Source organism: Lotus japonicus, chromosome 2 (assembly GCF_012489685.1).
Source record: "Lotus japonicus ecotype B-129 chromosome 2, LjGifu_v1.2".
NCBI classification, from domain to species: Eukaryota; Viridiplantae; Streptophyta; class Magnoliopsida; order Fabales; family Fabaceae; genus Lotus; species Lotus japonicus.
In genome coordinates, this window is record NC_080042.1 from 61,536,403 (window position 1) to 61,607,998 (window position 71,596).

The 71,596-nt window shown below is 38.5% G+C and overlaps 5 protein-coding genes, 1 long non-coding RNA gene and 1 pseudogene across 6 annotated transcripts; 2 read left to right on the forward strand and 5 right to left on the reverse strand.

The window, feature by feature from the left end:
- Positions 1–14,933: 14,933 nt before the first annotated feature.
- Positions 14,934–18,669, forward strand: LOC130738690 (uncharacterized). Its single transcript, XR_009019526.1, has 3 exons — positions 14,934–15,414; positions 15,755–17,292; positions 17,414–18,669. It is a non-coding gene; the product is annotated as an uncharacterized LOC130738690 (long non-coding RNA).
- Positions 18,670–18,804: 135 nt separating this feature from the next.
- LOC130738683 (methylecgonone reductase-like) lies at positions 18,805–31,823 on the reverse strand (annotated as a pseudogene).
- Positions 26,060–27,399, forward strand: LOC130738687 (uncharacterized). Its single transcript, XM_057590790.1, has 2 exons — positions 26,060–26,980; positions 27,086–27,399. The coding sequence occupies exons 1-2, from the start codon at positions 26,234–26,236 to the stop codon at positions 27,269–27,271; spliced, it is 933 nt and encodes a 310-aa protein (XP_057446773.1). The 5' UTR covers positions 26,060–26,233; the 3' UTR covers positions 27,272–27,399.
- LOC130738685 (protein MAINTENANCE OF MERISTEMS-like) lies at positions 28,110–30,082 on the reverse strand. The gene is made up of 3 exons (XM_057590788.1): positions 29,446–30,082; positions 28,601–29,361; positions 28,110–28,508 (listed from the first exon to the last, which is right to left on the reverse strand). Exons 1-3 carry the CDS (start codon positions 29,465–29,467, stop codon positions 28,188–28,190), a joined length of 1,104 nt encoding a protein of 367 aa, XP_057446771.1. The 5' UTR covers positions 29,468–30,082; the 3' UTR covers positions 28,110–28,187.
- Positions 31,824–39,528: 7,705 nt separating the features above from the next.
- On the reverse strand, positions 39,529–41,706 carry LOC130738686 (protein REDOX 2-like). Its single transcript, XM_057590789.1, has 4 exons — positions 41,285–41,706; positions 40,815–41,061; positions 40,364–40,543; positions 39,529–40,086 (listed from the first exon to the last, which is right to left on the reverse strand). Exons 1-4 carry the CDS (start codon positions 41,599–41,601, stop codon positions 39,862–39,864), a joined length of 969 nt encoding a protein of 322 aa, XP_057446772.1. The 5' UTR covers positions 41,602–41,706; the 3' UTR covers positions 39,529–39,861.
- A 3,863-nt stretch (positions 41,707–45,569) lies between these two features.
- On the reverse strand, positions 45,570–47,180 carry LOC130738689 (methylecgonone reductase-like). The gene is made up of 3 exons (XM_057590794.1): positions 46,864–47,180; positions 46,364–46,607; positions 45,570–46,076 (listed from the first exon to the last, which is right to left on the reverse strand). The coding sequence occupies exons 1-3, from the start codon at positions 47,178–47,180 to the stop codon at positions 45,681–45,683; spliced, it is 957 nt and encodes a 318-aa protein (XP_057446777.1). The 3' UTR covers positions 45,570–45,680.
- A 16,269-nt stretch (positions 47,181–63,449) lies between these two features.
- LOC130735523 (CASP-like protein 4D1) lies at positions 63,450–65,844 on the reverse strand. Its single transcript, XM_057587476.1, has 3 exons — positions 65,668–65,844; positions 64,686–64,821; positions 63,450–63,881 (listed from the first exon to the last, which is right to left on the reverse strand). The coding sequence occupies exons 1-3, from the start codon at positions 65,814–65,816 to the stop codon at positions 63,630–63,632; spliced, it is 537 nt and encodes a 178-aa protein (XP_057443459.1). The 5' UTR covers positions 65,817–65,844; the 3' UTR covers positions 63,450–63,629.
- Positions 65,845–71,596: the final 5,752 nt, after the last annotated feature.

Consider the following 71,596-nt stretch of genomic DNA (forward strand, 5'->3'; position numbering starts at 1 on the left):
AATTAGTCCTAGGCTCTAGTTATCAAGCCATGATGGCAATTGTTTTGAGTCATTAGACTCCGGCTTTAGGTAGCATATTCATGATTGTCGCCTTGTGTTTTTCCTTAAAAGACACACTCAGTGTAACGCCCCAATTTCTCAACTGAGGAATCACATTAAGTAACCTAACAAAGTCTAAGGACTATTCTGCAATCCCTAAAATCCAAGGGTATTTTTTTTTGAAAACGACTAAATACCATAGGGTTGGAAACACATCATAACTTTATTTAAATAACCTGTTTCCCGATATACAGTAATAATAGTTTATAATACCATAAGTAAGGTTCAGAATAAACATGCGCACTTTAACAGTGGCGGAAGCAAGGCTTTAATAACAAAGTTCTCATATAGAAAAGGAGACTCAAACATAGTCCACAATAAGATAAGCAAAGCTGCTTCTTACACCTCTACTCCACCGCCTACAACCCGATCTCCAACTCGAGCAGCTAAGCTTCGGCGGAAGGATCTCCATCGCCTAATAGCGTTAAGCGCCCAAACAACAAGTAGCAAATAGAAAGGGTTAACTCCATGCAATTACCACGTATAAAAGGGAAAAGCATGTTATTCAGATTTAAGTGCATTTCATGGCACATAAACTAGCAACTTATTTCAAGATAGATGACGACATATATTCAACAACATGAAATCAAATCAGATATCAAGAACCTCAACCATATTACATCAAATCAAATACCAACAACTTAAACTTAATCAGATATCAACAACGTAATAACATAGATTTAAAACATATAACAATAACCTCAACAAGTCATATCAGATATCGACAAGATCAAATGTTAGTGCTCTAGAATGCAACTATATGTTGCTATCAAAATGGATCGATCAATATCGTCTCTCAAGACGGGACAATGATAGGTCCACACCTCATCATCGCCTCTTATAACGTCTCACAAGACGGGACAATCATAGGACCACACCTCCTGATCGCCACTTATAGCGTCTCACAAGACGGGACAATCATAGGACCACACCTCCTGATAGCCATTTAGCGTCATAATGGACGGGACAATCATAGGACCACACCTCCTGATCGTCACTTAGCGTCACAATGGACGGGACAATGATAGGACCACACCTCCTGACCGCCACTTATAGCGTCTCACAAGACGGGACAATTATAGAACCACACCTCCTCATCGCCACTTTCACCTTAAGCCTTATATGCCAAGTCAGACAACAACTCCCAATCCAATAGTCAATTCAGATTAACCACATGTTATTCATAATCACAACATTCACACAAACACATCAAGCTCTACTGAGCGATGAAATAATAATTCAGTGCTGTAAAACATAACCATGTCCAATCCACTAGAAAGCAGTAATGACAGAAACCAGTAAACGACCGAAGCATCTCAGAAAACGGAGACACACGTCTCAATAAGTTCACTCGGCCGAAGCCTCCAGAAAACATTTTCCCAGTTCAACATAATAATCATAATCATCTGCCAATCAATATAAACATCTTCTTCTCAAACGCAGGCAGTGCGATAAATACATGCAAGACTCAAGGACACTCTAAAACTGAGTTACCCTTACCTTCGTGAGTAGAAGTTGTGCATGGAAATTGCGAACCTAGAACAAGGAAACACAATCATCAACACAAGACCTACTAGAAGTAATCATTCTAATAACACTAATCGAAACCAGAAAGAAAGCTTTTAAAGCTTCAGAGTTCCTATTTAGGCACAAATTGACAACAGAACTTTGTTTGCTAAAACGCGCATAACTTGAGCTACAGAACTCGGAATGACACGAAACCAAAGCCAAAATTTCGACAATCGAAAGAGCTACGCTATAGCTCAGGTCATAGAGACCCAAAAATTATTTCTAGACACGGTACCCTAACAAACAGGTTTCGGCCACTTTAGAAAATAGGGTTTCCGAACTTTTTCTTCGATCTAAATCAATTCCTAGGTATTCTTAGGCGATATCTAGGCCAGGGAAACTCTCCGAAAAATTATCGGAACGAAAACTAGAACAGGGGTATTTTGGTTAAGATTTTTAGCTCGGAAACTCAAAATCGGAATTTCGAAAAATAAATTGGATGAGGTCGATACCCACGACGTTTATGACAACTAATCCTACTGACGCTAAGCTCAGTCGAGAGTTTTTGATTCAAAAAGGGAAACCTCAGCATAAAAATGAGTTTTTGAGCAGAATCAAAGTTCTGCGGCGATTCGACGAGATTCGGCGAAATGTAATCCGCTAAACATGCTCTTGGGCATGATAAGTTTAGACAGAGAAATCAAGTTATTTGGATAGTTTTACAAAAAACTCAAAACTTTGAGCACAGAAAGACATAGAGAAAAGCGACAGAATTTACGATCAGAGGTAAGGAAAAGCATCAGTACCTCGAGGCCTACGCGTAGCAACGAACAGAGCGACGATCAGACAAGAATCGGCAAAAATCACTTCTCCCCCCTCTTCCTCCTTGCTCTCGGCCGTGTGCGTGTGTTGGTGGTGATGATATTTTTTTTATTTTTCAAGCTATTTATAGAAAATGGAAAACGCGGGAAAATGAATATTTCGCGATTCTGATTTTTCCTGCACATTCCTCTGTGAATTATAAGATAGAATCCGGCGACAGAATTTCAGAACTCGAAACAGGTTTCTCAGAATTTAAGCAAACGATTCACTAATGGTGTTAATCGATTTAACCTGAAAAGTTACTTTTTGCAGTTGATGTCGGATGAGAAAACTTCCTTCTGAAGAAAGATTGGAAACATCGAAAGAAATGGGTGTATGCGCGTGGAATCTTCATTTGAGGCTCCGAATAGAAAAAGTCTTCATCAACAATTTACTTTAAGGTTCTTGAGCTATCAAGGATTCAGTTTCGGCAAACTTCCGAGAATCGAAATCGATCATTCGTACATTCCAAGGTTTCGTGTCGAAACACTTGTCGTGGAAAGGAATAAGAGAAATTCTTATACTCCTCTGAATATTTTTGAATATCGTTTCTACAGTGCTTTAAGAGTATATTAGCCCTTTACTAACGTTTTTGCCCTAAGGCATAAGTGAATAAGCTCGTGCTATAACCTATAGCGACTATAGAACTATTCTTAACCATTTCCTGAACTTTCTTCTTCATAACGCTAATCCAAACATTAAACACAAGTCAAGTTCCCCTCACGCTTACACATAATCCTATGCGTGAGTTGAAAATTAATTATTTATTTAATTCTAAAATCTTGGGTCTTACACTCAGCTCTCATGCTTCGAGCTCGATGTCTTATGGGCTGGCGAGACCCTGGGGTCCCTCGCCCAGGCGCACCAGCCTGGGGCGACATGCGAGCCAGGGAGTTGGGCCTTCTCCCGGGAGGCCTAACTGGCCCATTAGGAGAAGTTAAGGGCGCCAAGCCCAACTCTCGAATCTATAAATAGGGAGCGGTTACAGTAAGGGACTCTTAGCTCATTTGAGAAATAAAAGACTTGAAATTCAGTTATTTTCTCTCTCTAAGCGGTTACGCGCTCATTCCCTCTAGATTCTCACATCACGATCCTCTCACTATGGGTACCGTACCTCATCTCTATGTTCTTGGATAGAACATACCTAATGCCTTAAGGTATTGTACTGAATGTATGTGGACGATGTCCAAATAATGCCCAATGTGCATAATGAACTCACAACTCCTTCATGAGCCATTAGAATATGAAGAGTCTTGTGTTCCGCTGTGCCACTCTAATAATGGTATTAGAGCTGATGGTCCGTAGTAAAATATTGATTGTGCGACCTTGGCGAGTAAAGTCGATGATGTGACCATGTGCTATGACGGCTGCTTGTATCGAGGACACAGTTATCTAAGAGAATTTGTGTAATGTGCCAAGTTAAAAGTCTTGAAAGTCTTAGGTAGCCTATTGATGTTGAATTGCAATGGTCAATACAGGAATGTGTGAAGTGAGGCGCTTTAGGGGAGTAAAAAGAAAAAGAAAAAAAAAAGAAAGAAAGTGAATAAACCCCTAAAAGGAATGAAAAAAAAAAAGAAGAAATATATAAGAAGAAAGAAAAAGGAAAAAAGAAAAGAGAAGGAAAAAATGATGAAGTCAGTTAGAAAATAGAAAAGATGAAAAGTCAATTTATACTTTAAGGGGGAGTGTTGAAGTAACAAGTGTAAATAAGGAAGTCACATCAGATGAATAAGCAAGTGTTGAAGACTTTATAAGTGGAAAGACCCACTTGCTCATTGCGTTAAAGTTTTGTGGTGAATGTATGTGGGTGATGTCCAAATCGTTTATGCTCTATGCCCAATGTGGATGGTGAACTTCCAACTCCCTCATGAGTCTTTAGACTGTGAAGAGTCACATGTTCCGTCGTGTCCCTCTAACAATTTAATCCCGGACGCATACCTTGAAGCTTTTAAGCTCATCTCGGACCACAAGTGTACCGCAAGGGGTAGACCAAGCATAAACTATTTCGAATCATGACATTTCAAGCATCATGATGCCTCAAATACTCGAACTAAGGGCAATTTTTGCGAAATAAAATAATATGTGTATCCTACCTGTAACACCCCCTTTTTCCCATTGTTTTATTTAAAAACGTTTATCAGAGTTTAAAAACATATCAAGGGAGTATTACACTTCTTCACGAAAACTCATTAAAATTAACACTGATTGTGTTTGAAAATTTATAAGTTCATATGCTTTCCAAAGAATGAATTATTTCTGCCAATAAAATTTCTAAACCAGCCAGATAATCCTAAGATGCATAAAATCACTTATTTAAATAGGTTTATCTTCCATGATATTCCAATAAAAATTCATCATACTCAGAACAGAATTTCATAAGCACTTCGACCATCAACAGTACAACATCGCCATAATTTAGAAAATTATTCAACAACTTCCATAAGGAGAGGTTATAAAATCCTCTCAACCGAAATGTAAAAGTAACGTAAAGTATCTACCCAGTGTTACATTACAGAGCAAGACACTTATTTTATTATAATAATAATAATAATAATAATATTAATAATAATAATAATAATAACATAAACTAAGATTCTCCGAAGCTACTCCTCATGAGCCACATCTCTACCTCCAGTACCTGAGCGATGTCGCATAGAACATCATTCCAGCAGAAGGGTAAGAACTTACATTGTATAAAATATAGCATAACAAAGAGCAAGTAAACAATTTAGATTCTGCTTTATAAACTCTTGAACTTTTCTTTAAAATCTTAGTGATTATAATATTTTCTCTCAAGACAGTTTCACAATTCTTATTAATATTTCGGAAAATTATAAGCTTTAAGAAGAATAATAATTCGACTTTACCACAACAACAAAAAAATTCACCAACAAATCACCAAACACATAAAATCACTGAAAACGTGAAACTTAGTGTGTGAGACTCTAATGTATGCATGTGGTACCAATTGTTAACCTTAGCGGTATCACCGCGTCCACTCCAGACAGTTAACCACCAATGAAGTCCACTCCAGACTTCCTTAACCACTCCAATTCTGGGACAAACCTCCGATGAAAACCGACACGTTGCCTCTTGACTAAATGAAGTGTATTTCGTGCAAAAACTCATAAATTAAAACATGCAATTTGAGACCACTCCAGCCCCAAATATATAACATATTTTCTCACCAAATTCCATAACGGAAATCACACCAAAATAACACTTCAATATAATTATCAAATCATTCAATATTCCACCAACATACTAGCAACACAAAATCATCAAATGTTTCACATCAATTACCAGAATCAGTTTCAGAATCAATCCCAGAAATAAGCAGAAACATAGCAAACTTGCATATAATCCTGGTACTAAATGAGCAGTCCAAAAATTATGCAAATTTTACCAAACATAGCCTTATACGTTAGCTTTCATATAAAATTGGTTTCACCCAATTTGGAATTCTGTAGAGAGAGTTATGCTCTCTACAGCACAGGCTGTTAGGGTGTCTGTGAGCAGAAACAGAGTGAACTTGCAGATAATTCTGGTATTGAACCAGCAATCCAAAAATTATGAAAATATTACCCAATATAAACCTATGAGTTAGCTTTCATACAAAATTAGTTTCACTCAATTCGGAATTCTTTAGAGACCGTTATGCTCTCTACAACACAGGCTGCTAGGGTGTCTGCGGGAAGAAACAGAATGAACTTGCAGATGATTCTGGTATTGAACCAGAAATCGAAAAATTATGAAAATATTACCCAACATAACCCTATGAGTTAGATTTCATACAAAATTGGTTTCACTTAATTTGAAATTATGTAGAGAGAGTTATGCTCTCTACAACACAGGCTGCTAGGGTGTCTGCGGGTAGAACAGAACCCAATTTTCCCTAGAACCTCAATTTCGCTCAAAATCAATTTTGCTCACCACATGTTAACACTCAACACAGTATCTCAGTTCTGAATTTTCAAAGAAGTTGGGGGTTCCTTCATGTTAAACTCAACCTCTGTTATACTACAATTATACAAGGTAAATTCAAACACTTACCTTCTATGACACCGGTACAAAGCCTCCTTGACCCTTTTCTTCTTAAAGATCAAATTCTAGGTTTTCTCCACCTTTTCTCCTCTCCTTCACCTTTCACGTGTTTCTCTGTTCTGCTGCTTCTCTAATCCTAATTTTCTGATTTCTCTCTTTTTAATTCTCTCATAACCCTTAAATAATCTTACAATGGGTCCCACTCCCAACTACTCACTTAAAACCTAAAACCCTTATTTATCTATATCACATAATAACTTAATTATCTAATAAAATCACTTAATGACCTTATCATCTAATTAAATCACATAATCATCTAATTAAATCGCATAAATTATCAAAATACCATATACCATAATAATAATTAAGATAAAATAATAAATAACCTAATAACGAAAAGTGGGGTGTTACACTACCTACGTGGATAAAAACAAAGTTTCATAATTAATGTAATATCTACTATTACAGATCGTCAACTTGGCGAGCCTTGAAGTCAGCGATAAGTCTCGCCTTGGAGGAGTAGATGCTCATTGAGAATGCCACATGGATCAGGGGCGAGAGGCACGCAAGAAGCGGACTAATTAGGACATACATTTATGGACTTAGGAAATACTCGCCTATGGGCAGACATAAATCTTGTACGAACTTTTGGGCCAGACATTATGAGGCCCAATAGTCTAATAGGGTTAACTTAGGATTTCAATTACCCTATAGAAAGGAAAGTTTGTACATTGAGAAATGACATTTTTGACTAATATACACTAGGCGGCTAGGACCTTACTTCCGCTATGAAATTGAGATTAGTTCGTCCGCATTGTTATATACACAGAGATCATTATCATATCTTCACATGATTCCCTTCGGTTTGTTACAACTTAATGTATAAATACACCTTAAGGTGATACTTGCCGGGTATAACCTAATTTGGTTATCCCTTGCTGGATTGGATCTATATAGTGATGCTTCAAGTCTTCAACTTGTAGAACAGATGAGAAAAAAAAAACACATTCTAGAGCCGCACAGCCAGTGGCGGAGCCATTATTTATGTAGAGCCTGGGCAAGGTTAAACCTAAGCCTAATTGTCCACAACTGACGTCTAACCTAAGGTTTTGAGTTGCGGTCACGGTTGCAGGCGCTGCTGTTGCGGGCATTGCGGTGTTGTGGCGTACATAACTTGTTGTAATGACAAATATGTCTCATTCTCAATTAAACACTCAACCCAAACACATAAAAAGTCTTATCACATTAAAAATTACATACTTGGAAAAAGTTTGAACCAATATTATCACCTTTTTATTAATATTAAATCTGATCAAAAAGTTAAAAATGTGATAAGAATGGGGCAGGTTAGTAGTGTAAGGCCCGAGTTTTTAAGTTCATGCTAAGTGAATAAACTTCTTATTCACGATTAGGATTGATGTAATGTGAAGGGAAACCTGAACGAAAGTTTATTAAATGAAATATATTTATGAAGGAGAAAGTTCAGGAAAAGTTCAAGGATTGCATTATGATCGATAAAAGTTATAGCACGATCGTTACACGCTTAAACCTAGGTCAGAAACCCTAGTATATAGCTAATTTTCACTTTTAGGCACGATGGCAGTTAATTCCAAAAATCTTCAGAGAAATGTTAGAACTTCTCTTTTTCCATACATCACAATCGTTTCGAGGCGAAACTCTAGGATCTACGAACGTCCGATTCCAATCATCGGAAGTTTGCCGAAACCGAATCCCCGGTATTTCAAAACCCTAGAATCACCCGACTATGGGGACTTTATCTATTCAGAGCTTCCAATGAATATTTTACACGCGTACACCCATTTCTCTTGATGATTTCAATCTTTCTTCCGAAGGAAGTTTTCTATTCCGACATTCGATGCAAAAAGCAACTTATCGGGCAAAATAGTTTTATACCGACTATGCATTAGTTGCCAAAAATACAAGGAGACCTCTTTATAGTTTTGGAATTCTTTTGCCAAAACATATCCATTAATTCACGGAGAATGACGCCGTAAAAATCAGATTCGCGAAACATTCATTTTCCCGCGAATTTCCACCTTCTATATATAGCAAAGAAAGGAAGAAAAACTCAAATCCTCCTCCATTTTCTCTCTTCAAACCCGCGGCCAAGAACAAGGAAGAAGGAAGAAGAGTTTTTGTTCAAACCTTGCTTGATCGTCGATCAATCAGTTGCTGCTTCAAGGCTTCGAGGTATAGTCGCTAATCCTTACCTCCGATCGCTTTTTCCATAGCTTTTCTGTAGAGTTTTCTGAGTGGATAGTTTATGGGTTTTTGCAAAACTATCCTGAATCTTTCATTTCTGATTCTAAACCTCTTCTATATGTGCCCAAGATCTCTTCTGCCGGGATAGATTTTCCGTTATGTCGCCGGAATTCCGCCGGAATCAATTCTAGCCTAAAATACCCATTTATGTAGTTTTTGAGTAAAGTTTCAACCTTTAGGCTGAAAACTATCGCCTTAGCTTAGTGTTAGTAGGATTAGTTGTCATAAACGTCGTTGGTGACGTCCCTGCAAAATTTTATTTTTGGGATTTCAGTTTTGAAAATCCTAAGTTAAAAATCATGACCAAAATACCCTTGCGACAGTTTTTGATCCGATAATTTTTCCGAGTTCAGAATACCCTTAGTTACGGCTTATGAAAGCATAGGAACCAAGTTTGATCGAAGAAAAATCGAGCCCCTTAATTGTGAAAAGTGGCCGAGCCTATTAGAGGGGGAGGAAGAAATTTCCTTTTCCGAAAACTTGTCCTTTCGCGCTAGATTATCGTACCTTAGAGTATAGATTACTTCGAGTAACCTTAGTAAGTATCGATAACTTAGTTTCCGATAGATTCTTATAGTATTCTGTGATTTCATTGTAAAGGTACTTTTGAGGATTTCTCTGAGGACCAACACTTTGAGTGCGAGGAAGCACTAGTTGATCATTCTGGAGAACTTTCAGGTGAGGGCTTCTCACTGAATCTCTAGTTAATGCTTAGGGTCGATGTTTCGACATTGTCTACTGTTTATGCACTGAGATTGTGTGTGATTGAAAATGTTTTCTGAGGCTTCGGCTGACAATGTAGATGATTCATCTACTGAATGTTTTTTGAAGATTGACTTACATGCTATGTGTTATGTGGGTAATCTAGGATGTGTGGTGCATGCTTTATATGCTAAGTGCTAAGTGTTTATGATGCGATTTATCGATATATGACATGTTGTTGATTGTGATGATTTAAATATGCTTTACACTGGAAATCTGAGATTCTGAATGGTGAGAATAGCGGGCAGGTCATGCCGATTTTATTTTGAGAGTTTTGAGAAAGTTTGATAGGACGAACGAGGTTCGGGCCTTGATTTTGTTTAGTGGATCGAGACATCCTCTGGAAGCGACTTGGGATTGGTAGATCCTGCAAATGTATAAGACTTGCGATAAGACAAAATGGAATCTATTTTATAAAGAAAATTCATAAGACCTTAAATAACCTCTAAATCTTTAAGTAATGATAACAACCTCGAAGGAAGGCATTGGAAGTGAAATCTTAATTCTGGAAAACGAGGAGTGTCGTCGGATCCAAGTGTTGAGTATGTCGTTGTTGTGCTGTTGGAGCAGCGTTTGATGTCGTGCTGTTGGAGCAGCGTTGGTTGTTGTGCTGTTGGAGCAGCTATGTTGTTGGACTATCCTGGGGATAAGTCCGGGGAATTGATAGTTCCCGAGTATGTGATACTCTTGTGCTGTTGGAGCAGCTATGTGTTGTCGTGAAGTGTGTCTTTTGGTCGCAGAATCGACTTTACCTTAGGGTAAGCTTTTAGAGACTTTAACTTCCCTAGAACACGTGGCGACGTGTCGAGTGAGGACGGAGACGTTGTTTGACTAATCATTTTGCATACATGCAACATTAATGAGGTATTAACACAGGACGTACTCTGGACCTCGTCGGTTTCCAAAATGGTCATAAGACCCGGAATGCCGTGAAAGAGCGTTTGTAGACGTCTCTTGTAGCAGACCGAAATGGCAGACCTACGGGTTTACTGCTGATCTGACTACCCCTGTTGGAGTAAGAGACATCACGGGCCGAAATGGCACCACCGTGGCTGGTGAAGGGCTGATCCGATGATGTCCATCCGTTCCGGATTGCATATTGGTTGACTGGGTTAACCTGCATACATATCACGCAACATGCATACTGACTTAGTTGATGAGTGTGGTTGCTATTTGATAAACTTACTTGGAACATGCTAATTGTTATTATTGTCGTTATGATTTTGTGGAACATGCAACCCTAGGAATGATATCTCTAGTTATAAGCCTAAGTGGCTATCTATTAATTGTACCTATTGGGTTTATTATCTACATAGTTCTTTAGAGTTGACCCTCGCGTCTTCTGTGTGTGTTTTGGCGGACAACGCCTTTTGTCAGATGAATATTGCGGACTGGTACACCATGGTCCACCCTTCGGGGGGGATTAGGTATGAGATGATCGATCAGGACGACCCCGGGTCGTGGGTGGTTGACCCCGCGAGCCACCGAGCGACGTATTCGGGGCGTATCATGGAGGATCACGTGGACAGTGGAGGACTCTTGAGGTCAGGAGTGTTGAGGCGATGCTCTATCAGCTTCAACTTGCCACCGGGCGTTCACTGCGGACCAGGATTCGGAGGAGCACCGCCGCCACCGTCATCTTCAGAGGAGGAGGATCCCTCAGAGGAGATTCCAGTGGGAGTGCCTTCGGCAGGGTCTAGTGCACCCTCTGTTGCGATCATTGATGATCAGGGTTCGGGCCCTAAGCCCGTGAGTCCAGCATCGGAGCGCACTGCGGTTGCGAGGGGAGGACGGATAGGGTTAGTAGACTTGGTCGTTCTGGATTCTGATTCAGACGACGATCATGCTAGCACATAGTTTTGAGTGTTGGTATGAGCTCCTCGAGTTAGGATTAGTGTAGGAGTAGAGCTTTAGCTCTGACAGTCTTGCTTCATTTGTTACTTAGGGGACAGGGTAGATCCGCCTATAGCTTTTTGTGTGGTTTCCTTACGGGAATCACAGAGAGTTGGTTGGACTTAGGAGGTCTTATTTTCAGGCCATTGGGTCAGCTGATTTTCAGTTTTGAGGGATGGTGTTGCGGGCACTTCACCCTTTTCATTTGGTTTGTATATATTGCCTACGGGCGTCGCACTTTTCTTTCCGTCACTGGAGGTTACTCGTGACGAGGTTGTTACTTACAGCGGGGGCTGTTTATATATTGTATATTAATTCTATTGCTTTTCGCTTTTGGGTTTTATTTAATTCAGTCTTGTCTTAGTTATTATCAAAAAAAAAATATATTCACGTTTTTCCGCATTAAGTTTATTTTGGTTACTAAAGTGACGCCACCGAAATCGGGGTGTTACATTGTGGTATCAGAGCACGGTCGAGTCTTTCGGGAGTTGTTGGGGAATAGGTCTTCTGTGCTAGGTTGTGTGACTCTGCAAAGAGTGAAAATTGATTGTCTGCAAGCGATTTTTCGCTTAAAAAATTGATTGAAGTTATTGCTTAATCATATTGCATAGTATGCTAGATGCTATCTTGTCATGAGTACTAACTGTTTCTTTGACTAAGCATAGGATGTTATCCTAGTACCATGCTAACCTAGTATGCCTAACTCTTAAGAACCTAGATATTATCCTAGGAATGGATTGGTTGTCCCGCTATCATTGTCTTTTGGACTGCAACCGAAAGAGAGTGGTATTTCCTGATTCGGATCTTTCTGAGTATCTATCTGCCAATCACATTGGCGTCTCTTTGAACGAGGGATCTCAAGAGTATTCCGTTCTGCTGAGCTTGGAGAGTAAAGGGAATCCGGGAGTTGATAGTATTCCAGTGGTGAAAGAGTTCGCAGATGTTTTTCCTGGCGATGTACCTGGATTGCCGCCTGTACGCGACATTGAGTTTGCTATAGACATCGTACCGGGAACAGGGCCGATTTCGATTGCACCATATCGTATGGCACCTGCGGAGCTAGTGGAATTGAAGTCCCAACTCGAAGATCTTCTGTCGGAGGGATTCATACGACCAAGCGTTTCACCTTGAGGAGCGCCAGTATTATTGGTGAAGAAAAAGGACGGGAAGTCGAGATTATGTGTCGACTACCGACAACTGAACAAAGTAACCGTCAAGAATAGGTATCCGTTACCTAGGATTGATGATTTGATGGATCAACTGCGAGGAGCTACAATATTCTCGAAGATCGACCTGAAGTCGGGTTATCATCAAATCAGAGTCAAGACCGAGGATATTCAGAAGACGGCATTCAGAACCCGTTATGGACACTATGAGTACTTGGTGATGCCATTTGGGGTGACAAATGCGCCGGCAATATTCATGGCTTACATGAATATGACTTTCCATACATTCCTGGATCGATTCGTCGTGGTGTTTATCGACGACATTCTGATCTACTCAAAGAATGCTGAAGACCATGAGGAGCACTTGCGACAAGTTTTACAAGTGCTGAGGGAGAAGGAGTTGTATGCCAATCCTTCTAAGTGCGAATTTTGGCTCAAAGAGGTAAAATTCTTAGGCCATGTGATCTCTAAGGAGGGGATAGCTGTGGATCCAGCAAAGGTAGAGACCGTATTGTCGTGGGAACGGCCGAAGACAGTGACGGAGATCAGAAGTCTTGTCGGTTTGGCGGGATACTATCGTCGTTTCATCGAGAACTTCGCGAAGATAGTTGGACCTTTGACTCAACTGACGAGGAAGGACCAACCTTTTGCATGGACTGAAGCGTGCGAAACTAGTTTTCAGACGATGAAGGAACGGTTGACGACGTCACCTGTACTCGTCTTACCGCAACCGGAGGAACCTTATGAGGTATACTGTGATGCTTCGCATCAAGGTTTGGGATGTGTGCTGATGCAACATCGGAAGGTGGTTGCTTATGCTTCAAGACAACTGAAGGTGCATGAGAAGAATTATCCGACTCATGACTTGGAACTAGCTGCAATCGTATTTGCGCTGAAGATTTGGAGACATCACTTATATGGATGCAATTTCACCATATTCAGTGATCATAAGAGCTTGAAGTACTTGTTTGAGCAGAAGGAGCTGAACATGAGGCAGCGCCGGTGGATGGAATTTCTCAAAGATTACGAGTTCACTCTGCAATATCATCCTGGAAAGGCGAACGTAGTTGCTGATGCCTTGAGCAGGAAGATGCACATCTCGTCGATGATGGTGAAGGAGCTGCAACTGCTGGAACAATTTAGAGATTTGAGCTTGGATGTGAGATTGTCCGAAGGGGAACTGAAGTTCGGAATGATCAGAATCACAAATGGATTGATGGAAGAAATCCGAGACCAACAGTTACAAGATGAGTTTCTGCTCGGGAAAAGAAATTTGGTAAGTCAAGGTAAGGACCCAGAATTCAAGGTAGGAAGTGACAATATCCTACGGTGCAAGGATAGGGTTTGTGTGCCTAACAACCCTGACCTGAGAAGATTGATTATGGATGAAGGTCACAAGAGCAAGTTAAGTATCCACCCTGGAATGAAGAAGATGTATCAGGACTTGAAGGTGAATTTTTGGTGGCCAGGAATGAAAAGACAAGTGGCTGAGTATGTAGCTGCATGTCTGACATGTCAGAAGGCGAAGGTGGAGCATCAGAAGTCTTCAGGTATGCTACAAAGCTTGGATGTGCCAGAATGGAAATGGGATAGCATATCGATGGATTTCGTCGTGGCTTTGCCAAGAACTCAGAAGGGATACGATTCTATTTGGGTAATCGTGGATCGACTGACTAAGTCGGCTCATTTCGTACCGGTGAGGACTACGTACAACGTGGAGAAACTATCAGAGTTATATATAGCGGAGATTGTACGACTTCACGGAGTACCGACAAGTATTGTATCCGATCGAGACCCGAAGTTTACATCACATTTTTGGGGAGCTCTTCAAGAAGCTTTGGGAACAAGGCTGAGACTAAGTTCTGCTTATCATCCTCAGACTGATGGACAGACTGAGAGAACTATTCAGTCGTTGGAGGATTAGCTACGCGCGTGCGTTCTGGACAACAAGGGCAGTTGGGATACCTTATTGCCATTGATTGAGTTCACATACAACAACAGTTTTCATACGAGCATTGGTATGACACCGTATGAGGCTTTGTATGGCCGCAAGTGTAGAACACCTTTGTGTTGGTACCAAAACGGAGAAAATCTGTTGGTAGGACCAGAACTTCTGCAACAGACCACTGAGAAGATCAGAGAGAAGATGAGGACTTCTCAGAGTAGACAGAAGAGTTATGCAGATCAGAGGCGCAGAACTCTGGAGTTCGAAGAAGGAGATCATGTATTTCTGAGAGTTACTCAGACGACGGGAGTTGGTCGAGCAATCAAGTCAAAGAAGCTTACTCCCAAGTCCATTTTCTCTTCATTTTTTCCCCGGTCCCCCCAAAATCTGACCTGGTCCATAGAAAAAAACAAATTTTTTTCCCAGAGCTAGGGCAATTGCCCAAGCTAGCCGGGCGGTAAATCCGCCCCTGCGCACAGCAAGTACACGGCTCAATCTGGGGCAGTGATGATGATCGACTCAGGTTGTCTCAATCCGAATCTTTGTTCTACTCTATCATGTAACAAGAAAAAAACTTGTTCGATTCGGAGTATGTGGTGCCATCTCATCGCAAAGTGGCATCACAATATCACTTTCCATTCTGGTGTGAATTTCGACTATACACACTACTTTCTAATTCTCACCCTTTCTTCTCATGGATCTGCCACCACCATCTTCCCCAGTTTCCTTCACCTTCTCTGAGTTCCTCAGCTTCAGAGGCACCGATACCCGCAGTAGTTCAGTAGTTACCCACTTGGACACATGCCGCCAAAATACGACCAGATTCGTGGTTGGTATACGATTTGGAGCTAGGTAAAGTTTATTCATTGTTGCATCCAATTGACTGTGGCTGTTAATATTTTGGGTGAGCATCGAAAAATATGATTGATTAGGAGAGGGTAGTCAAAATCGGATCCAACTATATGATAATAGTTTTCTGTTGAATATTTGGTAATTTAGCCACCAATGTATTAATTTTTGGTGTAGAAGATAGTTTATATTGACAAGAGCCACCAGGTCCATGATTTTGCTTTTTTAGCTTTTATATTTTGTTTGTGCAATTTTACATTTATCTTAGTATTTAAGGTTAAAACATTGATATATTGTTTATTTTGATGTGATGATGTTCACACAAACTCATTTGATTTGGCAGGATTGAATATGGCCTAAGGTTCTTTTGATTCTTGATGAGGTTGACAACTGGTGTGCTGCAAGCTATGGTTGGAGGATCCGATTGGTTTGGTTCAGGTAGAGTTATGGTTGGAGGATCCGATTGGTTTGGTTCAGGTAGCAGAATTAGTGGTTCGACCGAATGTGAGTCAATGCACCTTAAATAAGGAAGAAACGATTTTGAATGCGGCAACTTGTGCTTGTGCTCTTCCATTGGTTTTGGAAGTAATAGATTTCAACTTGTCTAGAAAAAGTGGGAAAAAATATGAGTAAGCTTTGATGCTTTGGAGGAAGAGGAGCTAAATGTTTTCTTGACGTAGCTTGTTTCTTCTAAGGATATGAATTGGCAGAGGTTGAGGATATACTTCATGCTCATTATAGTGACAACATGTAGAGGCTTGTCGGATGAATAATTTGTCAAAGATTAGTTGTGATGGTAACATGACATTACATGATAGGAACAATGGTAAAGATATTGTCTGGAATCACCGAAAGAGTTTGGGAAACACATGAATTCAGGGATTTCGAGTTCTAGAAGACAATATGTTAGTAAGACTGATATGAATGGTCCGGTTTTCATCTTCAACCTTGCTCAAGTTACACTTGTTTTTTACCCTTTAATAATATGTAATTTCTCTAAATATGCGCATTTAAGTCTTACATGTTTTTTTGTTTTTGTTTTTATGTTATCAGCGAACTGGTGAAATATCCTTCAAAATATATCATCTCATTTTAATACAAAGAAAATTGCCATATGAAAGTTACCTGATAATTGCTGAGTCATTTCAAGTAGCTGGCTTATTGAAGAAGGCAAGTGTAATATTTCCATTTCTATTTTCCCCAATCTTATATATTTATAAATTCTCTTCAAGATGATTCATATGGTTTATTTGTTTCATTTCATTATTTCTATGTTTTTTGGTTGAAGTTTCTGAATTTAGAAAGTTTGAATCTTGTCTAGTGTTAGTGGTTAACGGAGATACCTGATGTATCTGGTTTGTCAAATTTAGAAGAATTCTCATTTCAGTATTATTGGAGCTTAACTAGAATTCATAATTCAGTTGGTTTCCTAGATAAATTTAAAATTGAGTGCTTCTAATGTGGCATGCTTTTCCACCCATCAAGCTGACCTCTCTTGAATGAATCGAACTTCCATGTTGTGATAGTCTTTGTTTTTCAGAAATATTAGGAAAGTTGGAAAATATGACAGAGCATGGGTTGTAGGGAAACTTTACTTGGCTTCGAAAATTATGACTGGAGCTATGTGGAATGCTTATTTTTCCAAGTAGCATTTTTCACAATGGCATAACTGGTTAAGATTACCGCTTTGCAGTGCGGTGGTTGTCTTTCCAAAACAGAGCATGGGTGAAGAAAATGAGTTTGGTTGTGTAGAAGCTCTTTATCTCTCTGACTGCAACGTGTCAGATGAATTTTTTTGAATAGGTCTCGCGTTGTTTGGTAATAAGAAACATTTAAACTTGTCACAGCTGTTCCTGGGAGGATCCGAGAATTTTAAAACTTGTGAGTGTCTAGTTCAAGAAATTTACAAATCCTTTACTTCCTTGAGTGTAAGGATGTCACCGAGTCAGGTTTTGTGGAGCTTTTAATGTTGCTAAGCGTCGGACTTATTTATCATTTACAGGAACTCCATGATGCTGGAAACACCAAATTTTATTTCCATAAGATTCCAGAGTGGTTCCCTGCTGTAGCTCCCTGCTTTGTTAGTAATCCAATGGATAAGAACTCTTTACCAGGGGATTCCTCTTTCGAAGATTACTATTTCAAAGATTCCATTACAGTCACTTTGATTATGAATGGCTATTAATGTTTTACTTAACATTCTTGGATGCCAGCGTATCATACAATGCTTTTTGATGCAAACTGTAAGAACTGAAGATGATCTAGATGAAGGACTTCTAGAAATTAAACGGAACCATGCAAAGGTTGTTTGAGGTTTTGAACAATCTCCCAATCCTTGTAAGAAGGGAAGTCCCCAACTCCCCATGTATTCAAAGTAAAATGCATCTTGAAGGACATGATTCACCGATCCTTATAGCAAGAGAAAAGTAGATGATGATCTCAATGGTTCGAAATCACAATCATCCACCACTGAAAAAGTAGATGATGATCTCATTGGTTCAAAATCACAACCATCCACCACTGAAAAAAATAGATTCGTGGATATAGAAGTTTCGAAGACAATTTATGCAGCAGCAACAACGTATGGCATTGTTGTCACTGCAACAACATGGCTTATTGCCACAGCAAGTCAGCAACAGCGTATGAATTTATTGTCAGTCATATGGAACTTGGCATGTAATTTAACAAGAGAAAAGGAATACCACACGGTCAAAGGTGCATGATTATTTTCTTCTTTTAAAAATTACACGGTACTACTCTTCTAATTCAATTTGTTGTTTAAGTAGTCGCAAAGAATTTGCTTATGTTAGAAGAACTGAATGACAATAGTTTGTGAATTAGAATAAAATACTATTGTAAGTTCTGATTTATGTTAAATCAGCATATTCAATAATAGTCTGTGAAGTTGTTTCTAGAAAGGCAAACTTTGGTATTAATAGTGTCACTCAATTACCAAAGACTGAAAGAAACTGGAGTATTTTTTAGTTACTGATCTGAAGTTCAAGCCACTCCTGATTTTACTTCTTGCTGTGTCAAGATATGTAGGATTTAGAATCGTGATGACTACGCAATTATCTCCTACACCTGGCATCAGGCTTGCTATCCTGGATTCCAATTACGTTTTTGGGACTTTTTTGTGTTGGAAATTTAAACTCAAGTTTTTAATCATGTGTTGGCATGTATGTATATTGGCTAAATTTTAGTATGGGGACTGAGTTCATTATGAGTGTTGTAAGGATTATCATGTGTATCTACAATCTATAAATAGTATTGTGCTAGTCATGTGAACTGGAGAAAAAAGTGTACCATCTCTGATCTCATGTACTTTATTTATTTTGGTGGAATAGATGATCCTAATTATGTCTAGGAAAAGTTGCTTATGGTTCAATAACATAGGCATAATAACCTAATCTTCTCCCATTAAACTCAAGCAACCTGGAGATGCAAAGATACAAATAGATGCATATACTTGGGTACTTTATGTACTTTATTTATTTTGGTGGAATAGATGATCCTAATTATGTCTAGGAAAAGTTGCTTATGGTTCAAGAACAATTTGCTGCTACTAGGAAAGATTTCAGGGGTCATTATCCCAGAGTTCTTCAAATGACTTGTAAGGTCCATTTTTGGATATGAACATATCTCCAGAATACATCCTATGCTGTGGAATCTGGCTGAATTTCTGTGATTCCTCCGGGGTCAGCTCCCAATCAAATAGTTCAAGGTTTAGTTTCATCCTCTCCTTGTTGAAGCTTTTTACGATAGTGGTTGCCCCTTGTTCATATATCCATCTCAGTGCTATCTGCATGACAAGGGCATTGCTCAAGATGAATGTACATTTGTTAATCAATCCTCTGGTTGTCAAAATAATGAGATTATGTCCACATAAAAAATGTGGGACATATAAAACTGTTATCTTCATTTTTTAGATGGACATAATCTCCTTACTATTTTCTAAAATGAACTTCTCATATCTAGAAAAGTTAGAGCACCTGAGCCACATTCTTGTGTTTTGCACAAGCAATTTCCTTAAGGATTGGGTTCTCCATCACTGCATTTGAACCGTACACAGAATTGTAGGCTCCCAGGGGTGACCATGCACTTACATGGATTCCTTTCTGCTTGCAGAACTCTCTTAGTTTCCACTGCTGCCATGTTGGGCTCATTTCCACCTACAACCAAAGGAATCACCAAAAAAGGTGATAACCCGTGTCAAATTCAATCTGATATTTTAAAATTTTCATACCTGATTGACAGCAGGAGGGATGGTGGCATTTTCTAAGAGCTGGTTTAGCTTTTTGATGCCAAAGTTGCTGACACCAATGGATTTGGCTAACCCCAATCTGGAGCACTCTTCCATAGCTTCCCATGTTCCTTTCATGTCAAAGGGAATCACATCATCCTCTGTTACATTAATCCCTTGAGTTTCAGGCCTCAACCTCACTGGCCAATGAATCAAATAGAGATCTACATACTCCAGCCCCAGCTTCCTAAACAATTTCAAGGATACTTAGTGCATGTCAATCAATTCTGGGGTAGAAGCTTTTGAAAGTAACTTCTTAGTTTCAAAATTGATTATGAGAAAAGAGAAGCTGATCCCAACATGCTATTAGAATATAACCAATCAGAGGGATACAAAGGAGAAACAGATGAATTTGGATTCTCTTCCGTCAGAGATTTCCTAAATTCTCGTAGTCATGCAATCCGAGCCGTTTCATTAAAGATTAATCGGCACATTTTTTAAATTTATATCTACCATCCAATCATAAAGTATAAAATGTACGAACCTACCGATCTTAATCAAACCGTTCGGATCCCTCCAATGTGTGAATGTAGGATATCTTTGACTGCATGGAAATCGAATTCGAAACAAAGTGGGGTTGAGGATTGTACTTACTTCAGTGTGGTCTTGAGAGCTGGAAGAACAAGATCATGATGTGCATCTGTGCCCCATAGTTTAGAAGTGATGAATACTTCATCGCGGCTCTTGATGAGGCCGAGCTCTAAAGCTTTTGCGACAGCTTTGCCTAGAGGCTCCTCACTTCCATACAGAGCTGCAGTGTCAAAGTGTCTGTATCCTACTTCAAAGGCATCAATCAAGACAGAGGTGAGAGCTTCATGTGGTGGGAGAGGCATTGCTGCAGTTCCCATGCCAACCAGTGGCATCTTTTGCCCTGAGTTTAGCAACACCTTTGGGATTTTCTTCGCTTCCATAGTCTCTAATGGAAGAGAAGAGTTTGTGTAGATTGTGTTGTGATTACAATATATAGAAGAGAAGAGTTTCTAATGCAGTTACCACGATAAGAAGCGTTTCTAATGCAGTTACCAAGATAAGAAGAGCTTCATCGCGGTTTGGTTTGGTTTGTGTAGAATGTGTTGTGATTACAATATATAGAAGAGAAGAGTTTCAATGAAGTTACCAAGATAAGAGATGGATGGTGGCTATGCCTCGGAAAGAAGTTGAGAAGCATCAAGTTTGAATGAATAGACCATTCTACAAGGATTATTTGTCATTTTTCAATGTTCATTGTTGGGGATTACGCCCTTTTTTTTCAGGTCAACACTTGATTGGTACTTCAAACTTTTTATGTTTTCTATATAACTGATACACTGAAAGATTAGTTGTCAAGTGACTTGAAGCGAAATACTTTTTCAATGTTCATTGTTGGGGAGTACTACCTGCTGAATGTATCTGTTACTTCTCCTGCTATTAAATTTCTAACTGTCAAACATGAAGGAATTGATACTGACATATGCAAAGTGGGTTAAGAGATAGAGTTAATTACCAATTTAGCCTTTACCATTTGTTAAAGATAGATAGAAATATGTATCTTCATATTTATGTGTGATAATTGTTGTTCACTTGTAGTTTATGCAGTTTTAAATCTAATTATGTGTATCAGGTCATTTTTAATATGCCAAATTCATTATCAAATGATAGTATGTCCGGATTCCCTCTTAAAATCAATTTCAACACCAAGAAGCTACTTCTAAAAACTTCTGCTTAGAATTGATATGACTTCAGAATCAATGGTAGAGGTTTCTAGACATGCACTAGTTACTTCTTTAACAATTACTAGTATGATGTAAAGAAAAAGCACATAAAAGTTTTTTTAATTCAAGAACTTGTATACACTATTAAATACTACATGATATGAATTCAAAATAATAATTTCAGCAACTAAGTTGAGAGTTTATTAGTCTTTATCCTCCTTTGCATGATAAGCTCAGGCTTACAGGGGAATTGGATACTTCACACATTTGATTAGGATGTTGAAAATGTTTTTGTGTAGTGTAAAAATGAAACAAGATTCAGCCTTGTGTTGCATTTGATTATTTAAACGAGATTTCTGCTCAGGGGTCGCCATCCCAAAGCTCTTCCAAGGACTTGTAAGGTCCATTTTCAGATACATACATTTCAGCTCTGTACACCCTGCGTTGTGGAATCTGGCTGATTTTATCGGATTCCTCCTGGCTCAGTTCCCAATCAAATATTTCAATGTTTTGTTTCATCCTCTCCTTGTTGAAGCTTTTCACAATGGCACTTGCCCCTTGCTCGTATATCCATCTTAGTGCTATCTGCATAATCTCTATCTTAATATACTTCTGATGTTAGAACAACTAATATTCAGTGTCAATCTTTTGATGCAACAATTTCTGGGCAAATAATCTAATGTAATACATGGTACAAATAATTTCATGTGCATTAAGATTCTATTGAAAGGACCTGCTTTGTTCTTTGTTCCTTGGAGTTGGATATTTCTTGTGATACTTACCTATACCACCCAATTATGTTACTGGAAATTAATTTCAGGAAATGATCCATAAATGCAATTCTGATAATTTTTGTTAATGTGAGAATTCTCACAACACCCCCGTATGCCTAGGGTAGAACATTTAGAGTGTAGAATTTGCAGGAATGAATATGTGCGACCAATATATGGAAAATCTTCAATAAAATATACTCTCATACTATCTCAAAATTATTGGGGTGAAGATTGCTCAACTACTTATTTAGTTATATCTCAATGTGAGACTTCTTAGCAACAATTATTTCCAAAAATTAATTTCGAGTATAGATGGGTTTTGTGCGGTAAAATATTGGGTGATGCTAAAAGAAACCACGTGGAATTCTCACATGACATTTCTCAAGCTGAAATTTTGTGTAAAATTAATGTTTCACTTGATATTATCATGTGATACGAGAGAATTTTAATCCTCTTTGGAACTGTGAGTTGCAAGCATAGTGTTTTTATTTTGGTACACAAAATACAAGGGCAGATTGGTCGGTAGTTGAACAATGTGAACTATATTCTACGGCTGTTTTACCCTCAACCTAGATCAATGGGATAATCAATACTATTGGCAATTGCAAAGAACTCAAGTTTATTGACATCTTTTTTGCCAAAAGTTCATAGTTGTCATTGAAAATAGTTTCAGCTGTAATCATAAACAGCACCTGGGCTACACTCTTCTTTCTAGCCTCAGCAATTTCCTGAAGAATTGGATTCTCCATCACTGCAGATGAACCCCAAAATACTTTGTATGCTCCTAGTGGTGACCATGCACTCACATGGATTCCTTTCTGCTTGCAAAATTCTCTTAGTTTCCCCTGTTGCCATGATGGGTTCATTTCCACCTAAAGCCAAAAGCATAACCTATGAGTGTATTTCATCACACCACTATGACAGAATGAATAAACTTTTGCTAAATTTTTCTACCTGATTAACTGCAGGAGATATAGTGGCATTTTCTAAGAGTTGTGTGAGCTTTTTTATGCCAAAGTTGCTAACACCAATAGACTTTGCTAAACCCAATCTATAACATTGCTCCATTGCTTCCCATGTTCCTTTTATATCAAAGGGAACCACATCCTCCCCTGTAAAGTTGAAGCCTTCAACATCTTGTTTCAACCTCACTGGCCAATGAATCAAATAGAGATCCACATACTCCAACCCCAGCTTTCTAAACAATTCCAGCCCAAAAAATTAAATAAGAAAATAGAGAAGAGGCATAAACTTATAATAGCATGTCCGAATCAGCTTCTCTTTCATCAGAATCAATTCTGGATCCAGAATTGCTTCCGGCTTCATAATTAATTATAGAAGAGTTTCCAAATATACACTTAGAAGGTAAAAAGGGAGAGAATTATGCTCACTGGAGTGGGGATTTGGGTTTGGCACCCCACCCTTTAGGCTACGCGCCCCAGCATTTTTTTTTTATTCCAAAACTACCCATCGGTAAATGATTTGCCGATGTCAAAATAACAATCGGTAAATGATTTACCGTTATTGTTCCTCAGTATGAACACCTTTATCCCATTACTCAGAACACGAAGAACAATATCGGTCAATCATTAACCGATTCTTATATTGATATCGGTATATCATTTACCGATTGGTAATCTGGCAGTTTGATCACCTTTTCACCATTACTCCTCCCTCCACCAACCCCTCCACCATTACTCCTCCCTCCAACAACCCCCCACCAGCCCCCCATGACTCGCCCAAACTACCTTATTCTACCATTACTCCACTCCTCCCTCACATTTCACCTTCCCACCACCACCACCATCTCCACATTTCCACCACCACCACCACCACCAAGGGAAAGCTTTTAACTTCTGGTAAGTGGTGTTAGCTTTGGTACTTTATTTATAGTTAGTTTAAGTAGTTAGTTGTTAGTTTAAGTAGTTAGTTTAGTTAGTTAAGTTGGTAATTTAGGCTGCTGAATCGTGAATCGAATCGGTAAATGAATTGCCGTTAATGTATCGGATTATGATTTACCGTTATTATACCGGAATTTGATTTACCGTTTTTGTTCCAGGGATGACAGAGTCCTTTTTCTTTGGTGAATCACAATTGATACATGCTGCTGGATTGGAAAATGATAATCCAAAGGAGCAACCATCACTAGCTGAACCTCCGATTATATCTATAGATGTCTCTCATTTGTATCATACTGATCAGGTACTCATTGCACAAATTTTTGCATGCTTTGTTTATGCCTTGTTTTATGCCTTATGCCTTGTTTATCCTGAAACAGCGTTTCCCTTTGAAAGATGATCTTATGAAATGGGTTCGCGACATTTCTATGGCAAATAATTTTGTTTTGGTGACAACAAAGTCTGATAGTGGTGCGAAGGGAAGAAAAGAATATGTCATTCTGGGGTGTGAGAAGCATGGTGCGTATATTCCCTACAGAGAACCGGATCTTGTTGAAGGAACATCAACACAAAAGACAGGTTGTCCTTTTAGGCTAAAAGGACGACGTACGAAAGATGATAAAGGTTGGTGGTTGAAGGTGATGGACGGTAGACACATCCATCTCGCAGCTGAGTCACTAGTTGGCCACAATTACGCTGGTAGACTGAATAGTGAGGCGAAGGAGGACGTGATAAATCAGGCTAAGACTTGGGTTCCACCTAGAAAGATGTTGGCGTCCTTGAAGGAAAAAGATCCTTCAAACTTGACTACCATCCAACAAATTTATGGTGTTTGCAAGCGGTTCAGACAATCCGTTCGTGGGTCACTGACAGAGATACAATACTTGCTGAAGAAGTTGGACGGTGAGAAGTATGTTCACTTCGAACGAAATGAACCCGGATCGGAAGTGATTAGAGATATATTTTGGGCTCATCCGAATGCCGTCAAACTTTTCAACACATTCCCATATGTAGTGATCATGGATTGCACATACAAGACCAGCAAATACAAACTACCCTTGCTCGAGATTGTTGGCCTGACCTCCACGGATAAAACATACTCAATAGCATTCTGTTACATTGGCAGTGAGACCACAGAGGACTACATTTGGGCATTGGAGTGTATGAAGTCTCTGATTTCCGACCAATCCAGGTTGCCTAGAGTGATTGTGACGGATAGAGATCTTGCTTTATTGAGTGCTGCTTCACAAAGCCTTCCCACCACCACCCATTTACTATGCTTGTGGCACATCAACAAGTGTGTTTTGGCAAAGTGCAAAGAGTATGTTGGCACGGATGATTTTGCTCAAGAGGTTATGGACAAGTGGGCCGAATTGGTAGATGCTCCAACAGTTCCAGAATTTGAAGCTCATTGGATTGAATTGTTTAACATGTGCAAGCATAAACACAAGTTGAAATTTTCCACTTATTGTTCTACTACATGGTTGGTCCACAAGCAGAAATTTGCCAAGGCATGGACAAATCATGTGATGCATTTTGGAACAACAACAAGTAACAGGTACAAAAATTATGTTATGACTTGTTATATGTATTTCATTTCATAGATTATTACAATATTAATTCTTACATGTGCGTTGTTGGTTTGCAGGGCTGAAGGTGCACATGCCAGCTTGAAGTTGATGTTGCGGAACAGTAAGGGTGACCTGGCCACATCATGGAATGCGTCGCATAGTTTGACCACCAATCGCCACACTGAGATAGTAGCATCGTTTGAGCGCAGTATGAATAAAATTGATCACCTTTTCAAGACCCCTTTCTACACAAATATTAGGGGATTTGTGTCAATCAAATGCCTGAAACTCATTGATGCTGAACTGACAAGAATGCGAGCCTGCGGCGGCAGATGCGATTGCTTATTGAGAGAGACTCATGGACTACCTTGCGGTTGTCAACTTGCAGGTTACCGGTCAACCACTCTCCTCTCAACTACTTCCAATTATTTATATTTGTGATTCAATGTAACATGTCTGTGAACTTGCAGATTATGAGAGGATTCCGTACGAGGCCATTCATCCATTCTGGAAGAGCCTAAGTTGGGAGCATGTACCTGTTGCAGATACTGGCAGCTCAGATATTTGCGGACTAAACCATGGAGAGATGCACCCAGAAGTTGAGGCACTGACACGTTATTTCCATTCTTTGGATACTGGAGGGCAGAGTATGGTAAGGAGGAAGCTTCAAGCGATATATTGTCCTGAAAGGAGTACACTATGTACTCCTGAGCTTCGGATAAAGTCCAACCGCACTCCTAAGTTGAAAGAGAGCAAACAACCCAAGGGTCGAGCAATAGGATCCTTGACTCGTGATCCTTCAGCGTTTGAACTTACAGACAAGAAGATTAAAGAGGAAAAGAAGTCTTCACAACCAGCAAAGAGGAAGAAGCGTGTGAAGAAGTCTGATACAAGCCATTTCATGTGTAACTTTCCAGCCTTTCTCCATCCATATATTGGCACAATTACAGATGTTGAGGATGATGGTAACTGTGGCTATAGATCCATTGCTGCATTAATGGGGCATTCCGCCGGTCAGGACGGTTGGCCTTGGGTTAGGGCTACATTGATACAAGAACTTGAGACCAATGTGGTAATGTATAATAGGATGTGGGGCACAGATGTTGTTTATGGCTTACATAATCGTCTCACTCTTCCTATTGGTGACCCGGCCACCCCTGACAAATGGTTTCAACTGCCAGAGATGGGATACCTTGTTGCCACAAAGTACCAATTGGTTCTCGTATCCTTATCCTCTATGGGTTGTAACACATACTTTCCACTGATAGGAGCCGGCCCACGAGATGAGCATTCTGTTATAGCTATTGGACATGTGATAAATCACTGGGTACAGGTATATTTTGACCAAATACACTAATATTTTAGTTGCCTACTAGCTTGTCGATTAATTTTTGTATGTGGAAGTTATCTAATTTTATGGTTATTCTCTAAAATGCAGCTCCAATTAACTCATGGACATCCTATGCCGACTATTGCTCCCCAGTGGGAATGGCACAGTGATCTTGCCTCCAAATACTGGCGCAACCTATATGGTCCACGTTTAGGCATGTATGATGCACAATTCCAAGCTTGGCTTGGTGCTTTTAGTGGTCATGCGGACTATGTGGACATCACCACAGATTGAATGTTCTTGTATTGTGTAATATTAATTTGTAAACTCTCTGTAATTTGGTAGAATGTGGCCCTTATCACAGGTTGTTGTTAATGATGAAAATCTAGACATCATCGTAGATTGGCAGGTTCATGCGTGTACTTTTGGTAATGTTAATTTGATGCACTTTTGGTAATGTTAATTTGATGCACTTTTGGTAATGTTAATTTGATGTACTTTTGGTAATGTTAATTTGATGTACTCTTGTCATTTTCATTTTCATTACCCTCCACCACCAACCCTGACATTACTCTCAACCACCAGCCCCAACCACTCTTCTACCATCCACCAGTACACCTTAAATGTTTTGACCGCACGCCTGAGCTATAAATATCTGTTGTGTCTTGCCTCTTCTTCTTACTCTTCATTCCTCATCTTCCTGTCTATTGTGTCTTGCCTCTTCTTATTACTCCTCTTTCTACACGATGGAACAAGACCCAAATCCATTCCTCCGCCATTGCAAAGGTCAAAGCAACAACTCTGGCAGCTCTCGTCCTCTCATTCCTGGCCCGGCTGGCGCCATCCAGGCTGCCATGTATGCCCGTAGATCCACCCCTAACACACCACTCATTCCGACCCAGGAAATCGTGAGGCGTGTGCTAGATCATGGATCAACCGAAACCGATCCTGATTTCAACTCACATGCTTGGCTATCAGCCCTGCAAGAGTGGGGAATAGCCACTCCGCTGGGCTCTCTGACAGCGAACGTTGAGAGGGTGGAGAATGTTGTTGCTGTTATCAAATCTTGCACTCCCAATGGGTTTGGAGATGCGAAAGTTACCCTCAAGGTATGTCTTGTCCTAACACGAACAAGGCAAGAGTCATAACATAACATAAAAAGTCCTAACATATACATAATAATGGATCCCACATAACAAGTGTAATAAAATCACTCTCCCCGACCCCGCCCCCTGCGACCTCTGGGTCCACGAGCTCGACCTCCACGAACACCCTCTCCAGGATCACCCTCTCCACGAGCTCTGCCTCCACGAGCTCCGCCTCCACGGGGTCTGCCTCCACGAGCTCTGCCTCCCGCAGCTGCGGCTCCTCGAATAGCAGAAAAGGCAACTCCCTGGGTACCAACGAAGGAACTCCGTCGAAAGAGATCGAGCGCCCTCTCCGTGAGGATCCGGGGCTGTGTCCCTGGAGCAAGAGCACCTGGCACCTCCAGGGACTGCTCCAACAACTCCACACCCCTACGTATGGCAGACTGCATAAAAATAATATACAAAAATAATTTCATTAACAAAAATCACAATTGAATGAATAAAAATAATATACAAGTTTAGAATCCAAACTTACCACGGCACTAAGCTCCTCCCTCCTATCCTCAGGGATGATGAACACATGTGACACTCTGCTATACCACCTCATGTAACCCTCCACCGCCTCTCCCGGATATGTAGCAGGTATCCCCTGAGGGCGGAGGTGCGGCTCAAACTCAGCATAGGCAGCATCTGTGGTCTCAGCAAGGGACCCCGTCGTCTGGATCTCAGAGGGGTGTCGAGGGATGTCCTGTATGAAGCCAAACTGGCGCATAACCCGCTCTGGTAGATGTCGGCTCACAGACCGGCCGTAAGGTGTCCGGATGTAGCCGGAATAGAGGGCCCTGGGATCCCGCGGTCGAACATCTCGATGGTCCTCAAAAGGGGTCCATGTGATATCATCCACTATAAGCTCATCGAGCATGACTCGTCTCTCATCGAGTCCGGAATGCGCGATCCGAGACGTGGACCACCGCTGCGCCCTAGGCTGGTCCTGTGTGTAGCCGGGGACCTCCGTCCTGATAATGACGCTGCTGGATATGTACTCATACGCCCATGACAGCACGAGGGAGGTGAACCCACCGATCTGCGCTGTCTTCCTGCGGGATGCACGACTCAGCTGTTCGTACAACGAAGACAGCGCAATCGCACCCCACGCGTACTCCGACACACGACCGAGGTCCTCAAGCATCCCGATCCAGTAGACAGTAGTGTGGTAACCACCACTCTTGCTGGCAAAGAGGGTGGCACCAAGCTGGTTCACCAGCCAGATCCTAGCAGCATCCTCATAGCGTCCCCCTACAATGAAATGAATTAAGTTAACAGTTATTAATAATACTCTAAAAATAAATACAACTTAATAAAGTAATTATTAAGACATACCATCCATAGCAGACGTGTACATGGTCTTCAGAGTAATGAACCGAATGTTCTGGCCACCCGCCGCCTCAAACTCAGCCAGATAAGCAGCAACAGATCCTCCCAGGAGCTAGGCGCAGAGCGCTGCAACCTCGTCTCGCTCCCCTCTGCCCGGAGTGTAGAACCTCGACCCTGTGGGAAGATGGAGAAGAGCAGACACATCGTCCAGGGTGATAGTCATCTCCCCGAACGGCATGTGGAAGCTACTCGTCTCCTCATGCCATCTCTCAACAAGGGCCAGTATGACAGCTGGGTCTGTCTCCGGTAACCCGCACCAAGGCAGGTGATACAAACCCGTCTGCTGCAGCAGCTGTCGCACATGTGTGTGGGCCTCTGAATCGCCATCACAGGGGAGGTTCCATACCTTCCCCCCAACAGTGGCCACCCTCAATGTCCGACGGTCCACGTACCGCGGGTCTGTGCGAAGAAGTGCCTGCCACGTCCAAGGAGCCTTGTGGTCAGGATAATGCGCAAGAAGCGACAGATCCTCAGGCCCCCCGGGAAACGGTGCCACCCTCTGGATGAGGTCGTCATCCGCACCGCCCTCTGCACCGCCCTCTGGCACCACATCTGGCATAACATCAGCAGCATCAATCTCCTCCTGCAGAATAAGAGGCTCCTCCTCCTCACCACTAAGCTCAGAAGAAGAAGAAGAATCCTCGCCACTAGGCTCAGAAGAAGATGTCTCCTGACGAGGTAACTCAGCCATCGGAGACAACGGAGCAGGGTCCAGCTCAGCCGGAGCCCTAGTAGCAGACGGAGCGGGGGTAGCTGACGGAGCCCCGACCGGAGTAGCAGATGGAGCCGGGGTAGCTAACGGAGCCTCGACCGGAGTAGCAGATGGGGATGGAGACGGAGCTGAAGCCTCTACCGCCTGAGTGGCTGCAATATGGTCGCCGCGCCTGGTAGAAGCATGCAAGCGCTCGTGTCGATCCGCTGGATCCTCACTAGTAGAAGCATGTCGTGACCTCTTCCTCCCGCCCTTCATTCTCGCTATCTGTGCAAAACAAACAAATTTAACAATACTTGTCATAATAAGTAAAGCATTTTCACATATGAGCATATCATTTGAGTCATTTTTTAACTTAATCAGGAAATTTCCAATCAATCGTTTAGCAACTAACCATAGGAAAAGGAAAATATAGAGAATTAGTTGTTAGTTTGCATGTGAATGTGATTAAATTAAATTTCTAGCTGTGTTAAGGTCAAGCAACCATCATCACAAGCAAACAAAAACAATAAACAACTTTCCTAATTACAACACATGAAGCATATGATTTGAGCGCTTAATCTTTTCCAATAAACAATAAACAATAAACAACTTTCCTAATCACAACACATCAAATCTATCTTGATTTTTTCCAATTCTCAACAAATCAGCAAAGTAATCCTGGAAGCTAAATACATGCCATGGTTAAATATTGGAAATAAATTTTGGAAGTCTGCACTGTCATACTGTCATATCGGAAAATCATTTTCCATTACCATATCGGAAAATCATTTTCCATTATCATATCGGAAATTGATTTTTCGATATTACAGTAAACCCAGAAACAGACCCAAATGCACCCCACTCGTGCCCGTACTCGTTTCATGGAATTTCAGGCAACAAAACACAACAAAACCTACCTCTAATCATCAATCAACTACCCTAGTGTTCAACCATTGACCTAATTCAAACTTCAAATGTGAAAATCATTGAAATCAAAACTTACCTTTTGAATGTAATGGAATGGGTCTTTGTGGGAGCTTTGATGATGATTAGAACCGACCTTTGAGATGATTGAAGTGGTGGAACCGAGCTTTGAGAGAGGATGCGATTGAGGGAGGGAAATTTGGGTTTTGAAATAATGGGTTTCAAAACCCAAACTGTCGTGTTTATATGTTTTAAACACGATCGGTAAATGATTACCCGTTATAGAGTCGGGTAATCATTTACCGTTTTTAATCAACTGGTTTTCTGGTAATTTCGCCCCCCAAGGTGGGGCGGGAGGCCTAATGGGTGGGGTGTTAAACCCAAATCCCACTGGAGTGTGGTCTTGAGAGCAGGGAGAACAAGGTCATGATGTGCATCAGTGTTCCATAATTTTGAAGTGATGAATACTTCATCGCGATTCTTCATAAGGCCTAGCTCTAAAGCCTTGGATACAGCTTGGCCTAGAGGCTCTTCTGTACCATAAATAGCAGCATTGTCAAAGTGTCTGTAGCCAATGTCAATGGCATCAACCAAAATTGAGGTGAGTTCTTCATGAGGTGGAAGAGGACTTGTTGCAGTTCCCAGGCCTATTATGGGCATCTTTTTCCCTGAACTAAGTTCAAACTCTGGGACTTTCTTTCCTTCCATGTTCTCTTGTGTTGGTTGAATGCTCAAGGTTCCCACAATTCACTGTCTCATGTGTTAATCATAAGACTTGAGTTGTGGCTATTTTGTGTCCACGCCTTTGGTTACGTGAGTGAATGTTCAAGACCCACGCAACATACTATTGTTTTGTTCTTGGCTCTTTTTTGCCTAATGACAAACACAAGGTAGTGAAAAGATTGCTAATATTCTTCTATAAATCTTTTTTATTAATTTCTGAAGAAAACATTAATTTAAAAAGTAAATGCATTTAATATCTTATACATTTTCAATTGAGTAATTAGGAGGACTATTAAGAGAGAATAGCAACTAGGATAATTTCTCCGGTGAAATTGAAGAGTTCCGTGTCAAACTCAAGAAAATGGAATGAAAATACTGTCTTGATGCTGAGTACACATTATAGAGCTAACTTTATAATGATAACATGTTATAAATATGAAAATAATATATCTCCTAATTATGGGAATAAATTCTCTGATCTGTAACAGCTAATAAATAATTAATCTCAATTATAGGCTTGGTCAACTACAATTATATACAAGAATTAATTTGGTCAGTTACGGTTATTCAATTGATTAGTCAATCAATTCCTTTGACACCCCCCCCCCCCCTCAAATTGATGCTGGTAAGTCTACAAGCATCAATTTGCTAGCTAGGACATTGTGACACTGACGTGTCAAGGATTTGGTGAAAATATCAGCAATCTAAAAAACAGTTGAGACATGAGGTAGAGTGATAACTCGGCGGTCATAGGCTTCTCGTATAGAGTGACAATCAACCTCTATGTGCTTTGTTCGTTCATGGTATACTGAATTTGCTGCGATTTGTATGGCACTAGTGTTGTCGGCATGTAGTGGAATTGGTTGTGTTTGAGGGAACCCAAGATATGCAAGAAAGCCACGCAACCAAATTATCTCAGAGCAAGCACAGACATGGCGCGATACTCTGCTTCAGTTGATGACTTTGAGACCGAATCTTGTTTCTTGCATTTCCATGAGATTAGAGCATCACCCAGAAACATACACCAACCAGAAGATTTCCTTGTGTATGGACATCCGGCCCAATTAGCATCACTGTATGCTTGGAGCTGAAGTGATGATCCAGTAGGAAAGAATAAGCCACGTTTAGAGGTGCCAATGAGGTATCGAATGATGCAGTGTACTGCTGAAAGGTGCAAATGCCGAGGTGATTGCATGAACTTACTGACTGTGTGGACAGCAAAATAAATGTCTGGTCGGGTGGTGGTGAGGTAGATAAGACTACCTACCAGCTTGCGATATAAAGTGGGATCTTCTAGAAGGTCACCTTCATCCCGTCTATACTTCACATTAACTTCCATGGGGGTGTCTACTGAGGTCACCTTGGTGAGGCTAGCTAATTGGATCAGGTCTTGAATATACTTGTGCTGATTTAAAAATATGCCTTTGGGCTGATAATGTACCTCTAACCCCAAGAAGTAAGTGAGTTGTCCAAGATCTTTCATGCGAAAAGTTGAATGCAACAGTTGTTTAATTGTAGAAACAAGCTCTTGATCAGACCCTGTCCCACAATATCATCCACATAAACTAGGAGTACCACAATACCTTTTGAAGTCCTTTGTAGGAAAAGTGATGGATCATATTGGCTCTGTGAGAAGGAAAATCCATGTAGTGTGGATTGAAACTTCTCGAACCAGACTCTTGGTGCTTGTTTCAAACCATACAAAGATCGCTTAAGTTTGCAAACTGCATTAGGGGAGAGTGTGGGCATACCACTCACAAGTTTGATGTAAACTTCCTCCTTGAGATCACCGTGGAAGAATGCATTTTTGACATCCATCTGATGTAATGTCCAAGATTGGGAGGCAACAATTGCAAGAATAGTATGCACCATTGTCATCTTGGCGACAAGTGCAAAGGTCTCATCATAGTCAAGTCCATATTGTTGCTTATTTCGAAGAACAACCAGTCCAGCCTTGTACCGGTCTATTGAGCCATCCGAACGAAGTTTTATAGAAAACACAAACTTGCTGCCAAGAGGTTTGGCAGATGATGGACACAGAACCACATCTCATGTCTAATTTTCTTCTATATGCTAGAAGTTCTGTTTCAACAGCTTTTTGCCAACATTCATGCTCCATTTCCTGTTTATAAGAGGAAGGGATAGAAACATAAGATAAAGTTGCTGTCAAAGACAAGGGAGAGGTGAAACCATACTTTTTAGGTGGTTTACGAACGCGAGAACTGCGTTGTAGAAGGTCTGGTAGTGCAACATGTACTTGATCAACATGCAGGGAAGGATCTTGAATAGGCCTTGGAGGTTCTGGTGGCAGATTTGGAGTGACAATACCACGCCTTTGATACGTCAAGAGAGGTCTTGCTGATTGTGGTCCTATAGCAGAGTTAGAAGACAATGGCAAATAAACAGAAATTGAAGGAGAGATATGGTCTAGGTGAGATGCAAAAAAATATTTATTTTCTTGAAAGATGACATTTCTAGAGACCCAAATCCGACATTGACTATGATCATAACATAGAAAGCCTTTCTGGTGAGTAGAGTGTCCAAGGAAAGCACATTCAATAGATTGAGAAGTGAGCTTTGTGCGTTCTTGGGGAGGAAGATGAAGGTAACACACACAACCAAAGGTGCGAAGGTTAGTATATGTGGGTGGATGACCAAATAACCGAGTGAAAGGAGTGTCATTGTTCAAAGATGGAGAAGGCAAGCGGTTAATGAGATGCACAGCAGTGGAGAGAGCTTCACACCAGAATCGAGTTGGCACAAAACATTCCAACAAAGGGTTGTAGACAACATCAAGCAAATGGCGGTTTTTTCTTTCTGCTACCCCGTTTTGTTGGGGAGTTGAAAGGCAAGACTTTTGAGATACAATACCATTATTTTACAAGAACTCTTGAAACAAATGAGATGTGTACTCCCCTCCATTGTCAGAGCGAAGAATCTTAATTTTTGATGAAAATTGGGTTTGAACATAAGCATGAAATGATTTGAATGTAGAAAATACTTCAGCTTTTGAGCGCAAAAAAAAGAACCATGTGAAACGACTATAGCCGTCAATAAAAGTGACAAAATATTTGTAATTAGCATGTGATGTAACAGGTGCCATCCCCCATAAATCACTATGGATCATATCAAAAGGTTTTTCTACATTTGAATGATGAGTTGGAAAAGGTATAATTTTACTCTTGCCAAGTTTACACGAACTTCAATCAAACTGAATAGCACTAAGAGATGGAATCTTTTTATTTTCAAGGAAACCATATTTCAGCAAGTCATGAAGTACAACTGAGTTTGGATGACTAAGACGTTTATGCCACGTTTGGTAATCAACGTTAGCAGAATTACAAGAAACAAAAGGCAATGAAAGACATTGAGACAAAGGGAAATGGAGTGGAAAAAGACGTCCAACTTTAGGCCCCTTCATGATCATCTTCCATGTGTGTTGATCATGCACAAGACAACCAGATTTTCAGAATTCTATCCGACAGACATTGTCAATTAACTGACCAACATAAATAAGATTACTAGTGAGACCAGGAGAAACAAAAACATCTGTTAGAGTTGAAGAAATATCACTAGTGGCTGTAATAGGTAATTGGTTGCCACCAGCTGTATGAATCATGAGATTTCCAAAATATTTGGTGACATTAGTAAGGAATTGAGCATTATTTGTCATATGGTGGAAACCCCCAAGTCAAAGTACCAAGGGGAAGAGGTAGAGATAGACTTATTTGAGATTCCCAAAGCAGAAAATGCGAAAATGATCATTTGTTGAACTATTTCAGGAGTCAGAGTTTGAACAGGGGCATGAACTGCTAGGAATAGAAGAACCAGCCGAGGTAGTAAATGTTGTGACCGGTTGCTTTGGAGGTCTTATCGGACATTTTTTGATAATATGTCCATTCTTTTTGCAGTAATTGCAGTACTTTTTTGAACAATTTGTAGCAAGATGTCCAAAGCCTTTGCAACAAAAACATTGAACAACACTCATGTCTCGCCCTCTTGGCTTTCCTTGTGCTCATATGCCACTGGAACTGAGGGGGACTTTTGTTGTTCCATGAATGTTTGAGTGAGGAGGCGTTGTTCTTCACGAAATAGCTCATTGAAACATGAATCCAATGAGGGTACAAGGTTCTGATTCATGAGATTAGACCTGATGCCTTCAAAGTCAGATCTCAATTTCATAAGAAATTGATCTCGTTTAGTAGTTTCATGAACTGACTGTACCGATTTAAGACCATCAACAATCAAGTTCTCATGGACTATGTCAGTACATTCAGCCTAAAGATTCTTGAAATGAGAGTAAAGTTCAGAGATCGAGAGACTTTCCTGCTGAGAAATGGCGATGTCATGTTCCAGTTGGAACCTACGAGCAGCGTTATTCAGACTATAGATTTTCTTTAGGAAGTCCCACATATCGGCAGCCGTCTTGAATGGTCGAAGATTAAGAACAATGCTGGGATCAACAGAGCTGATGATCCATGTCTTAACTTGAGCATCTTTAACCTCCCACTTGGCATGTTCAGTCTTATGTTTGTCTTTATCAGGAGCTGAGTCGTTGCGATCAACATGACCCCAAAGGTCCTTACCCGTGACAAATATTTCGAATTGAAATGCCCAGGTTGAGTAGTTCTTGTCATTAAGGTGAACAAATAAGACATCATATTTTTCCGTAGCCATGAGGTTGAGAAAAAAATGCTAACAAAGAACCAAGTTTTTTTTTTGACAAAGGGTGTATCGAGGATAACCACAATGGAACGTGGTCTGAACTCGGACAAGGCTGAGAAAAAAAACGTGGTCTAGGACAGGAGACTAGGAATTTCTGGCTAAGCTAGGATATGATCGAAAACCAGCTGTGTTTGTTGGGGAGAGTCACGGCGAGGACCTATGAGCCAAGGCTGAGAGGAGACACCAAGGAGATGTTGGACACCACATCTTAACCCAAAACCTTAAGGCATTAGGTTTATGAGCCCATCTCCTTATAAACTCTCTCTCTCACCTTGACTTCTCTGATGTGGGACTTGACTCCAACACTTGATTCCAACAATCTCCCCCTCAAGTGTGAGTCCTTCAACCACATCACCCATGGTCCTCCCGTCTGCGGAAGCTATCCACCCTTGCACCGCCGTTCTCTGCCAACGGAACCCGCCGCCTAGCCACACTGCTAGAAAGACTTTCGACACAAGGAGTCGTCGTGGTCCCACGAACCATCGACTCTGATACCACTTGTTGGGAGAGTTACGGCGAGAACCCATGGGCCAAGGCCGAGAGGAGACACCAAGGAGATCTGGACACCACATCTTAACCCAAAACCTTAAGGCATTAGGTTTATGGGTCACATCTCTTATAAACTCTTATCCTCACCCAAACTTAACGAATGTGAGACTCCAACTCCGCACTTGAATTCTCAACAATCTCCCCCTCAAGTGCGAGTCATCTCCACATTATCATGGCCCCCCTCTGCGGAAGCTTATCCACTCTTGTCTGACTTCTGCCTCTTGATTTTGATCTGCCTCGGCCTCGGCTTTGATTGTGACTCTTCTGGCTACCTCTTCCTCTACTTTCAGTATTCAATGCTGAACCGGAAGTGTTTGAAGACTCTCCTGAATCTTTCCTGCGAATATCTTCGCTTAAGATCAGGTCTCTGATGTCATCAAACTTCAGCTTGTTATCCCTTGCGGAGTTACTAACCGCAGTGACAATTGCAGCCCAACTATCCGGTAAGGATTGTAACAGACTCAAGGCCATCAATTCGTCGTCAAAGGTAATCTTCACTGTCGATAGCTGCGAAATAATTGTATTAAAGCTATTAATGTGTTCAGTTATAGAGTTACCTTCTCCCATTCTGAGATTGAATAGACGTCGTATCAGATGTACTTTATTGGCGGCAGATGGCTTCTTGTACATATTTGATAATGCCTTCATCAGATCTGCAGTAGTCTTCTCATTCACAATGTTGAAGGCAACATTTTTGGATAACGTCAATCTGATCACACCAAGGGCCTGTCGATCTAACAGATCCCAGTCTTCCTGCTTCATGTCGTTTGGCTTCTTCCCTGTCAAGGGTTGATACAACTTCTGTTGGTACATATAGTCCTCCATCTGCATCTTCCAAAACCCGAAGTCTCTGCCATCGAACCTCTCGATCTTCACCTTCCCTTCTTCTAGCGCCATTGCTCCCACTTCTTCCTCTAAACTGAGGATCTATCCCACAAACCCTAAGCTCTTGATACCAGTTGTTGGGAGCAATAATAGAAAGGAGAGAAGAAAGAAAGAAAAATCACACAGGAGTTTTTAACGTGGTTCGGAACACAATGTGTGTACCTACGTCCAAGGCTACACTAGGTAGTAATATTTCTTTGGTGTGTATAATGCTTACAATGAGGTGCTTATATAGTAAGTCAACCTCCTCCTTATTCTAAGCGATGTGGGACTTACAAATAGACTACATAAGCGATGTGGGACTACAAATAGACTACATAACATAACAATTCTCCCACTTGGAGTCTAATTGTAGTAACTTCTTGTAAGCAGTAAGCTAATCTGCTCTCCACCTAGTGTAGCGCCTTCGTCTTCAATTATCCTCGAAGGCCAGCTGAGGCAATGCAAAGCCTCAGCTTATCAGCTGTAACAGTCTTGGTCAACATATCAGCTGGATTCTCTGACCCTAAGATCTTCAACAGAGATAATTCTTCATCATTGATAAGTTCTCTGATGAAATGATACTTCATCTGTATGTGCTTGCATCTGGAGTGAAAGACAGGATTTTTTGCAAGGCAAATAACACTTTGACTGTCACTAAACAATGGAGGAACATCTTGTTCTTTTCCCAATTCTTTGAGAAAATTCTTCAGCCATATCATCTCCTTGGCTGCTTCTGAAATGACAACATATTCTGATTCAGTGGTTGAGAGGGCAACTCTATTTTGAAGTTTAGACTTCCAACTCACAGCAGTTCCTGCTAAGGTGAAAATATATAATGTGTTGATGTTGAGTACACAACATAGAGCTAACTTTATAATGATAACATATTACAAATATGGAAATAACATCTCTCCTAATTATGAGAATAAATTCTCTGATCTATAACAACTAATAAACAATTAATCATAATTACAGCGTTGGTCAACTACAATTATATACCGCAATTAATCTGGTCACTACCTTTGACATTCCGTACCTTTTTGCCTTGATGTGTTATGTCAAAAACTTTTATAATTTGCGATATAATTCTAATATCTTAAACAACAAACTGAACGGTACTAAACCATCTTTTGTTAAAAAGGACCGGAGAAATGCCCTTACAATTATTAGTAGAACTATTGTGCATTTGATTTTTCAATAATGTTTATCCTGTGTGTATTTAGTGGAGGCACACTATTTATTAGCAGAAATATTGTGCAATTCATTTTCTTCCAAAGAAAACTCTGGTAAGTGGTAACTAAGCAAAATTCAAAAAAACTAACCGTAGATGCTAATGCAGTTTGGTGGTGTTCATGGAGGAATGGTTGAACAGCAACAATGGTTGCTGCCTTTGGTGGGAAAGGTGGAAGGGCATAGATGTATGCATTGATAAACTTTGTGTTTTTCATTGTAAATAGAAGTTGAACATGTTAGAAGTTATGTGACATCATTTACTAGTTGTTATTCACTAGTTCTCTCTTGAAACCCAAACTTTGTATCATAAATGGTTTTAGAATAACATTTTGGTTTATTTGGAGATGGAACAAGTATGCAGAGCCACAGAGCTTTGACATCTTTTACAGAGGTTACATTTGAATGATAATGGTAACTCTACATCCCCACTCCTCTCACACAAACGTCACAACACTCACTCTTATTCAAGCAAGGACGCTTCCTAAGTAAATACTGAGGTAGAGGTTAGCTTGGTCTATACATCTGAATATAGAGCCAACCATGATTGCTCATATGCTAATACACGATGATATAAGCAACCTAATATTATTGAATTCAAATCTTGAAGTTTATTTTCCTAATACATATGATGAACTTTGAAGAAATCTTCATACATCGCCATCCCAAAGTTCTTCCACGGTCTTGCAAGACCCATTTTCAGATAGCCACATTTCTCCTAAGTATTGCCTGCGCTGTGGAACCTGCTTAATCTTCTCCAGTTCTTCTTCACTCAGCTCAAAATCAAATATTTCAAGGTTCTGTTTCATCCTCTCCTTGTTGAAGCTTTTAGCCATGGCACTTGACCCTTGTTGGTACACCCACCTAAGTGCAACCTGAAATGACAACATATATATTAAGATGAGCAGTAAGAAAGAAAAAAAAGATGTATCAGATGCTAAATTAGTAAATTAAAAGGATACATAGCCATTTTATATGAATATTGGTCCTGACATTACAATTTTCCTTTTCTATTGTAAATGTTTGATTGATGAAGTCTTAAGTAGTGGCTTCTTTTTCTTATGATAATTATTAGTTTATTGTTTCAGAATGTGCAACAAATTATTGAAAGCTATCAATTGCTAGATTCTCTTGCTCATAATTTTCAATTACCTGAGCTACTGTCTTGCCTTTTGCAGTTGCTATGTCTTGAAGGATATGATTCTCCATGACTGCTCCTGAACCCCAAGTTACCTTATAGGCCCCAAGAGCTGACCAGGCACTAACATGAATTCCTTTCTGCTTGCAAAACTCCCTCAGTTTCCCCTGCTGCCATGATGGGTTCATTTCCACCTGAGGAAAACATAATTTGAAATCATCATGATCACAAATACCAAGAAGCACAAGACCATTATGATAACCAAGTTTTAAAATGGGATCCTCAACCTCAATTGCGGCCGCAATGTAAAATATTTTGAAGTTTTTGCAACGATATCGCAACCGCAATTGCAGTTTGAACCCACATTCATCCGCAATTCTGCAGCCGCAATTTAAAACCCTGATGATAACACTATACAAAAACAGATAGCTAGATCCTTTTGGTCAATCACTTTATGATATGTACCTGATTCACTGCAGGAGTGATGGTAGCTATTTCCAGGAGTTTGGTGAGTTTTTTGGTACCAAAATTGCATATGCCAATTGACTTTGCTAAGCCTAGTTTGTAGCACTCTTCCATAGCTTTCCATGTCCCTTCTATATCAAAAGGAAGTAAATCTTCTTTTGAAAAAACAACAGGGTTTTCAAGATCATGCCTCAGCCTCACTGGCCAATGAATCAGGTAAAGATCCACATACTCCACCCCCAGCTTTCTAAACAAGATTGTGCACAGCACATAAAACATTCAAGCAACATTAATGGTAAGAAGAAAGAAGTGAAAACCACACAATTAATGGCATGTTGAGAAATTCTTCTACAATTGACTCTAAAGTCATAATAAATTACAGGGAGAAGCTTCACTGAGTAGCTTCTATGTCCTAGAATTGATTCTAAGAAAATAGAAGTTAATCCAAACATATAAAAGTGAGAAATTACTTTAATGTGGTCTTGAGAGCAGGAACAATAAGATCTTGGTGTGCATCTGTGTTCCATGGCTTTGAAGTGATGAAAACTTCATCTCTACTCTTTATAAGACCCAAGTCTAAAGCTTTTGCCAAAGCTAGGCCTATTGCTTCTTCTGTCCCATACACAGAAGCACTGTCAAAATGGCGGTAGCCTACTTGAATGGCATCAACAAAGATGGAAGCAAGGACATCATTTGATGGACGATCATCTACTGAAGTTCCCATGCCAATAACTGGCATTTTGTGTCCTGAGTTCAGCAACACATTAGGGACATTCTTTTCTGCCATGTTTTCTAAATTTCTCCTTGTTTTTCTGTAACTTTGCCACAAAATATGACTTCGAGTGGAGAAACTATCTCTTTTTAAAGTGATCACTCACTGATTAAGTGCTATGGTGAGTAATGTTTGTAGTTGTACTAATGATGTTTTAATTTCATTTTCAAATAATGAAAGGGAAAGTAATAATGTGACTCATGGGGATATAATATTGTGTCGTTGTGTCCACTCGTTGGGATACTTGGTTTAAGATTATTGGTCCTCATTTCAGACTTTGTTGTGTCTGTCTGAAACCATTGGACCTAACTCAGTTTAAAACAGACAAGAACGATTTATGATATATACACACCTCTTCACTCCTTTTCCACCTTCATTTTCTATTATTTCTCTTTTCTCTATCAATTAAATCACATATCACATCTTTACTTCCTATCTCCTTTCTTCCTATCTCTCTCTTCCTCCATCATTACTTCCTATCTCCTTTCTTCCTATCTTTCACACCTCATTTTTTAGGTGTGAAGATATAATTATTCGGATAAGAACTATTAGAGGTAGATACAGGGAATCGTATAATATTGTTATACTATATTTTGAGAAATTTCATTTTAATATTAATTTTTGAAAAAAATTATAAAAATTTGTTTGATTATTACTCACCTTTTAAAAAAATTAATTGTCTGTAATGTTGGCAAACTCTTATTTTTGTATTTTAAATAAAATATGGGTAATCAATATTTTCAAAAATATATTTAATTAAATTTTAACTATATTTTTTAAATTCTACATGAAAATAGTTTATTGTAAAATTATATTTAAAAATTGTGAAAGTAAAATGGTACTCCCTCCGTCTCCTATTATAAGTCACTCTTTTTGAGTTTTTCTTGTCTCATAATATAAGTCACTTTACATTATCTATAGAGCATTAATTATATTTTTCCATGTTTACCCTCATATTTAATACTCCACATTCAAAGAATTTTTATGTTCCCAAAATTTTGCTTGATTTTCAAGACCCTTATAGTTTAAAGGTAGTGGAATGTTAATATGGAGAGAGAATTTGATATGAGGGTGATTTTGGAAAGTGTCTTTAAAAAATTAGAAATTTATTGCTCTTAACAATTTTTCTTAATCCTAGAGAATTGGATAAAAGTGATTTATAATAGGGGACGGAGGGAGTATATCCAATGTACTAAAGATTTTAAGTAAAGACTTTTGGATTTGCTCTTGTCGAGATTTTTTTTTTAGTAAATTACAGTTCACTACCTTGAGATTTCCTTATATGACACTAAACTCCAAACCTATTCAAATATTATACTCCACCCATTTTTTTTGTTGGGGAATATTGTTACAAAATTTGTTATATTTACTTAAGAAAAATTGGGTGGAGTGTAATATTTAATGAAGTTTGGAGTTTAATGTCAAATGAGGAAACCAGAAGGTAATGGACTGTAATTAACTTTTTTTTTTTTCTGTTTTCTTTGCGGAGTTAAAAACCCGCTGCAATAAACATGATATCTTTTGAAGAAACTAATATCTATATATAAAACACGATGGAAAATTTTCATTAATTATGCTGTGTCCTAGTAGTTGTTCGTTTGTAGAATGACTAAGAGGTAACGGGTTCAACTCTTGCTTCTCTTTTATTTAGTATAATTTTAAAATTTCTCAAACTTTATTACTTGACTACCCCACTAAGTGGCTCCGTGTAACTCTTTTACTAACAAAGTTAATAATAATTTAATCCTTTTATTGTGTGTGTATATATATATAAATAATTATATATGTGTTTATTACTAATAAAATATATTTTAACTTTGGAATTGAAAAATTATTTTGGCCCCTGCAATTTTTGTCTTCAAGTTCCGCCACTGTTTGTGGTTGTCCTAACGGCTGCTACAACTTTCCCAAAATCATAAGACATCTGTCTAAAGTTCGAACCAATGAAATTATTGATAAATTCTTTTTTTATATGCTAATTGTTGATATTTAGTTTAGTGCTAAAAATATACTTCAAAATTTAAAGTATGAAAATCATCATTTCTGTTGATTGTGAGATCCGTTTCACATGCAACACAGCCAAATATGTGGGCCTAGAATTGATAAGGGACAAAAAATTACAACTGATGAAGAACTTGGTAATGCTGAAAAGGTGCCACGTAAAACGATGGACTCTACCAAAATAATTGAGCTTGGACTCTAATACAATGTGAAAAGGATGGACTTCCAATACAATGACACGATCATGTGAGTTAAAAGTGTAATGTTTTTTTTTCTCTCGACTTAACCAGTCATTCTAAATTTTAAATTTGGATCTGAAACTTAAAGCGACTCTAAAACATTGGAATTGGCCTCTAAACCATATAATCGGTAGGTCGGTTGGCGTCGTGTAGAGAAAGTTGACATCGGGTTAGGCGGATTGGCAACAGGTCGGGCTAGTTTGCTATGTGTCGAGCGAATCATTGTTGGATAGGGGCAATCAGCGTCGGTTTTTGGGTTTAGGGTCAATTTTAGGGTTCGAGTTGGATTTAATGGTTTAGAAATGATTTAAGGTTTTAGGGCCAATTTTAGTGACTAGGGTCGATTTTAGAGTTTGAGGTCGATTTAACGGTTATGGGCTGATTTTAGGATTTGGGGCAGATTTTAATGTTTACAATTGATTTTAGGTTTTGAGGTCGATTTTATGGTTTATGGTCGATTTTAGGGTTTATGGCCCATTTTAGTGTTTGGGGCCAATTTTAGGGGTTGGAGTCAAATTTTAAGATTTAGAGCCGGTATTAGGGTTTAATGACCGATTCAGGGTTTGGGGGGCTGATTTTAGTGTTTAGGGTTAATTTTAGGGTTTAGGGGTGAATTTTGGGATTAGTGTCGATTTTAAGGTTTTGGGGGAAAGTGTGGACGGTTGATTTTAGGGATTGAAACTGATGTTAGGGTTTAGTGTTAATTTTAGGGTTTATGGCCGATTTTAGGGTTGACTGTCGAATTTTGGTTTAGGAGCTTAGTTTTTGGCTCGGGGTAGATTTTTGTATTTGGGTTGATTTTAGGGTTTTGATCTTTTGTTTTTCTTGTTTGAAATCCATTGGGTTTTTCTGATGATTCATGTTGTTTTTAACTATTTAATGCATTTTTTTTTATAATCCAATAGGATTTTAAGTTGATTCATCACAATTCGTCAAATTTTAATATATCAAGCCAATGGATTTTAATCTTAAATTGGTGGATACTTGTAATCCATCCAATTAGGTTATTTTTCTATGTGGATGAATTTTTTCATGGATGAGCTGGTTGAATATGGAGTCCTGAATTACTTTTGCCACCCTTAATTTGACCAATAAAGAGAGTATTAGATATGAAGTGTCAAAGAGTGTATTGAACTCCTCATGACTTTACGCAATACAATTGATAGTCAATTGCTAGTTTTTTTTTAATGAATGCTCAAATTGCTTGCTGAAAGTGTGATTCTAATGGTGTATATAATTAATCTTTGGTAGCACGATTGTCAACTAACGTTAATGTTGGGGCCAGTTAAGTGTTAGTGTGGTTTGTCCACATGGAAAAATAACTTACCCCCAAACTTTTGACCGTCAATTTCTTCCCTAACTATCAGTTTGGTCTCTTCTCTGCCTCTCCCAACTCCCTATCTCCTTCCCCACGTGCCATGTGGCTTGATGTTTAGAGTATCAAGAACTAAAATGTTTGACGATTTGCAACATAAGAAACCACATAGGGTATTTTCTAAGTACAATGACTAATTTGACTGATGTTCACATTTTAAGAGACTTCTTTGAGCATTTGCTCTAGTTTTTTTCTTTTAAATGCTATCTAGTTTATCAACTGAATTCGTTTCAACTTCATATCAAAGGCATACTTTAAAGAATTTGTAAATAACTATGGCAATTGATAGGAAAAAGACTATAGTTTGAAATAAGAGAACCTTACATATAAATGCCAAATCATAGATCTGTTACAATTTATTCTCTTGAATTTCTAATACTAACTAGTTGAACACTTTAGGAGAGCTGACCCAAAATCATCTCCCTTTAACTTTAGAACAAGGAAGCAGAAGGACTACTGCTGACTTTCATGTCTTCTCATCAATCCCACAGACCTTGCAGAGTTTTGTAAGGTCCATCTTCTGAGACAAAACGTTCTCCTGAAAAAGCCCTGTGCTGTGGCATTTGCTTAATCTTCTCCAAATCATTCTCACTCAGCTCCCAATCAAATATTTCCAGATTGTGTTTCATTCTCTCCTTGTTGAAGCTCCTCACTATTGGAGTGATACCTTGCTCTATTATCCATCTCAATGCAACCTGTGCCACAGTTTTTTCTGTTGTAATTGCAATGTCCTTTAGGATTGGACTGTCCATGACAGCAAGTGAACCCCACATAGCACCATTAGCTCCCAAAGGCGACCATGCACTCACATGAATTCCTTTCTCTTTGCAGAACCTTCTCAGATTTTCCTGCTGCCAAGCTGCGTTCAACTCCACCTGTGCCAACCAAAGCATTTCATATGTAAATGAATGAATGACAGAACATTATGTCTGAATTTCTTTACTTTTTGGTTTAAAATTTTGGAAGATCATTTTATTATTTTGCTGATCCTTGACAAAAATTGTTTAGTGTATGCATGACAAATTTTCACGTTGAAAAGAAAATTGATTCTACGAGAAATTACACCTAATAATTTTTGTGGTAGCAGAATTGATTCTGAAATATATCTGAACATGAATTGGAACATGCTATTAGTATTGATCACTAGTAGTGTAATGAGTACCTGGACAAGAGCAGGAGGAATAGTTGCATTTTGTAGAAGTTGAGTCATCTTTTTGACACCAAAATTGCTAAGGCCAATAGACTTGGCCAAGCCCAACTTAGAGCATTGTTCCATGTCTTCCCATGTCCCTTTCATGTCAAAAGGAAGAATGTCTTTTTTGTTGTACTTAAACCCTTCAATCCCTTGTGTCAATCTCACGGGAAAATGGATTAGATAAAGATCCACGTACTCCAGGCCCAACCGCCTTACAAAAACAAACAACCAAATTAGACAAAACCAAAAACAAAATTAGACAAAATAAAACCAAACACATGAATACAATTTCATTTTTTTAATGAGTTGTAAAACAATTTTTAAATTGCGGTTGCGATTGCAATTGCAGCCAAATGCGGAGTTGATGCAATCACAATTGTACTTGTGATGGGATTTCAAAATCTTACTAAAGAATTCCGCAATTTAAAGTCCTGCAATTAAATAAATGGGTAATAGTATAAATTTACTTGAGTGAGGCCTTGAGTGCTGGGAGCACAAGGCCAGGGTGAGCATCAGTGCACCATAGCTTAGTAGTGATATAAACCTCACTACGATCCTTAATAAGACCTTGGTCCAATGCAAGTGCTATGGCTTGACCAAGAGGTTCCTCAGAGCCATAATAGGTTGCAGTGTCAAAATGCCTGTAACCAGCTTGGATGGCAGAAATGAATGCAGGGATGAGTTCATGAGATGGTGGCAGGGGTACAGTTCCAGTGCCAAAACCTATCATTGGCATCTTGTAACCTGAGTTTAGCACCACATTTGGGACTGATTTTGGATCCATGGCTGCTATGATGTTAAAGGATGAAGATTATTGAGTATATATAATATGACTCATGCCTAATGTGCACCATTGTTATCCTTAAGGCATAGTCAGGTACATTGAACATTTTGACTACTTTTGTTAAATATATTATTGCAGCATTAAGAATTAAAATTGAAAACAGTCAAATTCATTTATTTTGATGAACCAATTACATTCATATTGAAATTCAAATTTTTTAATAAATAGAGTTTTTTTTTTGCATTAGGTGGTAGGAATAAAGATTGTCAACAGCTAAATACCATTATAAAATTACTATATTATCAATAAAATAATTCATGTTTGTTGTGTGTACATCGTATTCAAATAATGCTTTTGTAGTAATTAATAATAGTCCAAGCATGTAATAAATACGTTACTTTTTGACATTGGTATATATAGTTTTTTTTAAATAAGGTTTTGGTCCCTGTATAATACACTAAGTTTGAAAATTGTTTCTCTTTGGAGCAAAATTTAAACTCAGCCCCTACAGTTTGATAAACTACCTAGTTTTAGTCCCTACATGAGGTGGTGGTCTGGTGACCTTTGCCACATGACTTCACTGATCCTCAATGTAATTGCCACATGGCTTCACCAATCTTGTCGGGTTGTGTTTATTATTGAATTAGTGGCAAAGGTCGACACCGGACCACATCTGACAGGGACCAAAACTAGTAGTTTCACAAACAGTAAGAACTGAGTTCAAACTTTATTTTAAATAGGGACCATTTTCAAACATAGTGTATTATACATGGACTAAAACCTTATTAACCCTATTTTGTACATTTGACATTGGTATAGTGGAATAAAATGAATTTTGCAGAAATTAATTCATTAATTTTATTGCATTTCCAAATTGTAATTTTTTTGGTATGATATTTTCATTTAAAAATTGGAATTTTAAAAAATCAATAAACAATGCATATAGAAATATAAAAATAAGAAAATTAAATTTTAATAATTAGTTTTATAGTAATTCTATAGAATGATGGAAAGTTAGTTCATAAGTTTGTACAAGATTATTACACATATATGTAAATTTATTTATTTATTGGAAAACAATAAAAATATTTATTTATTATAGAAACCAATAAAAATTATGTATTTATTTATCCTTGACTAGATATTAAATGCACATTTTAGTCAAATTTTATCAATTTAATTATGTAAAGAGACATATATTTTTTAATTAGCTGTAAGTATTATCATTTTTATAACTTTGAAAATTTTCAATTACTTAAAATATAATTTAACATATCTATGAAAATATAGTACTTTTTAAATATTATTATTTTAAAATTTTTTATTTTTTATATCTCATAATTAGTGTATCCATAGGATAACATCTAAATATAATATTATTATCTCTAATAGAATATGTAAAATTACAGAATAATATTAACTTTTAATTATTAATATTTTTTTACTAAATTACTCTTGCATTTTCAACCAAAATATAATGAAGGTCACATATCTTCTCAAGAGTTAAACTCCTAATATCAAATTTTTTATATACTTAAAAGTTCAAACGATTGAGTTGTTACTTTTGAGAATTAAAGTGAATACATCTCATTCTCCCTCTAAATATTCCACATGCCTTCTATTATAACAAGGATTTATCCTTTTTTAGTATTTTTAATTCCTAATTAGTAATATTTTTAAATTTAATACATTGAAATTTTCAATTATTAAGATGGAAAATTCATGTCACTATATAGTTTTTAATCTAACGACACGTTTGGTGGATATGATAGGACAATGATGTCATATCATGTTGCAATTAACTTTTGTTATGCCAGGAGGATAGAATAAGACAATCATATCTCATATCCTATCATGTGTAAATTTTATCATGAGTGGGAGCTGTGTTAGATCTTATCTTGACATGATAAGATATCAGTTTTCTATTCTTTTCAGTACCTTAACCCCAAATTAAATTATTTGAATATTTAGATTTTATTATAATTTATTAACTTATAAAGGTAAAATATCAAATTTATTGATTTTATTAATTATCATTTCTACTTGTTATCGTATTGTTAAAATTATTTAGATACTCGTATAAATTTAATTAAAAAATGATTTAACCTATAAATGATGAAAATATTCATCTTACTCGTATTGAATAGACATTTTATCTTATAGTTTGCTACTATTCAATTAATATTATTTCATTACTTATATTATGACAAGAAAAATATAAGCTAATTATTCACTGATATAAAAATAGAATACTAACTTATAAATGTTGATGTAAAATATGGATTAATTTTCTCTTATCATATGATTTTAATTAATTATAATTATTTTTGTATTTAATTTTTGTTTTGCAAGAACTAATTTATTCATAAAAAAAATATGTACAACGAGAACCAACAAACGAACCACAACAAAACGAAAAGAAACCCCCCCAAAAAAACCTAACGTCCACCTTAGTCACAAAGAGTTAGGTGGTTAACCATTATTTGCTCTGCTAATCCCTTAATAGTAAGAGCTTCACTCCCTCTAGCCTGCCACCATCCCATATGTTTCGCGAGGTCTTGTCATCACTCGAGATTCTTCTTCAGTCGGCACAAACTTCCAGTCATAAGAAGGCATCATAACCTGTGGCATATTTTACTCCTTTTTGGTGACCCCTCTTCAATGGGATTTGGGTTTGGCACCCCACCTATTGGGTTTGGCACCCCATGTATTCAATACGGAAATTTAATTTCCGTTTTCAAAACGGAATTTAAAATTCCGATTTGTTTTTTATATGCAATGAACGGTTGAAAATGTGCCACATATGCTAAAATACATAACGGTTTTTTAATTTCCGTTTTTTTCGTATTAAAATCGGAATTTAAATTCCCGTTTTTAATAAAGTGGGGTGCGAAACCCAATAGGTGGGGTGCCAAACCAAATTCCCCTCTTCAATCCGCATGCAGGGTTGTGTATAGGTATAGACTATAAAGACAATTGTTTTAGGCCCAAAATAATAAAAATTAGTACATATATAATGTATATTATTGAGACTGGGGGAGAAAAATCAGATATATTAATTACAACATGAGAACTAGGTAGTGCAATGTGAGAAAGTGCAACTTTACCCGTTATTAGTAATATTTTATATTAGAAAATTTATAATTTTCAAAAAACTAATAAATAAAATATGTTATTTTAAATTTCCAAAATTGAAAAATTTGTTTGTGTTTACTTATAATCATTTAGCTTTTTTATGACTTACATATCTATAGTATTGTACAAGTTTTCTCTTCACTCATTGTTTCTTTTCTAAAATAAAAATAAAAATTTAATTGTTTATACCTTGAAGTAAATTTATCAAAGGATATCAAAGTATGTATAAAAAATTAAGTCTCTTTGCAGTTCAGTTTGCAACGGGGCTTCAACATATTGCTCTACCAAAGACAGTTAAAGCAAGGAAGTTGACTGCTTGGATTCCACCAGCAGAACCAATAGTCAAGTTCAATGTGGATGATTCAGTTTTAGGTGCCCTAGGGAGAAGTGGAGTGGGGGGTGTACTAAGAAATTATGAAGGAGAGGTGTTGGGGTGTTTTGCTTTGAGACTTGATAATATGTGGGCTTATGAGGCGGAGGTTCATGACATTCATCATGCTTTGTTGTTTTGTCAACAGTTTCAGATAAATACGGTTCTCATTGAAAGTGATTCTCTACTGGCTTGAGGGTGGATTAATAGTAGGGGAAGAAGACCATAGAGGCTGTATCAAGTTCTGAGTAAGATTGATTTTCTGATTCCACTGGTAAATTGCATAGGAGTAAGGGATATTCTGAGAGAAGGCAATGAAGTTGCAGATTTCCTATCGAAATGTGGGCGTGATGGAAGGGTTGAGTTGTGGCAGATGGGTTTTTAATGGGGAGGGGATTCTGTGGTGTGGTGTATGTTTTGTTGAGATGTCTCTAGTTTTTATCTGATTTAATGGGTTTTCTGTGAGCTGTAGGTTGAGGGAATGTGATTTTACTGAATAAGGTTGCAGATTGAGGGAATGAGGTTTTTATCAGAGTCTTACTGCTACTGGTTGATTTGTACTGAATTTCTTGGAAGGGAGCATGGTGGTTTTGTTGGTACTTAAGAGCCACAATAGTGGCTTTTGTGCCACTAGGATATCTTATCTGTTGTTTTATTGTTTAGTCTGCAGGTCTTATGTCATGAGGGATTGGTCCAGCACTTGGAACGTGTGAAATGTTGGATATGACAATGATCATAGTCCCTGGAAGTTGGAAAAAGTGTTTCATGGCAGAGAATTGAAGTCCAAGGCTCGTGGTTGGCATATGGAATAAGATAAAGGATTCATGGTTATCATAAGGATGTGTGTTTTACTCTAGTGTTTTACTTTTCTTTTAAGGTATTTGTTTAGGAGTTTGGGTGTAATGTTTTGGTTTTGGATTTGAGGTTGTACTGGTATAGTATTTATTAATGCTTTCACAGGTTCTCTAGAGTTTGATGTACTCTTTTTCCTTACTAGGTTTATTCCCATTGGGTTTTCCAAGTAAGATTTTAATGAGGCACATAATGCTTGTGAAAGTGTGGGTGTTGGGTGTTATTGGAACTCATGTGGATGGGATTTGCATTCTTGGCCTTTGGAGCCCTATGAATATATTATCTTTTTACTGGCAAAAAAAAATGATTAATTTAAAAAATTAAGTCTCTTTAAAATTATTGTCAAAAGAAAGTCATTTTAACATTTTTGCCTTAGACCCCAAAATATCTATACACGGTCATGTCCTCGTGCAGACGAAATACCCTTCTTGTAGGCTGCCCCCTCTTAGACTTCACTAGCTCTGATTGTGTCCCAATATCCACCCCATCCTCCCCATGCACATCCTCGTCCTCACGAGGTCCTAGTTCATTATTCTGAACTCCAATGGAATCATTATGAACTTGCAAATGATCCTTCACCCTGAACACGTCATTTCTCTCATTCACCTCAAACACACCTCCTTCATGACTTTACTGGTGGAGAATATGCAAGTGAGAATCCACCCCCTTCTTAATTCTTATCACGACAAAATAAAAAGTTATCTCATTAGAAAGTTGGTCACCCTGAATGTGTTGAATGAACAATTTGTCCTGACGTCTTTCCTCCCTCTCCACAAATTGTTTTAGAATATATAAGTATAATGTAGTATGAAAAGTAATCTTGAGAACAAACTTTTCAAGTAGGCCAAAACTTCAAACACTTCTATCTATCGGAATTACATGTTCTCATACCGGAATCAATCGATTACACCACCCTATAGCAAGGAAATCAACCACATAATTTGTTTCTCTATGTAATTAACTTTTACACATTCCACCTCAATCATAAGCAAGTCAATTAGATTAAAATCATTCAATATCTTCCACAAACTACAATTTTTTTCTTCAAACCCACCCAACCTTCACTAAGGAATCGCTTTCAATCACAAGATGGCTGAAATTAAATTACCTGAAAAACAAGAAGGCATTTAAAATAACCTAAACCTCAGCCTCGTGAGTCCAAGACTTTCCTGATGACTTGGAGAAGAACTTGAGAAATTTTCATGAAGAGTTTCTCAAGACTCCCCCAATACCACTCGGTCCAGGATTCCCACCAGCAGCCCCATCAATGCTAAACTTCAAAATCCCATAACTCATAGGAACCCAAACAACACAAAGGCGATTGCTTACATTCCTTCTAGCACAAATAGCCTTAGCTTGAAAAATTTTCTCAAAGTCTATAAAGGAATATGGTCATTTCTTCTTGGAAGCTTGTATCCACCACATGATTCTAGATATAAGAATATCACAAATAAGATCATTCCTTTCCATCCATATAGACCAACAGATTGAGAAGGCAATCAGCTCCCATAAATTCATATCAGATGAACCATGAAAGTTAGGTCCTTCAAGCATGAGGTTTTTAATTGAACATGGTGTACACCATACCAACCCTCTATTGATGATTGATGACCATATCCTTTTTTTCTTCTCACAATTCCCTTTCTTGCAACACTCCATACACATGTAAAATCTACTGAACCTAGGTTGTAAACTTTCGGCAGGATTCTCTAAATACATCTTGCATGATTCCCCAAAGACACCTACCTCAATTCAGCACTGAACTTGTAAAGCAGGTTATATTGTTTGCTTGCTTCCCACTCAACAATTTCCATAGCCAACTGTCTATCCTTCCATGCTCTCCACCTTGAGATCCCAATGCTATAGCTTACTCTCACTTGATCAACAATTTCATTGTCAATCAGCTTACTTGCAACCCATTTGGAGAATAAATTTTGTTGTTAAAGACTCTACCACAAGTTTGTTGTCCAATTAAAGTCTTGATACTGAAGGTATGTTTCCCACCAACGTTGTTGCAAAGCATGACAAAAACATTCTTCCTCCAACAAACAAAACTCTACATCTATCTTTGTCATTTTTTGTGAAAGTAGTTTGTCTTCCATTAAGCACTGAATGTTCAATGATTGCTTGTTTAAGCTGCTTCATTGAGGTGAACTTCATACCTATTTTGAATTTAAATTCTACCCTTATATATTCTTCATGTTATTCTGGATATTTTATCGTATGGGTAACACAACCAGATTCTTCATCAATACAATTGATGTTCAGATGCTCACTCTCCCAACCTTGCTTAATTTCAAGATCACCATGAAACCCAGATCCATGATCCTGCACATCCACATCATGACCTTCTTGATGGACATGTGGCTACACTATCAAATTCCACACCATCCAATTCCACACCATCTCCATGAAAAGGTACCCTTAGCCATGCTCCTCAGTTGCTCATATAAAAGAGCTTCAGCTACACCAATACTTGGATTTTCAATCACATAATCGTTATTTGGATATCTCTCTCTTCTTCATTATCATTGAAGTGGCTACCTTTAATAGAATCATCATTGTCAGAGCTTTCATTGTTGTTATCTCCATCAATTAGATTCCCATCAAATAGTTCTGGTTCATCAATAACTTGTTTCTGCTTCTACATCAATTGTGCAACTTGTTTCGGCTTCTGCTTCACCATAACTTGTTTATGCTTCTGCCTCTACTTCACCATAACTTGCTTTTGCTTCACCATATGAGTTTCATTGTGATTCTGTTGGTTATCACCAACAATAACTTTCTGCATCCCAACATGTTATTCATCAACTTCCACATGATTATTGTACTCTTCATCAAGAACTTGATTCTGCTTCACCACCAGTTCTTCATCACTTTTCTCATCACTAGACAATACAACAATGACAAGGGGCCTTTTTTCTTCTCGAAATGACCTCCGAAGAACATTTTCCTATTTGACCTCCTCATAGGCTGTGTAGAAGAAGGCTTATTTGTTGAGGTAGGCTTCTTGGATGGAGCATGAACAGGGTGTGTAGTAGGCCTCTTTGCTGGAATTGCCTTCTTGAATGGAGGCTTGAAAGGCTTATTTGGAGCAGGTCCATTGGGACAGTTCTTGGAGCAGGCCTCTTATTTGATTCAACATTCTTTTTCCATGGACTAAACCAACATGAGCAATAGGAAAGTCTTCCACTTCATGCTCAACAAATAAGTCAACATCCACCATATTATTAACTACATATGAGCCGAGTAGTATCGCATTATTATCAATCAATAGGGGTCTAAAGTTATGAACTTCATAATCCTCTTGTGTCCTTCACCACATTTTGAAGTTTCCAATTCCATTCAACAAGTCCTTAACAACATCAACACAATCAAAATAGCTCTAGTTATCAAGATCAATTTTACGCTTAATAAGGATGTAGTCTTCTCTATAATTCATATGTGGCTCTTGAACACAAAGAATTGTATGATGAACAACCATAGTGAAGGGCATTCAGACATTCAAACATGCAAACTACAAACATCCAAACTAAACATTCATTAAACTACATCATGCAGTGGTAGCTAGAAACATTAAGATTGAAATTCTGGTTCTCGCACAGGACAGATGTCGAACGCGATGTTGGGACAACCGGTTCGACAACTGACTAACAGTAACAACTGATGTGCAGCACAATATTAAATCAACAAAAACAATAAAGAACACAGAGAATTGTTAACCCAGTTCGGTGCAACATCACCTACATCTGGAGGGCTTCGCCCAAAGAAAGGAAATCCACTATATCAAGATTTATGAACTACAGACACTCATGAACACCTCAGTTCATAGTTCTTTTCCTAATCTACCCAGTGTTTTTCTACTTAGTATATCGACCTAAGTATGAGAGCCCCTCTCACTTTCTCTCAATCACTGCCACAGTGATTGGTAACAACAATCAACACATGTTTGAAGAGATTACAACTCAACTAAAACAAACCAACTCTATGCCATATGATGATCAATGGAGGCAGTAGAGTGGTGTACAAATAACATAACAAGGACTCACAAAATACAACCCTAAAACCCAATCCTTGGGTGCCCAAGGCACACTTTGCAACTAGGGTTAAGCCTCCTTAAATAGCCGTTCTTCTGGTCTTGATCTTCAATGGGCTTGCACGAAAATAGAGTCCATAAAACAGATCTGGAACAAATCTTTTAAACCAGTAACAAATCTTATCAAATAAGATTTGAACAAAAAATAACATCTTTCACAATTTAAACCAAATCAAATCTTCTTCAACAGATTTGATTCCACTATATTATATTCCAGATAACAAATAGAAGCTTCTTCAATAACCCTAACTTGATTATCACGAAATCAATCCAAAGCTTCTAGAAAAACCAGTCAAACACATAGCAGGTCTGCAGGGACAAATGTCACAGCACGATGTTACAACATCTGCTTCGACATCAGGTTGTTTTTGAGAAAAATGCAGACAACCAAAAGTAACAACAAAGATATTTAGATCCCCAAAATAAAGAACCTAGAAATATGAATCGAAGTCAAATCGCCCACTTTCACCCTTTATGAATAATCATAAACCCTAACGTAGGGTCTTGGAACCTTATAAATGAAAAGCTTTGAACTAAAAACTCCCAAAATCATAAATGACAAACCACCAAGATGGAAAACCTCTTAGAATGGAAAACCCCCAAAATGAAAATCCCCACACTCGAAGACTCCTAAACCCCAAACCCCCAAAATGAACAACTAGAAACGAGAACAAAAAAACCAATCACAAATTACTGCGATCAAAAACCCTAAAGATCAGAATCATTATCGCAATTAAGGACGGGGATGATAAGCTTCAAATTACTAAACTCAGTTCTCGGTTCGTTGTCGTTCTAGTCAACCCAAGTAAACCCTAAATCGCGAGAGAGAAATGGTGAGATTTAGAGAAGGGAAGATCTAGATAGAGAAAGAGGATATGTGTTGTTACATGTTGTCTTTCATTTTGTCAAAACAACCGATTGTCGAAGCAGATGTCGTGGCATCTGATTCTGCGAAGCTAGGGCATCAGTCCTCAGCTTGAGTTTTTGTTGTGGGCCCTTGAAGATTTCATGAAGATATGTTTTTGTAGTTACTAGAGGATCAAGTAGCTATACCAGAAGGGTTTTATTTGTGGGTTTTTATTTGTTGAAACAATCTTTGTTAAAAGATTGGTTTCTATCTTTTCTTGTGCAATACGTCACAAGATCTATCATGATTGCGTTTTGAATTGTTGTTGCTGTAATCTGTTACTTCAGCCCACGCTAACCCTAGAGCCCATGTTGCCGCTGCTGAAGTGTATAAAAGGATGAAGACCTAAAGCTTGAAGACCACCGAAGCTAATTGAGAGAGATCAAAGGTTTTAGGGTTGTCCATTGTTCTTTGTCCTTGTTTACTTGTGAACAAACTTTGCTCACTGATTTTATAAAGCAAAGTTGTGTTCTGTGTTCTTTGATTCTAAAAACTCTGATTGTTGATTGTTTGTTACCAATCACTGTGGCAATGATTGAAAGAAAGTGAGAGGGGCTCTCATACTTAGGTTGAGATACTAAGTAGAAATACACTGGGTAGATTAGGAAGTGAACTATGAACTGTGGTGTTCATGAGTGTCTATAATTCCTGAATCTTGAGATAGTGGATTTCCTTTCTTTGGATGTAAACCCTCCAGACGTAGGTGAAGTTTCACCGAACTGGGTTACCAATCCTCTGTGTTCTTCTTTATTATATTGCTGGTTTTGTTACTGTTAGTCACTTGTCGAACCGGTTGTCCCAGCATCGCGTAGAACATTTGTCCTGTGCGAGAACCAGAATTACAATTGGCATCAGAGCAGACACTCTATTATGTTGGGTGAGCTCCAGGGAGTATATTCTGTTCTCAAGGACAACATTATGGATGAAAGAAGATCAATCTATATGTCACCAATTTTGGATGGTACCAATTATGACTACTAGAAGGCTCGAATGATGGTGTTTCTCAAATCTATGGACAGTATAACATGGAAGACAATAGTCAAGGGGTGGAAACATCCTGTGATGGCATCCACAACTGAATTGAAGCCTGAAGAAAAGTGGACAAAGAAAGAAGATGACGAAGCTATTGGAAACTCCAAAGCCTTGAATGTTATTTTCAATGGAGTTGACAAAAATATGTTCAGGCTAATCAACCCATTTACTGTGGCTAAAGAAGCATGGGAGATTCTCAAGACTGCCCATGAAGGAACATCAAGAGTTCGTATGTCAAGGCTTCAGCTTTTTACAACTCAGTTTGAAACTATGAAGATGAATGAGGATGAATCCATATATGAGTTTCACATGCGTATAAGGGATCTAGCCAACTCTTCTTTTGCCTTAGGGGAACCCATGTCTGAAGAAAAGTTAGCAAGAAAAATTTTCAGGTCTCTCCCCAAGAGGTTTGATATGAAGGTAACTGCCATTGAAGAGGCCCAAGACATCAGTAACATCAAGGTTGATGAACTCATTGGTCCCTTGCAAACCTTTGAGATGTCTCCTAATGGTAGATCTGAGAAGAAGGCAAAGAGTATAACTTTTGTGGCCAACACTGAAGAAGATGAAGATCAGAGGGAGGAGGATACTGATGTAAGTATTGTAGAAGCTATATCATTTCTTGACAAAGCGTTGAAGAGTTTGGGCAGAACGTCAACTGAAGGGAAAACATGAGAATGATACAACCAAGGCTATTCATGTAAATGCTCTCATTGGAAAGTACTATTCTGATGCTGAGTCAAGTGATGATGATGAGGTTATCTCAAATGAAGAACTAGTTGAAACCTACAAATTGTTGCTGGCTAAGTGGAAGGAATCATGTACGTATGGTGAGAAAATGAGAAAAGAAGTCAAGAATTTGGTTGTTGAAAATGAGAAGCTTCAGAGCACTAATGCTAGTTTGCAAGAAGAAGTAAAGAACGTCAATAATCTACTTGCAGAAAAGAAGCAACTTCTAATCATCAATGGTAGCTTACAAGAGGAAGTTACTCTTTTGAACTCCAAGCTTGAAGGTATGACAAAGTCTATTCGTATGATGAATAATAGTACCAATGTGTTAGAGGAGATTCTAGAAGTTGGGAAAACATTTGGAGATATGGAAGGGATAGGCTTCAGCTACAAAATGCAAATAAGTCTGCTTCATCTGAAAAGCAAACTAAGCAACCAATGTCAGACCCAATGTTGCATCATTCTGTACGACATGTGTACCCTCAGTTCAGAAAATCCAATAAATCTACTTGGAGATGTCATCACTGTGGTAAACTTGGTCATATAAGGCCCTACTGTTACAAGCTATATGGATATCCTCAGTCTCATGATCAATCAAGGACTAATCCACAAGTAGCTCCAGCAAGGAAAGAGCGGAAACCTAAAGAAGGAGTTAAAGTCAAGTTCTTCGGCGAGGAAGAGATGTCTCCACAGGCATCTAGGGTGAATACATCATATTCAAAGGATGTTGATCTTCTTAAATCTCAGAGTTCTGGTGTAGATGTTATGAAGGAGTGGAGGAAGAAATTTGTTGCTGCAAGTTCTCTTGAAGTCTTAAATGCACCAGCAATTGTTCATGCAAGCATAGGTGAATCTGTAAGTGGAGATCCTAATGCTATTGTGCCTAATGTGATTCATGAGATATCAGTTGAATGTGTTTCTTTTCCCAATGTTGAACCTCATATTGAGACATTAGTTGAGACTACTTCAGATGTAAATATTGAACCCTCTGCTGGAAATCCAAACCCCATTGTTGACACATCAGAACTTGATCTCCAAATCCATCAATCTACCTTGGATTCTGAACCATCTACCGGTTGTAAGAAGTCAGTTATTGAAAATGTTCATGAATTGTTGTCATTCTGGTCTTAGTAGTGATAGGTTGCTTATGCTGAAGACCCTTTTGCCAAATATATGTTAAAAGGGGGGAGTAGCTGCATGTTGTTTCTGTTGCTGTGAAGACTATGTTTTCTACTTGGTAGTTGTTTTCTATTTGGTAGCTTTGATCTGTATTAATTTGAAGACTTTTTCAAGACCAGGCAAGTAACTAGTTGTGTAGTACTCCAAGCTACTATTGTTTTATGTTCAAGTTGCTGCTGGTTTACTGGTTTGCATTTGTTGGATAGTTAGTGTGTTTTGCTGCTATGTTCTATGTTCCAACTATGCTAGTTGTTGGTATGGGTGCATCATTTGAGGGGGAGCTCTTCTTAAGGGGAAGACTTGATTCTTTATGTTTACCCTCTCTGATCTGTGAATTGTTTTAGACAAAATTTGACAAAGGGGGAGATTGTTGTTACATGTTGTCTTGCATTTTGTCAAAACAACCGATTGTCGAAGCAGATATCGTGGCATCTGATTCTGCGAAGCTAGGGCATAAGTCCTCGGCTTGAGTTTTTGTTGTGGGCCCTTGAAGATTTCATGAAGATATGTTTTTGTAGTTACTTGAGGATCAAGTAGATGTACCAGAATGGTTTTATTTGTGGGTTGTTATTTGTTGAAACAATCTTTGTTAAAAGATTGGTTTCTATCTTTTCTTGTGGAATATGTAACAAGATCTATCATGATTGCGTTTTGAATTGCTGTTGCTGCAATCTATTACTTCAGACCACGCTAACCCTAGAGCTCATGCTGCCGCTGCTGAAGTGTATAAAAGGATGAAGACCTAAAGCTTGAAGACTACCTAAGCTAATTGAGAGAGATCAAGGTTTTAGGGTTGTTCATTGTTCTTTGTCCTTGTTTACTTGTGAACAAACTCTGCTCACTGATTCTATAAAGCAAATTTGTGTTTTGTGTTCTTTGATTCTAAAAGCTCTGATTGTTGATTGTTTGTTACTAATCGATGTGGCAGCGATTGAGAGAAAGTGAGAGGGGCTCTCATACTTAGGTTGAGATACTAAGTAGAAATACACTAGGTAGATTAGGAAGTGAACTATGAACTGTGGTGTTCATGAGTGTCTGTAATTCCTGAATCTTGAGATAGTGGATTTCCTTTCTTTGGGTGCAAACCCTTCAGACGTAGGTGGAATTTCACCGAACTGGGTTACCAATCCTCTGTGTTCGTCTTTATTATTTTGTTGGTTTTGTTACTGTTAGTCAGTTGTCGAACCGATTGTCCCTGCATCGCGTAGAACATTTGTCATGTGCGAGAAGCAGAATTACAATATGTATTTGTATCTTGATTACAACCTATGCACTACTGAGGTGCTAAATCAAGTGATTTAGTACATCACTAGTGCAAAGGTTTCCTATGTACCACTCACTACTCTATCAACCACCGGCGTATCTCACGCACCACATGAAGTTTCCTTCTCTAATAGCTTTCGCACACGTAGCTATGGGTTGTTTTTCCATAGCTATGCACACATGCCTTTACATGCACAAATGAGAGGATTCTTGCTCATAGTTAGGGTCTTTCAGGTCGTAGTTACATCTGTCTTTCTTTAGATTTGAAGCTTGAACTTGTCTTCCCTCATTTTAACTTGTAGTTATGTCGAGACTTCATTTTACATCGGTTTGAACTTTGATTTCCATAAATTTTTCTACAAATCATGAAATGTACAATATTAACTGTAAAATACATGATGTATGCATTAAATCCAAAAGAATTAATTTTGCACTTATGATTTTAAGAAAATTTAAAATCAACATATCTAACGCCAATTGATTTTAATATAAATTTTAGAAAAAAAATATTAAAAGGAAAATTTAATTTAAATCTTAGGATAAAATCACGAATAAAAGAAAAATGAAAACATTATCTCTTAGTTGATTAATTTTTTTAATGAGGTTAACTTGTTGTTACTTAAAAAAAACCTTGTTGTTAGGGGTCAGGCGAAGTGTGGAGTTTATATAATGTATTTCATATCTAAAACATTATATAAACTGATAAGTATTAATTTTCAAGATTTAGATATGAAATACATAAATCCTAATTTATTCTCAGACCTTTCATGAAATAAAAATTGTCTAATGCATCATTTAAGACGAGCAATTTGAAAACATTTCACTGATAACATGGGCTAGACCCATAACCCAAGAGGGTAGTACAACTGGTTGGGCAAAGCCCACCGAGAATTACAAGTCAATTTCTTACATTTGAGCCCAAGACTCTTTCTACACCTAACCCAAAGTTTGAAACTAGAAGATTAATAAAAACTACTTGCAAAATACCAATAAGACCCAAGCCCGTAACACTAAGCCCAGCTCATGAACCATAGGTCAAATAACCCTCTCCCAACCACAGAGAGAGATGGCAGTGGATTAGTGGTGGAGACAGAAACGACGTGGCTCCAAAACTCCACCCAAAATATGATATGCTTCAAACAAAGCGAAAATTTGATATTGAAACTTTAAACGTCGCTACTCTGCCTTGTTGACTCTTCTGTCAGTAGAAACATATCTTTACTACAAGGTCAACAATGCATAACACTCTAGAAACAGGGACCAAACAAGCAGAAAACGGATCTGGGAGAAACCACCTTGGAGGTACCGTTGTAGACGACAATGGCTACGGTTGGTGGTTGGTGGAAGCAGGTGGAGGCCGCAGTGGTGAGTGGTCGCAGATGGCAAGACGGTGGTTGTGAGAAGAACGTGGCTGCGACGCGATGGTGGTTACACGACGAGGGTGTACAAAGACCCATGAGACTATGGGATGAACAAAACTGTGTGGCCAACATAGAGGGAAGGAAACCCAAACATAGAGGGAGAGACAAACAACAAAGAAAAACCCAGTTATTGGGTAGCACATCCACCTAGAGTGAAAAATAACCCACCTATTATGAGAGAAACCCACCTATTGTGGGGAAAAAGGGCCTCCCTAATGGAGGAAAAGGGGAACCCCTAAAGGGGTGGCGGCTCAGAGAAGAAGAAAACCCTAGCAAACAAGTTTTAAGAGAGCTATTACTGAAGGAATAGTTGAGTATCATCAAATTGCAAACAATTCACCACTACCTTAAGCCCAATTTGAATTCAAACTGCACTACCTGTGGGCCATGGCTATCATATGATGGAGGAAGCAGAATAATCCATTTACACAGAGGTTGAATAAGAATAGGGAGAGCGGGTAGTTGTATAAGCTTGAGTATTGTTTAGACTCGAGTGTTTTCATATTTGGTGTAGATAATTGGTCCTTACATAACTAGGTTAGAAAGGGAAGAAGGGTAATAGATTGGGTATTATGAGCATTTGTTGTTAGTCTATTTGCATGTAATCGGGTTTAAGCACCCCTAGATTGTACTTATTAGAGAAAGATTTTCTCGCAAAATGTGTTTATTATGCTTTTAAATAGCTTATTTTCAATTTATTTTAATAAATTTTTAAAATAGCTTATGAATAAGCGCTTATGTCATTCACACTTATGACCATAAGCGCTTAATTAAGTTGTTTTCCCAAACTGGAGCTTAAGTCCATAATGTATTATATAAGTTTATACTATCATGCCTAATTCAGTGTGTTAAAGAAGCGAGTTTAACCCCTATTTGATAATATTGCGACAAATGACTTGATTATTAATGAATTCAAATTTCCACACAAGTTTATCTTAGTGACAAACTTTTACTACCTCCGCTCCTATTTAACTGTTCAGGAAGAGAAGAAACACACATATTAAGGAGTGCAATTAATTTTGTTACTTTTCAGGAAAATATTATTTGTTTTCCTATTTCACCCCTTAAAATGGATTTTATCTTTCCTCATTTATTGTTTTTGCAAGGGTATTTTTTGGAAAAACACTATTTAATGTTCTCTTGAAACCTTAAGTGGACAGATATATAGGAACAAATTTTTTTCTTCTAAGTGAACAGTTAATAAGGAACGGATGTAGTAAGATTTAATAACAAATCATTATTAATTCATTACTGATTATAAGCTTTCAATGACAAATAAATTGAATATAAATTACACAGACCCAACTGAAGACTAGAAAAACAATATGGTTTACATGTCCATGCACCCAAAAAACATAGCAAGGTGAAGACCAAAATACACGAAATATGAGTTTAGCAAGGTTGTATTATTAGGAGTTGAGTTTATTAAGCTTTCAATTGATGTTTGCTGTGGAGAAAATATATATCATCCAAAAATGCCTTTGCTTTTGCTTCGATTGATGGAGGAGATGACTGAAACGACAGCCATGGCGAGGCATGCAACAGAGAGAACAGCAGAAGCGATGATTGACCGATTGTAAAACTTGTCGTTTGTGGACCTTGTTGGGTCATGCTTTGCAAAACCCGCAGCGTCAAATATGGAGTCAAAGAACTTCTTGAATTCATAAGACACTGCAAACCCCGCGCCAATGCCTGTTGCCAGAAGCAGACTAATTACCTGCATTGAATTCATGTCACCTTCATTCAATTATGAAACTCAAATCAATTTCAAGGTTTGGGGGAGCTAGAGAAGGGGAAGGGGAGGATCGTGGGGGTGAAGATTGAAGAAGCCGCCAAAGGCTGGTGGAGCCATGGTCGCCGCCAAAGGCGGTGTTAGGTCATGGGGAAGAGGAATAGGCTCATTTTCTACTTACCTATAAATATTTGTGGCAATTTGAAAAAAATGTTTTGGATTTCAAAAACCACCACAAATGTGGGGCTATTGAATAGTGGTATGTATGTCGGAGTATCACAACCATTAAGACTTAGTTTCCTTTCAATATTGTTGTCGTTGCTTAATTCATGAGTCTTATTTCCCCCATGAATTGTGCAACGACACCAAGACACACGAATTAAGCAACGACAACTAACTTTGAATGTAAATTAAGTCTTAATAGTTGTGATACTCTAGGCTCCCGCCAGATATGTTTAATAGTATGCAATGTGTAGTTGTTTGTGTATAAATGAGAAAAGAGAAACAACCAAAAATGATGAAAAACCTTTTATGGGAACCAAGTCAGAGGTAAAAAAAAAAGTTCACTTCATTCAAGTATGGTTACCACATGAAAACTAAGTTATTTAAGCATTGCGATGTTGACTTATTTCAAAATAAAAAAAAATTAGGGCTAAAAGACTATAGAAATACTTTTGAGGACCAATTTAGATTCACCCCTATATTTCAAGTACTAAAATAATATTTAACAAAAAAAATTACCATTTACTTATATCATTGGAATGATACAGGGGATAAATAAAAATGAACCTTGTCTCCATAGAAGTCAAATTCTGGCAAGAATCCATTCTTTATCAACCTCTTCTGCTTTACCACATAGTATAGAGAAAACGGTAGTTGCACTATACAATATAAACCAGCAATTGCTGCAACCGCCACCACATACCTGCAGTTTTTTGACATTAACATGACACTTTAAGCTCATTTACTTGCTTAATATTCTATTAGCTAGTGAAACACCAAATATCTAATTAAGTTAAGGCTTAACTACTCTTTTGGTCCTTAAAATTGTAAAAGAAATCAAATTTAGCCCCTGTAAAATTTTCACATCAAATTTGGTCCCTAAAATTATTTTTTTAAACTAATTAAGTCATTTTGCTCAATTTTGACCGGTCAACGGTCTAGTGGCAAGCGTAGTCAACTAAGGATGGCCACGTTGACTTTTTCACATCAATTTTAGTCCCTTGAAAAATATTTTAATCAATTTTAGTCTTTGTTCTTCCACCTTCTTCCTCTTCCTCCATAACTCAAATCCTTAAACCCAGAAATTCAAAACCTTAAAAAGACTAATGTGTTCATCATATTCACCTTATTCTTCCATTTAAATTTATGAGATTTGAGTTATGGAGGAAGAGGAAGAAGGTGGAAGAGGAAGAAGATGAAGGTGGAAGAACAAGGACTAAAATTGATTAAAATATTTTTCAAGGGACTAAATTTGATGTGAAGAATTCAACGTGGCCGTCCTTAGCTGAATAAGCTTTGTCACTGGACCGTTGACCGGTTAAAATTGAGCAAAAGGACTTAATTAATTAAAAAAACAATTTTAGGAACTCAATTTGATGCGAAAATTTTACAAGGACCATACTTGATTCCCTTTAAAATTTCAAGGACCAAAAGATTATTTAAGCCTTAAGTTAATCAAAATGTAAATGATGTAAATTAAACAGTTATTGCATATAGAAATTTATGATTGACAACTAAGGTTATCGACACTAGGTAAGTAAAATGTTACCTGTATGTAGTGAAATCTTGAAATTTCCACTTTGTACCATCATCAAATTTGGCATGGTTTGTAACTATCAAGACCACGGTTGTCACTGACGCTGCAAGTGTAATTATCCTCAGCATAAGCATTGAGCTGGCCACAGGTTTGGACACCATTTTTATCTTAAAGATCTTTTATTTTTCTCCAAATCTCTTTTGACATTCTTGAGTACCAAAAGAAACCCTTTTTATACAATACATATACAGAAGAATCTGTTTGTTTCTTTGTCCTAGCTCCTGCGTTACCACCAATGGTGTTAATTTGTTTTAATCTACAAAACTGAAGGAATTGTATTCTATGAATATTTTGATAAACAATTGAGTATTTATATACAAAGGTCCTAGACTAATATTTAACTAGGAAATAAATCTAAACTAGATTACATACGTAATTACATCATAATACAGGGAATAAATCTAAGCGAGATTACATGCGTAATTACATTATAATAAATCAAGAATAAATATTATAATATTCTATTCTAATATTCTATTCTAACACACCCCCGCAGTCGCAGCTGGAGGTTCACCGATGCTGAGACTGTAAAGAAAATCATTAAAAAAGGAAATATTTGTCAAGCGCGAGAGCGGCCGAAGAAAACTCTTGGTGACCCGATGAGGGGAACCACAATTGGCGGAAAGAACCACCGTTGGTGTCGGAGAGCCGGGATCGGAGTGCGATCTGCCATAGGATGGAGTAGAGTTTTTTTTTATAGTTTAGTTTGTATAGTTGAACCGGGCTTGGAGGCACCCACTTGGAGCGGTCGAACCGAAGCGGTTCACCGTTGGAGGAGAGAACCGGGTTGAGAAACACACGTGTGTAGGATTGTCATGTGTGTGAGGATCCGTTTGGGAGGTTACGGATCTGGAACCCGTTTGGGGATGAAACGGGTCTGGCACGAGTCTCCTTAGGCTGGCGGTGGCTGGCTAAGCGAACGACGCCGGTGCAGGAGACGACAGCAGAGCAGGAGGTGCTGTAGGGGAGCGACGGGGCCGGCGGTATGACCGGGGACTGGCGGCACTGGTCCGAGGCACGGTGAGGCTAGGGGAAAAGTGAGGCTTGAACGCGGGTCGGGCACGTTGGGCTGTGCCTTGCTTGCGGGTTGGAGAAGCAGGTCACAGATCGGGAAGGAACAGATGCGAGGAGACTTCGGGCGCGGTGGCGAGACGGCGACCGGTGATGCGGGCGACACAGGGTGGCGGGCATAGAGGAGGAGTGGGCCGGCGGAGCTTGCAAGAGTAACCCTCGGTGTAGGAGAACACAGACGGATCTGGGCAAGCAAATACGACAGTGGACGCACGTGTATGGTGCTGTGAGCGATGGCAGCACTATGAAGGCAAGGTGCTGCGGCGGCTGTGCTTCCAAAGGAAGGATTTTTTTTTGAAAAGAGAGAAGAAGAAGAAAAGAAGGTGAGGGAGAAACTAAAAATAAATAAAATAAAATAAAAAAGACGGCGGCGGCGCTCTACTCTAAGAGTAGAGGGCGGTGGCGGCTCAATCACGGCAAGGATTGCAAGTGAAAGCGAGCGGCAGCGGCGGCGCTCTAAGAGTAGAGTGCGGCGGCGGGGGCTCAATCACGGCGAGGGTCGCGCACGTGAGAGCAGCGGCGGTGGCGACGCTCTAAGGATAGAGGGCGGTGACGGCGGCTTTAGCGGCGGCGGCTGCGCTCTAAGGATAGAGGGCGGCGGCGGTGGCTTTAGCGCGTGGCGACGGCACGTTCAGGAGAAGGTGCGGCGGCGGCGGCCAGGAAAGCAATAAAATAACAAGAAAAATAAAAGAAAAATAAAAACTAGGTCATAGGATCGGAACTAGCTTCTGATACCATGAAGGAGGTCTAACTCAACCAAAAAGATACCATGAATATTATAACAAAAACCATATATGTTTCTTATATTCTTCTCAGGAGGCACTTCTTGTGGATTTGATGTTGGACCTAAAGGCATGCTAATAGCATGTTTGGATTAGGTTTCTTTTATTAGAATAATTCTGACACTAGAAGCTACTCACAGAAGCTTCTCTTTAAAATTAATTTTAGCTTTATAATCAATTATAGTTATAGGTGTATTAGTTTTGATACTTGCTTTTAAAGATGTACTATAGTTGGAACATTCTATTCCTTTCTCTTGTTTGGTCCCAAATTAAATATTGATACTTGCTTCTAAGTTGTTTGTTTTTTTAGCTGTGCTGGTTCAAGGTGCCCTTAATCTGGATTTGTGTCATTTAGGACACTGTAGAGACTTTGAAACCTTCAACAGTATAGATTCACATCTTAAATTGGTTACAATGGCCGGCTCAGTAAGAAACAATGAACATTTATCACTTAGCATAGGCTAACTACATAGATCCTTAAATTGGTCCTCGCAAAATGATGGAACATCTGTCGAGCTACCAATGGATCAATCAACAAACCTCTGCACTGCCTCGGTGGACTATTTCAAAAAATTCAAGTCATTGTCAATTTCTAAGAAGGGTGTCATTTCTTGTATGAAAATCACAATGAAATCTTTGACACGTTTTGGTTGTTGGAGATAAGTTGTCTAGGAAACTCCCAAGAGTTTGTAACTTTTACAGCATTCAATTCCATCATAAATTATTTGTTTCCTTGGCCAAAATGTTTTGGCTTCTAGTAATTAGTTTAGATTATTTGCTACCCTGCTACCTATGGAGAAACAAAATAACAATTGTTTAAAAATTTTGACCAATTCAATTTTTTATAATCAATGTGAATTATTTTATGTAAATATTAAGTGCATGTAAAGATTTTGCAGTAATGACTACGGAATCTTTCCAATGTAAAAAAAAGGTAATGAATTATAGAGAAAATAACCGTAAAAGATTCATGTTGTTTTGGACGACCTCATAATAACTTCATACCTGCTATATTTTATTTGAGAGGTAGCGGTTGGAGTTGCGGGCAGCCGTCTATTTTGTCGGAAGACATAGTGTTGTCATTCATTGATATGATATAGGTTTGCATTTTTCCATCAATTTCATTTTCTTTTTGAGGTGGATTTTATGGAAGATTTCTGGGTTCGAAAAAGATCTTAAGAGTTATAATTGTTTGTCCCTAAATGTATACTGATGGTTTTAGTAAGGGTGCGTTGTTTGCTCAGATGTCTTTAGATGGGTAACTTAGGGTTTGATTTTTTACCCTGATATTTGAGAATGTTAAGGGTTTTAGATTTGGGGTATAATTGTTTGGGTGGTTTATTTCTTCACTTGGGGTTTTACTTGCCTGTTTTTATGATGAATAATAATTTCTAACTATATTTTGGAAAAAACTATATATTATGAATTATAAATCTAGGTAGTTGTTATTAACACATTCTCTTATCTAGTTCTACCTCTCTTACATATGTCAAATTCGAAAACGCCATTAACGCACTTTAAAGTGCGTCGTAACTGTGCGAAAATTTCAAATTTCAGCGTTTCAGTCCCAAAAACAGAATTTTTTTCACTCTCGGATCAAGACACAGTGAACTGCATAGTTGAAGAGAAAAAATAAAGTAATTGCACGCTTTCGACACAAGAGTTGTGTCCCGGACCCAAATTCCTTCATCTGCTATTTTATTTTGAATTTCAATTTTTTTTATTCCACCATAAATCTCCAAATATTCTATCTTGATTTACCGTGGTGATCTCATAATTTTTAAAAATAATTTCATATCAATTATGTTGAAATTTGCAGTTAAATGAACTTTAAATTTGCAGCTAAATGCACTTTAAAGTGCGTAGGTGATGCACTTTAAAGTGTGTTTAGTTTCAGAAAAAATAATTAAATCTGAGAACGACTATAATGGCAACGATGGCGACGACGGATAAATGAGAATGATCGACGACGACGACAGAAACATGAGAGAGGAGAAGATTGAGATTGAGTTTGGAGATGAGATGAAGATGAGTGGTGTTGGTGAGGAGAGAAAGAAGAGAGAGGATGTGAGGAAGGGAGTGGAGAGTTGTTATTTTTTTTTTCTTTTCATTAATGACATTTTAGTAGTTTTGCTATTTCATTAATGTCATTTTTACCTTTTCGCCATTTTTTGGGGGTGCAACTACATGTGAGGGGTGGTAATAACAATTACCTTAAATCTATTCATATATTAAATAAAGAATAGTAATAGAGATCAAAATCTCCTGTTTTTGTTTGGTGTCTTTTTGTTATCCCACTAATAGAATTATGTCATGTCAATTAGAAAAAGGGCATAAATATGACGATTATAACATCACAAAGATATTTTTAAATAAAATGACACAATTATACTAGTGGGATAAGATAAGAAACAAAAGACTTTGATTTCTCTATGAAAATATGTTAAAGTGAGCCAACTTGGGTGAATCAGATTGGTCTACCACAAGTTGGTAAAAAAGTGAGTCTACCACACTCGGTGGTGCAATTTTTTGGTAAGTCAAGAAATAGCCAACGTGGCTCAACCTACCCGAGGTTGGTGGGTTTAAATTAGGGTTCGCCAAGGGTGCAGTAGTAGGGTGGGGGCCTTGCAATAGCCGGGGAAGCTGATCTTGAGAATGTGCTGGACCACCACAGGGTTCATGTGAAGACTGGATGGAGATGCGTAGTGGAAGACGAAGGTGGAAGAAGGGGAGGCACATAGAATATCTGCAACCTAATTCACGAGCCGGTGGCGATTGGAAGCAATAAAGAAACATGAACCTGAACCAAACCAGTAAACGGGCGGGTGAGATTTATGCACATTATTTTCTCATGTTTTTTCTATTGGAGGGGTCCACTTCGGGTGGAAAGAATTAGGGCCCGTTTGGTACGCTATATAGTATAAGGTTTGATAGTATAAGGCCTGATTGTATTAGACCTGATAGGATAAGGCCTGATAAAATTTTAATACTATACAGCTTTTGGTCATACACTGTATAATTTGGTCGCGACACCGGTGGTGTGGTAGTAGTGGTATTGGAAGGTGATGATGGTGGCAATGGTGGTGGATGGTGGTGGCAGTGGTGGTAGTAGTGGCGGTAATGGCGATGGTGGCAGTGGTGGAGGGTAGCGGTGGAGGGTGGTGTGTTAGACCTAGATTTGGTTCTGTTGTACATCTCTAGGTTTTGATGATAACAAGTATATATTTGTGGATGAAAATTTTTGGTACTCTAACGTTTGTCTTTTAAGTGTTTGACAAACATGTTCTGATTCTGATTCAAAGATGAATTTATCAGAAGTCAAAGACCAAACATAGACCAATAATTCGCTTATGCACTCACTACGTTCTGATGAACAGTAGAATATTCCTTCAGAAGTTCTGAAGATGAAGCTCTGATAATGGGTTCTGAAGATCAAGTGCTTCTACTCTGAAGACCAGAAGTTCTGAATGAACGGTCAAAGACCCTGAAGACTTGAAGATTCTGAAGACCCAAAGAAAGCTGGTTTTGAAGACCAAGTGCTTCTACTCTGAAGACTAGAAGTTCTGAGTGAACGATCTAGATGCTGAAGACTTGAAGTTCTGAAGATCCAAACAACCCCATGACTCTGATCAGAAGCTTCACTAGTTCCAATGAGAAGCGCTTTTGAAGATCATAAGTCAAAAGCAAAAGGCAAGGGTCACTATCAAAAGTACAAGCACAATGTAGTATTCTGACCGCCAACCTAACGAGGATCAGCCACAACAGGTTTTGGAAATTCCAGAATTGCCCTCCAACGGATAGAATCCTTCAACGGAAACATCACATGAAGCTTGGAGTATATAAAGGCTGAAGAAAGGAAGAAATAGCTAAGAAACTATTGTCCAAAATACACTCAAGCGAATTCTTAGTAATCTATTTCTTCATCGTTCTAAATCTGTTTACACTTGCTTGTTTAGAAGCACCTAATTGTAAACCCAAACTGTTTTCAAACTTGTTTGTAATTCCTTAAAGGACCAGATTCAGTCAGA

What these genes read in the sequence shown, in the direction of transcription:
- LOC130738687 (XM_057590790.1), top strand. Translation starts at nt 26,234, where the DNA reads ATGCACCCAGAAGTTGAGGCACTGACACGTTATTTCCATTCTTTGGAT. An exon ending in TGATAAATCACTGGGTACAG is followed by an intron (nt 26,981 to 27,085) that starts GTATATTTTGAC and finishes TCTAAAATGCAG; the next exon opens with CTCCAATTAACTCATGGACA.
- LOC130738685 (XM_057590788.1), bottom strand. Translation starts at nt 29,467, where the DNA reads ATGTACACGTCTGCTATGGATG. An exon ending in GTACACGTCTGCTATGGATG is followed by an intron (nt 29,362 to 29,445) that starts GTATGTCTTAAT and finishes ATTTCATTGTAG; the next exon opens with GGGGACGCTATGAGGATGCT. An exon ending in GGGAGGAGCTTAGTGCCGTG is followed by an intron (nt 28,509 to 28,600) that starts GTAAGTTTGGAT and finishes ATTTTTATGCAG; the next exon opens with TCTGCCATACGTAGGGGTGT.
- LOC130738686 (XM_057590789.1), bottom strand. Translation starts at nt 41,601, where the DNA reads ATGGCAGAAAAGAATGTCCCTAATGTGTTGCTGAACTCAGGACACAAA. An exon ending in TCACTCCTGCAGTGAATCAG is followed by an intron (nt 40,544 to 40,814) that starts GTACATATCATA and finishes TGTTTTCCTCAG; the next exon opens with GTGGAAATGAACCCATCATG. An exon ending in AAGGCAAGACAGTAGCTCAG is followed by an intron (nt 40,087 to 40,363) that starts GTAATTGAAAAT and finishes TTGTCATTTCAG; the next exon opens with GTTGCACTTAGGTGGGTGTA.
- LOC130738689 (XM_057590794.1), bottom strand. Translation starts at nt 47,180, where the DNA reads ATGGATCCAAAATCAGTCCCAAATGTGGTGCTAAACTCAGGTTACAAG. An exon ending in GCACTCAAGGCCTCACTCAA is followed by an intron (nt 46,608 to 46,863) that starts GTAAATTTATAC and finishes TGTTTTTGTAAG; the next exon opens with GCGGTTGGGCCTGGAGTACG. An exon ending in TTCCTCCTGCTCTTGTCCAG is followed by an intron (nt 46,077 to 46,363) that starts GTACTCATTACA and finishes TGGTTGGCACAG; the next exon opens with GTGGAGTTGAACGCAGCTTG.
- LOC130735523 (XM_057587476.1), bottom strand. Translation starts at nt 65,816, where the DNA reads ATGGTGTCCAAACCTGTGGCCAGCTCAATGCTTATGCTGAGGATAATT. An exon ending in CAAGATTTCACTACATACAG is followed by an intron (nt 64,822 to 65,667) that starts GTAACATTTTAC and finishes AAAAAACTGCAG; the next exon opens with GTATGTGGTGGCGGTTGCAG. An exon ending in TTGACTTCTATGGAGACAAG is followed by an intron (nt 63,882 to 64,685) that starts GTTCATTTTTAT and finishes AATTCAATGCAG; the next exon opens with GTAATTAGTCTGCTTCTGGC.